Source organism: Spermophilus citellus (genome assembly GCF_964194105.1).
Source record: "Spermophilus citellus genome assembly, chromosome: 4".
NCBI classification, from domain to species: domain Eukaryota; kingdom Metazoa; phylum Chordata; class Mammalia; order Rodentia; family Sciuridae; genus Spermophilus; species Spermophilus citellus.
In genome coordinates this window covers 12,341,010-12,412,827 of record NC_138185.1, presented here as the reverse complement: position 1 = coordinate 12,412,827, position 71,818 = coordinate 12,341,010, and the positions used below count along the sequence as shown (strand labels likewise).

The following is a 71,818-nucleotide window of genomic DNA, read 5'->3' as shown; positions in this document are numbered from 1 at the left end:
TTTACCAAAAAAAAAAAAAAAAAAAAGAGGCAGACTCTGTGCAGTTTCTTCATGCAGCGCAGTCCTGTCCTCCGGGAGCGACACTTCACTCACGAGGCAGGAGATGGTTCTGCAGTTAGAAATGCTTTTCTTCCTCTTGGTGCTCTTCCAGCTTGCTGGGCAAGGTCTCTCATATTCCCATGAGCCAGATGGTCCAACAAACAGCTTTGGATTTAAGAGGCATGAATCATCACTTAAATGTACTTAGAAAGTCTAAAATTAGTCTGGTGTAAGCCATCCTGCTTTTAGTTTTCAGTCTCTCTGACTGGCTGTGCCAGCAGTGTTTGCTAACTACAGAAGAAATCCAAACAATGGCAGATGGTGGTTTTGCCATTTGAAGTGGAGATCAGCAAGGGACCGTGTGTCTTCATAAACACACAGCACTGGGGAGAAGTTAGGCACCAGCACAGGACCGGCTCAGCTATGGTGCATCCAAACTACAAGGAAAATAGCAGAAGGTATTTAGATCAGAATCGAAAATGCTGGGGGAGAAACTTTTCTCTGTATCTTTTTATGTTCTTTATGTGGGGCCTGCGAATTAAACTAATGAAAGATAAACAGGAGAAAAGGCACAAAATTTTTAAATCAATACTTGCATGCACTGGAGTTCATACAAAAGAAGTGACATTCACTTAAGTTGCTAGACGTGGGGCTCATATACTATTTTTAACAAAGGAAATCAGGCTGGGCTTCAAGGGATGATGCATCATTGGAAAGTGACCTGGAAACATGGGGAACTCATGGAAGATAAGAGCTGGTGTAGCAAGTTCTGTTTACACAAACTCATATCTCAGTTTCAATGTGTTAGGACACAAAGGATAAAATTGGTCATCCGTGACAATATGCACAGAAATGGAGGTCATTGTGTTAAGTGAAAAGCCAGGTTCAGGAAGGCCACGTGGCCTCCTCCAGGCATGGCATCCAGCAGAGTTGATCTCATGGTCGCTGAAGGCAGATGGGGGTCTTCAGGGTGGCGAGTGGGGGAGGGCGGGACGGGCAGGGACAGGCAAGGCCGGCCCAGAGACACTGAGGTACAGTTAGGTGAGTAACTGCTGGTGCTATATGGCAGCCGGTGCCACAGATGAAAATGTTCTGTGTATGTCAGAAAAGCTGAAAGAAAGGATTTTGAAAGTTTTGACCACAAATAAATGATGAGCGTTTGGGCAGATAGATGTGCACACCCTGATCGGAACACACAATGTGTACATGTGTCAAAAGATCACGTGGCACTCCAGAAATGCGTACAGTTCCCAGGCATCAGCTGAAAATTTGGATTTATGTTCAGGGGCCACGTGGCCCAACTGTCATTTCGAATAATTATGATAACTTTTGATTATCAAGCATTTTACTCTGATCCTGGTGCTGGCTGAGGTTGGCACTGGAGACCCAGTGGTGGTGGGCGTGGCCCTCAGGGAGCTTCCCTTCCAATGAGGGGACTCAGATGGGGCCCCAGTTCAATGTTAGTGACTGCATAATTAGGACAGCATAAGGAGCCTGGGGAGCTCTTCCTGCAGCGTGGTCCTCACCTCTGATGGGTCTCTGTTCCAAGGATCCTCTTGTGGCCTCCCCTGACCACAAGCTCTGAGACCCCTCCTGGGTTTTCTTCTTAGCACCTATTCCCTCACCTGGCTGCTGCCATATGTTTACATTTTAGCCAGTGTCTGTAGTCTCCAAGAGGACAACTCCCAGGACTTGACTATCTCTGAATTCCTAGTGTCCCCAACTGCTGGGCCCATGGGACAGCGGGTATTTTTGGAAGGAGTGGGCCTCTCAGACAGGGGGCTGAAGCCTGGGGACTACTTGGTGTCTGCCATCCAGGTCACCTCCTCTCTCCTGCTAGTGTCCTGAGTGTCACTCTGTAATAAGAGCAGCCAATGAACTCTCATTTCTGAAAGATGATTTTTTAAAGTTAAAAACTGACTTGTACACAAACATAAAAATGAGTCAAGGGTTTTATTCAGTTTCTTAATTATTGGGTGGGATCAGTTAAATAGTAAAGCTGCTTCAAAAACTTTGGAGGAGCTGGGCACAGTGGCACATACCTGTTATCCCAGCAAAGTAGGGGAAATAAGTGGGGGGAGGTCCCATGGAAACAGGGAGATCAGTGGAGTAGAGGAGCAGAACTGAGGAGCGGGGAGGAGGGCAGGAAATGGGAGGAGCAGAGGAATGAAATTAACCAGATTATTCCACGTACATATGTGAATATCCCACAGTGGGTTTCACCTTTATGTGTTTCTCTAAAGCACAAACTTATACATAAAGAAAGACCAATAGAGTAGGGGGAAGGGAATGGGGGTGAAGTGGGGGGCACTGGGGGCTGAAATGGAGCAAATTATATTCCATGCTTTCATAATTATGTCAAAATGAACCTCAATATTATATATAACTATAATACACTAATAGAAGAAAAAAATAATAACAAAAATATAAAAGAAAAGAAAGTTCATCTCCCAGAGATGCCCAGGAGGGCTCAAAGGACCAAGCACAAGGGCCAGTGGGATGGGGGCTGGCCAGGACACCACTGCAGGGGACACAGGAAAGGACTCTATCCACTCATTTAGCCAAATATTACTGAGTCCAGGTCTGTCAAGCCCATTGCTGGAAAAACAAAAGCAAAGGAGACAGTCTCTGCCCTCAGGAGCTTGGGCTCCGAGGGAGGCAGGTCAGCTCTGTGTGTCCTGTATGTCCTGTGTGTCGCTGATGCAGCTATGACAGGGAGACACCCGAGAGGTGTCAATGCTGGTGGTCTCCCTCCCCAAGCCTCTTCTCTCTAGCATGTTTGCTAACAAAGGGAAGCTTCCCTGTGCTTTGGGCCAACCAGTAACCCTAGCAGACTGGACCCCCAGCTTGCGGGAGGAGAGAGAATGACCTGGTTAGTCCAAGTCCCTGGGCAGAAACAGGGGTGGTGAGTTGTCAGGGAAAGGTCACTGGACTTTTGTTCTGTTTTTCATTTGAAATCCTTATCGTAAAGTCACGTGAAGGTTGGGCCATGAAGAAGCACACACACAATGGCAGTCCAGTAAGACCTATCCCTAGGTGACCTTACATCTTAGCTGATGTAAGCACACCCCTGTGTTCAGAGACAGGGACTCTTCTAATGGTGCCTTCCTAAGAATGAAACAACTGCTTTAAGAGAAGCAGGGCTGGGTTGACTCATTTATTTGTGTGTATATATTTATATATATATATTTTTCAAGACAGAAATCTACAGGTTGGCATGTGACTTCAGAATGCAAGAGGTAACACAATTTGTGCTTCAAAAGACAAGTCTCCCTCCACCTCCAATACCACGCTCCCTCCCAAAGTCCACCAGGGTTTTCAATTTCTTCTACCCTCTTTGAGTTTTCTAGTGATATCACATGCAGATGTATTTAGTTTAATATCTGATATCTTTCTTCTCCGCCAACCCTGAACTAAAGCCTCCTTTGCACATACAAGTGTAGCATACTAACCCACACTTGGCTTCTTTAATTAATCATGTATCTTTGAATGTAGCCCCTATAAAAAAGCAAATAACTCTTTAATCTTTTTCTTTCCTCTTCATTTTCTCCTCTCTCCCTCTTTTTTCTTAAACAGCTCCAGCAAATTCTGTGGTATGGCTGTCTGGTTTACAATTTATTTAGCCACTCCCAATTTATGGACAGGCAGGTTGCTCATATCTTGTGCCATTACAAACAATACTTCAATAAGCACAGGATATTGCAAAGACATTTGAAAACCTGGAAGAAAATTAAAATTACTCAAATTGATTTTAAAAAGGATAGAAAACCTATCCAGAAAAATTACCTTAGAAGAAATAGTCATTAAAGAACTCCCTCGTCCATGCTTCCAGCCCAAGTGGTTCCAGATGGGAAGTCACAGTTCAGTCAACCTGTGACCAAGTGGGGACATCACTGGCTCACTTACCATGTTTGGGCAGAGATAGGATCAATCTGGGGTTCACACACTGAATTCACCAGTCGCAGAGACATCCTACCACAAGTTTCTTGTTATATGATATAAATTTGAGGTAAATTATCTGATACTTGCTGCCCAAAGTCCTGGCTGGGCAGAGGGGTGCATGTCAGGAGCTGATGGATGTTGGCAGAAACTTCCTAAGGCAGAGGCAACATTTCAAATAAGACCTGAGGATGCATGTGTTAACCCTTGGGCAGAGGGTGAAAAGTCACTGCCGAGAGTTGCTGTGACCTCCCTCTGCCCACTTATTCTTCTAATTCACTACTTTTCCTGCACAAATGAGACACAAACTTCAAGAGGTTAGTAGTCAGAGATTTATTTTTAACATTGAATCTAAGTTTCTAAATATAGTAGGGACATAAAATTGTCTTTTTAAGGAAATTTTGCTTGCTTTTTTTTATTGATAAGTTGATATAAGGAAAAATATTGGGTAAATAATTATACAAATGGTACTTAATGGTGGCCTTTCTTTTACCAAAACCCCCTTGGGAGATGGTTGCTTGGCCATCACTGTGTATTGGACCAAGCTGTAGGGAGCAGGGCTGGAGCCCCCTTGCAGGCTCAGGTCTCTGGAATGTGCAGTTAGGCTGGGGGTCACACAGAGCTTGGGCCTGGACTGGGTGGGGGGAGGCGTCTTGCACAGGGTAGGGCTTGTCAGGATGGAGGGAACTTGTGACAGGTGTCTGTGGAGTACAGGGAGGGTCCCAGGCAAGTCTTGGGACAGTCCACAAGTCTTGGCTCACTGATTGCTTAATTGGAAGTGAATTTCCCAGAGTTCTCCTTAGAGATGGTGGCATTCTTGAAGCCCATCCTTCCAGGACTGAGCGTGGACCAGCCTCTCCTGGCCTCCCCACTGCGCGGTGCCCCTGACCTCTCCCAAGGCCACATAACACTTATTTTCTCTTTTTTCTTCTCTTTCCTCTTCTTGTACAGTGCTGGGCATGGAATCCTGGGCCTCCCTGTTCTGCTTGGCCTCCCGTGCCCAGCCCCACTGGGTGTAAGTGCAGTTGGGGCAAGAACCACATTTGATTTTTTAAAAATCATGGTAAAAACCTATAATAGAAAACTTACCGTCTCAGCCATTTTTAATCACGTACTTGGGCAGCGCTAACCGACCTCCATTTCTCACCCTGCAAGGCTTAACTGGCACCTGGTGCACAGCACCCCCTTGCCAGCCCAGCCTCTGAGAGCTCTGTGTCTCTGCTCTTCCTCCTCCAGGGACATTGCCTCGTGCCAGTCACGCAGCGTCTGTCTGGGTGACTGGCCTCCTGCACTGAGCACAGTGTCCCCAGGGTTCATCCATGTTGTGGCATGAGGGCAGGATTTCCTCCTTTCTAAGGCTGAATAAGACCCCTCTGTGCCTGTCCCATGCATATTGCTCAATAATGCAGCCATTATGAACATTCGGCCGCTTCCACCTCTCGGCTACTGTGCATGACCTGCAGTGAACAGGGAGTGAAAATTGCTCTTTGGGACCCTGATGCTTCCAGAAGCAGGATTTCTGGATCAAGTGGTAATTCTATTTTAACTTTGTGAGGACCCTGTACCCTCTTCCAGAGTGGTGATACCATCTTATGTCCCCACCCCCAGGGCACGAGGCTCAGTCCCTGCCTACCCAGCTCTGGAGCCCTCCTCTCAGCGTGGGGCCGTCCCGGGGTGTCCATGCTACTCTTGCCCCTCACTGCTGTGCTCACACCCAGGGAGGCTCACTTGATAGTTCTTTTTCTTTTTGAGATGGAGTCTATTTGCCCATGTTGAAACTTCTGCACCAGTATCCCGAGTAACTGGGACTACTGGCAAGTGCCACTGGGCCTGATTTTAAATATTTCTTGAACAATGAATGGAGAACCAAGGGAATGAAGAATGAAGGAATCCATGGGAGAGGGGGTTTCTGGAATAATGAAGTGAGAGAGTTGGCTGTGGATCACACTGGTCTGAGAGAGAGATGCAAGACCTGGGAGCATCTGGTGTCTAAGCGCACGCACATCTGGAAGGCCCTGGGCAGCCTTGCGACCTGCTGGAGCTCAGTGACCCCAGGAGTCTTTCCTCCACAGACCTGCTGGCCTCCACCTGCAAGGCATCCCTGTTGCCAACGAAGCCGGGCAGGCTGTTTCCTGGGTGTGAGCTTGGGCCAAGAGCAGAGGGTCCAGGTGGAGGGCAGAGGAAGGGGCTCAAGGAAGGAGTGGGGCAGCTGTGGGGAAGAACCTGGAGTTGCTCCAGAGCAGAGTGCCTCTTGGATGCCCTCCTGGAGCCTGACTTCCACGTGCCCAGCACCCTACAGACAGTCAGCACTCAGCTCCCATTGACCTCCCTGTCCTGCTCCTCTGCTTCTCGGGTCTCCTTCGTCACTTCCCTTGGGCAAGTCCCCCTGAGTTCCACCCGGGACCTGTGACAATCATAACCTCCGCTGGGGCCAAGCCCCCTGCCCCTCCTCTTCATGTGATTGCCTTCACCAGATTTTCAAAATGGAAGTGAGTCCTCTCAGGAGGAGGTACTGGGCTCCTTGTTTCCACACCTGTGGTCATCTGGGAGAGGCTCAAGGCGCTGGGGAAGGAGCATTTCTGAAGGAAGATAGCATCACAATCCCTTAGGAAGATAATAAGGACAGCGCCACAGGCCTCTTTGACTCATGACTCAAGGGGGGACCTATAAGACATGGCAACTGGGGCAAAGGAGGGCTGAGGAGCGCCAGCAGGGCCATCATACTGACAGGCGTGCAGACAGACACAGGCCACCTAGCCCACCTGCCTGCCCAGTCCCCTTGGTTTTTACACACTGTGCGTGTTCTACAATTTGCAGTTAAGTAGCTCAGGGGTGACGAAGGTAGGGGCCACCCAGGCTTCCTGAGTGATGCCTGCTTTTCCACTGCTGGTGCCTGTGGACTCTGGTCTGTTTCAGAGATGTAGGCTTAGCCCAGCCAACACAGAGCACACACCTCCTGCTGCCCACCGGACACGCCCTCCAGTGAGAGCCCCTGGAACAGAGAGACCAAGGTCTCAAGATGGGGGTCCTGTTGGGCCCATGGTAGGTACCTGGTGAATGGGTGAAGTGCAGGTGTGGGAGTGACCTTGGCCATTGACACCGCACTCCTCCAACATGCTGGGCTGCTCCTGCCTCAGGGCCTTGGCCCTTCCTGTCCTTCTGCTCCATGCTCTTCTGCAGGTGGCGGGCCTGGTATCCTCCTCCCCAGTCAGCCCCTCTCTGGTCCCACTGATTATAAACCAAGTATCACATGCCCCACCCCCACCAGAACTCATCACACCACACACACTGTACGCACTACACCCACCACACTGCCCCCATGTGCACACACACTCCCTATTACCTTCCTTCAGCACGTGTCCATGTTGAACTTAAATGCATGTATGTGCGCTCTCTCGCAGCCCTCATTATGATGCAAACGTCATGCAGGTGGATGTTTGTGTGTTTTGTTTACAGCGCTGGGATTGGAACCGGCCTTTGACAGCTCCAGCTCTGAGCTGTGCCCAGCCCTGCCTGTTCCCTTCATCCCCTCATTCCTGGTACCTGAACTAATAAACGTGTTCAGGAGTGAAAGACCTAACGATGGGCATTGTTAATGAAACAAGGTTTCACTTAGTGCCATCGCAGTACCAGCTGCATGTTGTTAGTAGTAAAAGCGTTGTGACTACCATCACTTCAGTTTCCACAGTGTGGTTCACAAGGCCCTGAAGCAAAATCAGAAAACCTTGTCTGCCACCCAGTGGCGGCCTCTGGGACCTGCAAGCTATGCAAATACCCGCCCAGGGATGGACTTGGCCACCAGAGGTGTCCAACGCTACCCAGCCAGCTGTTCAAACCGATGTACCAACATCCCTGGTGGGAATGTGAACGGACACACTCCTTCTAAAGGGAAATCCGGCAATGCCAACAAAATCACACCCACGGGACCTTTGCACCCAGTAACCCAACTTCAATCACAGGTAAGATACACACATGAGGTCATGCACCCCACCACAGCTTGTCACTGTGGACTGCTGGAGACCACCTGCGTCCATGGGGGCAGGGCGCAGGATGGAGTGGGGGAGCACGTCCCCACCCCGCCCACCCCTCCCACCGAGAGGCGGCATGAAGTAGTTTGTGGGATGTCCTGTGGAGAAGGGAACCAGCATCCACAGGAGCACTGCCGGCATCCACCCTTCACAGAGAAGAGTGGCGAGAAAACATGCAGGTGGCTGAGAAAGGAATCCAGGAAGAGAGAGCAGAAAGCAGAGGCTGGTCACCCACAGGCGCTGTGCAGAAAGGAGTGGAGAGAACAGCGCAAGGACAAGGGGACAGGAGTGGGAGTGAGGAAGCGGGAGGCTCCAGGGGTGCAGCTTCCTCTAAATCTAAGACTCCTGGCGTGGAGGAGTTCATTCACAACTCAGGAGGCTGGAGCGGGAAGGGTGTAGGACTGAGCTGGGGTGGGGGCAGGGCAGAGCAGCAGCACCTCTGGGGGTTACGGAGGCTTCGGGATGTGAGCCTAAGTGACTGCATTGCTGGCCAGTGAGGACCGCCCGCCTTCACGCCTCCGGTGTGGCCAATTCCCCTGGAGAGCAGCCTCTGGGACCCGAGGCATCCAGGAGCCATCCCTTGCCACTTTGGAGGTTCCACGGGTATTAGGAGCTCTGTGTTCATGAGGAGGGATGGAGCCCTCATGAACACAGAGCTCCTAATACCACATCATAGTCCCTGCCTGAGGGGAAGGGGAGAGACAAGCAGCAGGGTAACAGGGCTGTGGTGTAGCTCTGCGGTAGAGATCTTGCCTCGCATGCACAAGGCCCTGGTTCCATCCCCAGCATCGCAAGACAAACCAGCAAATCATACACAAGCAGGCTAATGAAATTACACAGTGATAGATGCTATATAGGAAGGAAATAAAGTAGGTTGATGTGATGAGAGATGGGGCTCCTTTATAGGTATGTTCAGGAGAGGCCTCCCTGGGGTAGGGAGATGACCACTGAGCACAGATCAGCATAGCAAGCAAGGGGCCAGCAATGTGACACCTGGAGGGAAAATGGATCCTGGGCAGGGGAAGCCAGGGTAAAGTCCCTGAAGCCAAAATGAGCTTGGCCTGGTGCAGCTGGTGGAGACTGGTCTCGGCTGGGAGGAGTTGAACCTGCCTGGCCCTTGGGCTGGAAGGCAGCTTTGGACACTGCTTTGAGTACCTTGGGAAACCAAAGAGGGCTTGAGCCAGAGGTGAGGTGCCTTACGCTACAGTTATTTGCATATTATAGGTACTTGGCAGTTTGCTGTCCCTCTTCCTCCTGGGAAGATGCTACAACATATATGACATCTCATGGTCAAGCACTGACCACTAATTCAAGGGTTTTAAAACACTACTGTGGACTGGAACAATACCAGCCACATGACCTAGCAAGGGCACTTCTGGGTGTTTGTCCCAGAGAAACCAAAATGCGTGTCCACACAAAACCCACCCAAATTCTCCATAGTAACTCTGTGCATAAGAGCCAGGATCTGGAAGTAACCCAAGTGCCCTGAGGTGGGTCACACTTAGCAGTGAACAGCAAGAGCCAGGGGTCAGCTCCAAGGGGTGGATCAGTATGTCTGTGCTCTGACCCAACCCCGCATGGGGGTTCTGACCCACAGTGGAAGTCTATTTGGCTCAGGGTCCTAGAACCAGAGGTCCAAGAGTACAGTGCTGGCAATTGGCGAGGGGCTGCGCTAGCCCAGGGTGGGGGGCATGTAAGAGAGAGCACAGGGGAGGGAAAGGGGCTGCTCCCCCTTTACCCACCCCACAGCAGCCTGGACCCTGCACCAGGAGGAGCCCGCAGGCTTCACCAACTTGTAATACCATCGCCATGGAATTAACTGTCACATGAGTGTTGGAGGGCACAGTCACACCTTAGCAGGTCTAAGGCACTGTGCTGTGTGGAAGAAGTCTCAGAAATTTATAGGCTTTCTGATTCCACGTGCACAGCCTCAAAATGACAAAAGGGGACTGGTGGAGAACACACAGTGGCTGTGGGTGTGGCTCAGGGCAGCTGGGTGGGCTCCGGAAGTGCAGGCAGGACGGAGAGCTCTGTGCACTCAACACTCCGCTCTGTGTCTGCAACGTGGTGTGGTGACACGATAGACGGGGACAAGAGGGCATGAAGCTCTCACATGTCCCTCCTATGCCCACTTCCTGGCTTGGACACTTTGGATGTGGAGAGCAGAGGGCACAGGGAGCCCTTTGCCTTCACAACTTCCTACCCATCTAATTCTACCAAAGAAAGAGAATGAACTGCCCCCACCAGCAAGCCCAGTAGGGTGAGGAACGCTTTAGCCTCTGAGCCAATGGTCTGCAACCTCTGGTTTCAGGGAACCAGGTGTTCTTCTTGACCTTTGCTGAGGTTTCCTCAGTTTCCCTGGGTCAAGGGCCAGTAACCAGGTGGGGGAGGTGAATGTGCCAAGTGAGGAGGTATCAGAAACATCTTGCTGGGAAGCATGCTGTATTCGCTTTCTGCTGCTATGCAAACAAATTACCATTAACTACAGTTTCATCCTGATTTCCTGGGTCAGGGGCGTGTCAGGGCCTGACAAGGCTTCCTGCTCTGGCTCTCACTGGGCTGGAACCAGGTACTGGCCATGGCTGCACTCTCTCCTGAGGCTCGTTCTCTTCCAAGGCACTGGCTGCTGATGGAACGTGCCTCCTCTCAGTGTATGATGAGAACCCTGCTTTTCTCCCTCTGTCCTTCCCTTCCTCCCTATTTTGAGACAGGGTCTTGGTAAGTTGCTGCTGCTGGATTACAGGTGTGTACCACTGAGCCTAGCATCTTCCTAGGTATTGACTGGGGACCTCTCAGGTCCTAGAGGTTACCCTCTCGGTTTTGCCAAGGATGCATGATCTCACACTACAGCAGCCCCTTCCTCAGCCCGCTGGGGACTCCTCCATGATTCAACCCCACCATAAAATTACTATCCCACCACATGCACAGCTCCAGCCACACTCAAGGGAGGCTTTCTCTAGGTGTGTGCAACTGGGGTCACCTCAGCACAAGTCATGGACTGACAAACTTAGCCTGTAAAGGAGCAGTTGGTAAACTTTCTCAGCTGGGTGACCATATTGGATCTTACGGAAGTCATTCAATGCTGCCATGAATTGGCTGTGTTCCAGTAAAAATTTATGGACATCGAAATAAGAATTCCATGTAATTTTCATGTCATGAAACACTATTCATCCTTCAATGTTTCTCAAACATTTACATTATATAAAAACCATTATTATTGGCTGTGGGCTGGATTTGACCTGAGAGGCTCCTAAGTGTCCATGGATTGAATGCAGACAATCTAAAACCTACCCCATATTGAGACCACAGATTACCCACCCCTTTTAACCTATCTGGATTTCTTCAGTGAGAATAATTCACATTCCCCAGTTTGCTGGGAAACAGAATACAGAAGGCAAAAGGGCGTACCTTGGCTCCTTCCATTTCTCCCATCCTGAAAGCTAAAAAGTAAGACCAAGACCAAAGCATTTAAGGATCCTTTTCAGACAGTATAACCTTGTTGAGAGGAAGAGACAGGCAGCTTCCCCAAGGTCTACCTCCCGAAGAGTGAGAAAGTCGTCCTGCAGGATGGATTCTGCCAGCAAACCAACTTCTGTGGTTGGGAAGGAGGGTGATGGAGACACACGGCTTCCCTGTCAGGCACACTGTGTGGACTGAGGCAAGACTGGGGTTCTGGTGGACACCAGAGCTGACCCTCTGCAGGCTGCACATGCCTGTCGACTAAGCCATCTACAGTTGGCAGCCAGACGAGGACGAGCAGGAAGTCTGTAGGCGAGATTAACAGACTAGACAAGCAAGAGAGTGGGCCACAAGAACATGCTAAGACATCCATATTTTAAGTATTATCAAGACCATATCAACTAATTTGGGAATCCTTGGTTGACTCATCTGTATCCCAAGACATTAAAAATACAATTTTTTTTTTTGGTTGTTGTTACTAGGGATTAAACCTAGGAATGCTTTGCCACTGAGCTATGCCCCCAGTCCTTTTTGGTTTTTTGAGCCAGGGAATTGCTAAGTTGCTGAGGCTAGCCTCAAACTTGTGATCCTCCTTCCTTGGTTCCCCAACTAGCTGGGATGACAGACATGTGCAACCATGCCTGGCTTCTTCTACATTTTAAAAATCCAACTATAGACATATGTAATTGTTAGTTTGATAGGAAAAAAAGACAATAACTGTAATCTATGGGATGGAATAAACGAGGACTTCTGGTGGTAAGAGATGCAAATGATTTTAAAAGGCCTCCCTCTTGACTGAATTGTTTTTCACAGAGTTGTCCTTTGCAATGTTATAAATCATTAAGGATAAGTTCTCTATGTTGCTCTAACAGTACAGAGACAAGAATTTTTACGACAATGACGTTAGCATCTTCCTCCAGATTCCTGAGGCTTTGTCATCCCACTGTGAGCGCTTCCTAGAAAGCTCTCAGCCCTCCTACCACCCGCAGTCCAGAGGAAGTGGAAAAGCCAAAACAACTGCTGCCATGGCTACATGGGCCTCACCTCATTTTTTCTTTTAGTTAAAAAAAGAAAGAAAAAGAGCTGGGCACAGTGGCACACGCCTGTAATCCCAGCTGCTCAGGAGGCTGAGGCAGGAGGATGGCGAGTTCAAAGCCAGCCTCAGTAAAAAGTGAGGCACTACGCAAATCAGTGAGACCCTAAATAAAATACAAAATAGGGCTGGAGATATGGCTCAGTGGCCGAGTGCCCCCAAATTCAATTCTCATACCAAAAAAAAAAAAAAAAAAAAAAGAGGAAAATAAAGATCTCACATGCAGGAATTCTTTCTCCAGAATAGTTTAATCGGTTTGGATACTGTCTGTCAACACTTGATTATTTTCCCTCTATTTTGACACACAAATCCATTCATTCAGACTCTTCTTCTCCCCATATCTCATATATTGTGATATTATTGTGTGGATCTGCAGGCATCTCTGAGCTTTGCAGCTTGATGTTACCACCAGTTGCCATGGTGACTTTGAGATTCCGCACCTTGGACACAAATTTCACAAGGTCCATCTCAAGTTGGGTTAAGGTATGGAATGCATAGTCTTTGCTGGGGGAAGTATTTTGATGTTTCTTTAGTGGAGAGCGAAACTGGCAGCCTCGGAGGCCAGCAGAAGTCTGCTCCTGTCAAGAAAGATATCTGGGGTGAATAATTCCATTGATTTTCTCGGCTTTGACAGTTGGGCTCATCTAAGAGAACAGGTCCCTTGTACTACTCTAGTCTAGGTTATGGCAAATTGCCACCTCTGGCCCACAACCTGTTTCTATAAAGTTTTATTGAAACACAGCTGTGCTCATTCTTTTGCATATTATTCATGACTAAATTGAGTAGTTACACAGAGACTATAAGACCCCCCAAACTGAAATGCTTTACCTCCTGGCCCATCTCTCCTGGCTCCAGCTTTAGACAGTCTGGATAGAGTATCATGAAGTGCTGGGAGTGTCCAGGAAAGAACACGCCATATTTCTCTGCCACTCTCCTTCAACTGGAGAGCTGTTGGGGACCAGAGCTTACTTGACATCTTTATAACTTTAGAACAGGCTTCTATTTAATTTACTTGGGATAATAACATTTCCACCAAGTTCCAAAATTTGTAATAAATTGAACATGGCAAAATTATAAAAATCAGGAGAAAGTTAAGTCTGGCTTTGTGAATTTTTTTACCTGAAAAATACTGTAATTTCCTGAATCTATCCTTAATTTGAAAAAATTCACAGGAAAAATCATGAGCCATTAAACAGGTTATCAACTGTTCTGTCCCAATCTCTGTGGCTCTGGGGACCACTGTCTTCACTAAGAATGTCAGGAAGCAAATTTGCCAAATTTCCCAGGATCCAAGGCAGTTCCTCCCCATTCAAGTTCTAGATAGCTCAGCCGTCCTGACCCTACGGACTACAAGGCCTGATTCTGTCGCCGTTTCTGAGACGGAATCCGTGGAGCTGTTCTTACCTTATTCTTCTCACTATCTCCTCGAAACTTCAGTATTACATACAGCAAAACAACAAAAATAAGCCAGAGCCATTTGCTCCCAAGCCAGCCTTGGGTGTGCTCTGGTAGATTCTGTCTAATTCGGAAGTGCCCTCCGCAAGGCACCTTCCCCTGGGGTTCTTTGGCTTTGTCTCTCAGAGAAGAGAACATAAAGGCGAAGCCGCAGGAGAGGCACAGAGGCAAGAACAGGAACCATCTCAGCGTCCGCATGGTGAGCAGAGGTGGTGGAGGAAGCTGCTCATGGTGGGTCTGTCTACCCTGGCAACTGGGAGACTGGGGACCTAGTGCTGGCCGCTGGTGATGTCACAGAGGGCCTGAGCCAGGGCAGCCTTGGCCATTGTGATGCCTTGAGGCTGGGGATAAGGAGGCTCACAGTGGTAGCTGGAGAAGGACCTCAAGAAACTGGGGGGAGGGGAGGATTTCCAGTGAGAGGGCATGATGGGAAGTCACCTCCTTGCCAGAACATTCTTTCTGACTCTGGTGTTCAATGGGAGGGGCCATCATCATCCTGCTTTCATTTATTTGATTCTGACACTGTGGTGAACAGAAACACTGTGTTCCCATGGAGCTTGGAGTCCAGCGGGAAAGATGTTTGTCCACAGGCCACACAAGGGGCCACCGATGCATTTCATCCGTGGTCATTGTTCCAGAAATAAAGATTGGCCAGCATTTAAGTGGTAGAAGCAGCTTCACTTAAAAACCCCAAGTTTCAGGCTTCCTTTGAATATGGATGCTCTGGCCTCACGGGGCCTTGTTCTCATGGGCCCATTCTCTGTTCTGGCAGGGCAGGAACTGACCCTGCTGGTGTTCTCTCCTCAGTCCTCACCAGTCCCTGTTGCTTCATACGACTGATTGACCTGCCCAGGGGGAATTCAGAGTATGACTTGGTAAAATTTTGACAAGAACAGAGAACTGTTAAGAGAACAGAAGGGGGAACTTAATGCAATTATTCAGGAAGACTTTCTCGAAGATGTGGGTAGAGCTCAAGAGACGCTGCTGAGGAGCTGGCTGGGTACATGGGGAGGGGCTGACATTTGGTCTGTGTGAAGGCCCCAGCGTAAGGACACAGCCTGGAATAAACCAAACCTCCCTGACCAGTGTTTGAAACCACAAGTTTTAAAAAATGAATGAACAAGAAGGCTGGTCAGGGGGGCACAAGGCTTGTACTTGTTCCCCTGGTCACCTATGTCACAATCATGCTAAGGAAGGACCTAGTTCACAGGCTGACTCCCAAACAGTGACTTCCTACTGAATACCAAGTCATTGGGGGTCCACTGGGCACCCTCCTGTGCTGCTGACTGCGTTGCACACTGGGGAGAACACAGAGGTCCCAAAGCCTCACCTGTAAAACCCAAGGGGAAAACAGCAGTGTCACATGCTGCACCGATTCTCCACGTGCACCGCTGTCAGCTGGAGTGGTGGGGTCTCCTGCAGAGACTGTGTGTGCAAGAGGTGGAGAGGTGCAGGTCCCAGGGCTGCAGGAAAACAGGCCTCATGCTGCAGGCAATGTCCAATCTGACTGCTGCGGCTTGTGAATGTCCATCTGAGAAGAAGCTGGCCCCAATGCTCCTAGCCTTGGGCCATGGAGTGTGCTGTAACCTGTCTGAAGGCTCAGCCTTGGCATGACACCATCCTACCCCACTGACCCCCGTCAGTGTGCTAAGGCTCCTGTTGGGAGCAGCTGCAGCTGCTGAGGACAGCTGCTGAGTACTCCAGGGGTGCTGTGTCTGCACAGGGCCTGAACTGTGCCAAGTTTGCCAACAACACTGAGGCCTTGGTAGTGGTCAAATGAGGCTGCCTTTGGGGCCAGTAGATTTCATTTACACCAACGCCCCCTCACAACAGAGCTGCTCTGTTCCTGATTTTCATTACTTGCAAATCTTCATGGGAATTTGATGATAGGAATCCCCCAAACCCTTTTTTTCTACAATGTGTTTACAAGCTTGGTGCTTTTCCATAGCACAGGACCAAGAAAAAGCACGAAGCTCTGGGAAGGTCCCTCCAGGTCAAGAGGTGATGACAGGTTTGTGAGGCTGAGATTCGACTTTACATCTGGGAAGTAAAGGATGCCCTGAAGAACCCCTCACCCCCAGCCCCTCGCCACTGTACTGGCAAGGTGGCTTGGGCCCCAGCGGGTGGAGGAGCAGCCTCTGGTCCAGAAGCCAAAACCTGACGAGTCCTTGTCTGGGAAAGCTTCCAGCCTCTGCTGATTGTTCCTGTGGCAAGGACTCATCAGAGGCAGCGTGGTGAGTGACCTGGTCAGGAGGAACCATGTGCACTGAGCACTGCTGTCCAGGTGTGGTACCCACAGAGTGGGTGATGGTCACTGTGTCCCCTTCCAGGAGCTGAGACATCCACCCAGTGCTCCGCTGTTCAGGTGAGCCCGAGATCAACACCAGCTACTGGACTTCACCTTAGTTACTGCCTTGCTCACCTGCCTTGGTACAAGCTGGTGTCACACTGGACACTATGGAAGTGGCACAGAATGCAGACAGCCTGCCCCCCCTCACTCCCCTCACAAGAGATGCAAAGGGAGCTGCTCTTGCTCTACAGAGGCACACACTCTCAGGCCTCGGGGTAGTGACGCCTTTGCTAAACACCCAAGGCCGGAAAGGAATCCCCAAAGTCCCTCCACACACACACACCTACGGACACCTCCTGGGCAAGTGGGGAAGGCAGGCCACGTAGCCCCCACACTGGCTAGAAGGCCACAGGCTGGAAGCTTTGAGATGCTCAAGGTTTGAGTAGAGGACACTGGGACTAGGTCACTGGGACTGGGAAAAACTGGACATAGTCAAAAGCTGGACACAATGCCAAATACAACGGATAGGTTAAGGCAAACTTAGGAAAATTAAAAAGGCCATCAAAATAAAAAATACCTCATGATGGCAAAAGCTGTTAATGAGTAGAATTTGACTAAAAGGACGATCAAGTTTTCTTTATAAGTTAAAATAGAGAAGAATAAATTGTGATAAAAAATAATTTAACCAAATATAATTTTTTTTCTTTTGGTATCAGGGATTGAATTCAGGGGCACTTGACCACTAAGCCGCATCCCCAGCCCTATTTTATATTTTATTTAGAGACAGGATCTCATTGAGGTGCTTAGCACTTCACTGTTACTGAGACTGGCTATGAACTTGCGATCCTGTCTCAGCCTCCAGAGCCGCTGGGATTGCAGGTGTGCACCAACACACTTGGCTAAAAGTAACTAATTTTTATGAGAATAATTAAAACAAAACCCTGAAAGATAGTTTAACTGGGGTGTATATAATACTGATCGAGGAAATAAAATGGCCAATTCATGTTTATTCCAGAAAAGTTCACAATAAAAATTCCCTTTCCCTTTAGTTGCTGGAAAATGATGTAATCCTGATTAAAATGCTTCTCTGGTAACAGTGTAAATATGCTCCTTGGGGCCAAGTCCTCCCATCACTGTGGGGCAGATAAGGGCACAGCTCGGGGCGGAGGCTCTGGGCCCCATTCCCAGCACTGCAGATACAGTAGAACAAAGAGAACCTTGGGGCCTTACTGGTGTCGAGGACCCACAGACGGCACTGAGCTCAGGAACTCGGACACTGCACTGACAGCCTCGTGGGAGTGGAGATATGCTGATGTGTGATATCGACACAGCACAGAAGGGTGGGATACACCTTCTCACCTTCTGCTGAGGGCAAGGACAGTGGAATTCCTGGGACCCCAATGCCTCACAAAAACACTAGGGGAAGGGAGAGCAGCAAGAAAGCACAGACCAGGGAGAGCAAAGGCAGGCGTGCTTTATTCTGCACCAAAGCTTTCGGAACTCAACTAATCTCTGCTAGGTCCAAAATGATGAGAGAAGACTCTCCTAATGCCAGATAGCAGGGCCCCGGCTTCTTCCAGGGCTGGAGTGAGGAATGGTTTCCTTCAAAGGCTCCTGCTGCCAGACTGTGTTTGAATTCACCTAAGGCTGTTTCACTTGCTTACTTAATTGACTGTCAGCAGCAAAACAATAAAATTTTAGTCAAAATAAGTAGCCACGCACAAGAGCCTTCCATTATTGCAAGCTTACAAAGCCTGGCAGTGGAAAGAGCCACATCCGTTGCAGGCAGAGGCAGGTGTGAATGCAGGCTGGGGAGAGGCTGCCAGACACTCTGCAAGCCCCCGTCCCTCCCTAGGACCCTCACAGCAAGAGCGACCACAGTCTTGAAGGTTGGTGAGGACAACTTTATGACACCATCTAAACCGAGTACACTAGAGACAACACAGTCCCCAGGACCACATAGAGGAGCCTAGGCTGGGGAAGAAGCCTGAGCTGGGCTTCAGAAGCAGTAGGATGTGTGGGTGACCCAGTGTGCCGACTCCTCCTTGGAGCGTTTGGCAGAGCTGTGAGTTGTGAAAAGGGACTTGTAGGTTTCGGATTCTTCACTGTCGGCGATGGATCTCTTCACGGCCCCACAGGGAGGCTTCCCGGCTTTCCCATTAGTTGCTGGAAAAACGAAAAGCCAAAACCTTTCATACTGGGACTACAGGTCACTCCAACATGGCATTCCCACAAGGGCACAAGTCAGCTGCTTCTCCCTGGACACTTTCCTGCTGCTTTCTGGGAGGAATGCTGAAATATATACCCTTTATGTTTTGTGGTGATGGGGATCAAACCCAGGGCCTCAAGTGTTGGGGCAAGCACTCTACATGGAAACACATCCCCGCTGCCACCTCCTAAAAACCACAGCTCCCAGCACATAAGATCCTGGTAACAGCACCCTGTTGTGCCTCAAGCTATGCTCCCGCCCATGAATGGCAAGGACAGACTGGTCTTCAGAAGGTGAATGCTGCATGGCGGGGAGGACACAAAAGTACTGGATGGAAACTGGAGTGGTCTGTCCCAGGCCAGGCTACTACCCCACATCAAAGCCAGGATGGGAAATGCTGACCTCTGTGCACTTACACAACACAGTTAAATTAGGCCTTCTTCTATCTGATCAGTCTGTGCTTTCCTTCTAGTAAAATAAATGCTATTCTCTGGAGTTAAAGACAGGAGCTCCAAGAGAAGCTGACTCTGGCCAACAAGCAGGTGGAGAGAAAAGACTCTTGAGTGCTGTGTGGATCCCATAAAGATTCCCACTACAGAGAGCAGACACCTCCCGTCAGTGCCCATGCTTTTCCACATGACAGTCTCCACGGTAGGTCTGAGTCCAGTTCTGGGCAGCACCATGTGCTCACTGAGCAGGAAAGCACAATTTCCTTTTCCGGGCCCTTTAATCTCGACAGGGCTCCCGGTCAGAGGTATGCTGACAATTCACAGTTCCCCTCAGAAGCTCAATGAACTACTGACAGACACAACTTGGGAAATGCTTCAGTTTTCTCCTGTGCCCAGTCCAATAAAGTGAACATGCCCTTGGAGTCCCTAGCTCTCCATGAGCTCAGGCTCATCTCAGCAGGACTCACCTGTACTTCTGAGTGCTGAGACGGCTTTCTTCTCTCTACTATCAGGACCCAGTTCCTCAGGCTTGCCTGTCTTCACCCTTGATGGTCCTGGGCATTCTGTAAAATTTAAAAAACAGAGGAAGTAAGACCAAAGCAAACCAAAGCACAAACTTATTTGGGACATGGCCCTGCAGTTTTATTTTGCTAAAATATCCCCTCTTCTAGCATCTTACCTTCATTGACTTCTGGTTTGGAAACAGACTCTGCTGCCTTGGGCTTCTTTGTTTTCTGTAAGAAGAAAGAAGTTGCTGGAGGACCTTCCCAGGTTCAGTGCACTGCCGCAGTGGTCTGGGGCTCACCGTCACGGGCTGGTGCACAGTATAAGGCAGGTCCTCACTCCCAAGACCAACCACATAAACTATAACCCTCAGGTCTCCACAGGCATCTGCAGTGGTGCACTGGAGCTTCACAGACACGTCTACCTGCACAGCCCTTGTTCAATTTCATATTTACATTCCAAAAATTACATTCTCAAAAATTTTAAATGAAGATGACGGATTTCAGTTATAAGAGGCAATGTTAACAGTGACTACGGTATACAAAAGAGCAGTTAAGCTAGTAACACAAACTACAGGTAGCTCTGTGAGGTCTAGTCAGCAAAGTGGGTGCTAAATTCCTCACATTCCCTCATTTCCAAAGTTGTCAAGCTGCTATGGTATTTTTTCAACTGGCTTTAAGACCTAGAGGCTTATGCTAAACATTTTAGCAAATTATCCTAAACTCTGGATTACTGTTGTTAGTTTTAGGCACTAGAAGTTTGTTATTCACTATAGTTACTTTGGTCATTAACAACAAAAAGAAATGAACAAATCACTCTAAAATTACACAGCTGTGTTCACAGTGATGCAACTGCAGAAATGATAAACACGACTATGTCCAATTTACTTTAAAATGTTATTTTCCCAAGTATCCAAAAGGTGGCGCTAAAGACACACCCAGCCTATTTATTTCAGAAGGCCTCTATCTAGCAAACACCGAAGAAAGACTTCTTAGTGGCCCTGAACCTGTAACATGCATGTAATATGACTTAGAAGATTGAACAGAACACAAACCCCTGCTCACTTCACACATGCAATGCATGTATGCCTATCTGTGAAGGCTGACAGTCCTTCAAAACACCAGAGACAACTGTAAACTGAGTTATTTGAAAAGCAATAAGGAGGTATAGAATAAATATTGTGTCCTGTTTCCAGGTGCAAGTTTATTTGGGAAATATTTTGTATCCTGGTAGCAGTATCTAAGGATTCACAGGAGCTCCAGTGAGTATTTTGCAGAGAGGGGCATGTCAATTCCACCGGGCTTTGAGCAACTTGGCAGGAAGCCTGTGACAGAAACTCAAGTAAAACAATCAAAGACTATATGAAAATCTCTAGTAGCTTCCTTTAAAATAAAAATTTCCCTTAAAAAAAAAACTGATCAAAGGCAGCAATGAAGAACAGGCAGATCCCTTTTGATAAGTGTTCTTTGTTGAACATGCCTCAGACTTTTCTTTCTTTTTGCTCTTATGATAATAAATCAGAGTAATTTAGACCACTAACTTAGAATTTTCTCTCTCTCTCTCTCTTTCTCTCTCTCTCTCTCTCTCACACACACACACACACACTTGATTTTTAACCTTAACGCAGCACTTAAATGACAAAGCACTCTCTCAGTATTTCTCTGGAGTGCTATATTAATATTATAAAACAGCTCCAGACTGTTCGATTCACATTTGATTATAAAGTTTGAGCACAATTCTTTGTCCTATAGAATCACTTAGCTGGTCCCTAAGAGTGATAAAATGATCAAAGAAGGAAGTGCCAGTGAATCTGGATCTTTATAAATTCCAGGTCCATGTTAAGAATAATAATGTGCCCAACTTTACCAGCTTTTTTGAGCTTAACAACCCTGAATTATGTCATTCCAGGATGAGAGGCTCCTGTTTTGTCTTCTGAGACCAAACAAATACAAAAAAGCAAAAAATGAGTCTCTGAAAATTCTTTCCTAATCCTATTACTCTCACCTACTGATCGATGCAGGTGCACTTAAAGTTAGTTCTTGTCCCCATATGTCTTCACTGATTTTCTAATACTTCCAGCATCTTCTGCCTTAGTTCTCATCACATAAAGTTTGCTCCTATGTTTACCCTGAGCCTAACTTTTCCATAAAGAACAAAAAACTTACCACTCACAAAAGCCCTGCAATACACAACTGACATCTGTAAATAACAAATCATAAAGTATACAGCTGGACTCAGTCGAGGGCACACACGCTGGATGATCTCTTGACTGACAAACTGCTGAGCTTGCTCATTATGGTCTATCATTAAGAAATACTCCTACTGCTTCTGGAATGTGGTTCCGAACCTGAGACTACGAAGCAAGGCCCCACCACTGCACATCCATCAGGACTGTCATCACCAGTGCATGGGCTCTCTATGGAGAGTGGAAGCCCCACTCACCACAATTCCCCCAGGGAGGGCTCAGGAAGGTGTGGGAGATGGCTTAAGCTTCAGGAAGACTACTTAGCTCCTTGCTACTCCTTGGTCCTGGAGGACTACATCCAGTGGCCTGGGTGGGGGAGACATAACAGGCTCCCAGGGTCCCCCAAGCCTGTTGAAACTTGGCCTGCAGGGAACTCCTATTCCCATTCAAATCTGGGAGGCAGGGGACCTTCAGATTTTCTGGGTTGACGATGACGTTTCATTCTTCCTTTGTTTTTCTTTTTTTTTTTTTAAAAAGAATACTTTGGTTTATTGCATGATTTTACTTACTGGTTTTGCTTTCCTAAGGCATGAGCAGCTCTTGGTTCTTTGGTAATAATAAATTGCAGAGTTCAGTAACCCTCTACCCCATTTGACAAAACTGCTTTAGCTCATCAGGGAAGTCCGCTTGGTTTCATCAGGTGGGCCATTCCTGACTGAATTTTTTTTTTTTTTTTTGGTTATGAACTCCCATTTTTACCCCGTATACAGATTGCAGAATCACACTGGTTACACATCCATCGATTTACATATTGCCATACTAGTGTCTGTTGTATTCTGCTGCCTTTCCTATCCTCTACTATCCCCCCTCCCCTCCCCTCCCCTCTTCTCTCTCTACCCCCTCTACTGTAATTCATTTCTCCCCCTTGTATTTTTTTCCCCTTTCCCCTCACTTCCTCTTGTATGTAATTTTGTATACCCCTGAGGGTCTCCTTCTATTTCCATGCAATTTCCCTTCTCTCTCCCTTTCCCTCCCACCTCTCATCCCTGTTTAATGTTAATCTTCTTCTCATGCTCTTCGTCCCTACTCTGTTCTTAGTTACTCTCCTTATATCAAAGAAGACATTTGGCATTTGTTTTTTAGGGATTGGCTAGCTTCACTTAGCATAATCTGCTCTAATGCCATCCATTTCCCTGCAAATTCTATGATTTTGTCATTTTTTAATGCAGAGTAATACTCCATTGTGTATAAATGCCACATTTTTTTTATCCATTCGTCTATGGAAGGGCATCTAGGTTGCTTCCACAGTCTTGCTATTGTGAATTGTGCTGCTATGAACATCGATGTAGCAGTGTCCCTGTAGCATGCTCTTTTTAGGTCTTTAGGGAATAGACCGAGAAGGGGAATAGCTGGGTCAAATGGTGGTTCCATTCCCAGCTTTCCAAGAAACCTCCATACTGCTTTCCAAATTGGTCGCACCAATTTGCAGTCCCACCAGCAATGTACAAGTGTACCCTTTTCCCCACATCCTCGCCAGCACTTGTTGTTGTTTGACTTCCTAATGTCTGCCAATCTTACTGGAGTGAGATGGTATCTTAGGGTGGTTTTGATTTGCATTTCTCTGACTGCTAGAGACGGTGATCATTTTTTCATGTACTTGTTGACTGATTGTATGTCCTCCTCTGAGAAGTGTCTGTTCAGGTCCTTGGCCCATTTGTTGATTGGGTTATTTGTTATCTTACTGTCTAATTTTTTGAGTTCTTTGTATACTCTGGACAATGCTAAGCAGAAAGTGTGAATCAGGCGGTATAGCGATACCAGACTTCAAACTATACTACACAGCAATAGTAACAAAAACAGCATGGTACTGGTACCAAAACAGGTGGGTGGACCAATGGTACAGAATAGAGGACACAGAAACCAATCCACAAAACTACAACTATCTTATATTTGATAAAGGGGCTAAAAGCATGCACTGGAGGAAGGATAGCATCTTCAACAAATGGTGCTGGGAAAACTGGAAATCCATATGCAACAAAATGAAACTGAATCCTTTTCTCTCGCCATGCACAAAAGTTAACTCAAAATGGATCAAGGAGCTTGATATCAAATCAGAGATACGGCGTCTGATAGAAGAAAAAGTTGGCTACGATCTACATACTGTGGGGTCGGGCTCCAAATTCCTCAATAGGACACCCATAGCACAAGAGTTAACAACTAGAATCAACAAATGGGACTTACTCAAACTAAAAAGTTTTTTCTCAGCAAAAGAAACAAGAGAGGTAAACAGGGAGCCTACATCCTGGGAACAAATCTTTACTCCTTTGTTTTTCAAGTTATAAGATTTTAAATCAATTGACTGTGATAGCAACTGCAGTCACTGCCCTTCTCCAAGGGCTCATGAGGGCTACGCTCTCTTGTAAGCATTTATAGACATGATCGCTGACCCTTCTAATCCTCCTGACAACCCCATGTCAGGTGCAGTTTTTGTCACCACCCCTACTTCACTGATGATTGAAGCTGAGCATGGACAAACAGAAGCACTGTGGTTGGGCCGCGACTGGACAGCTTCTAGAGCCCAAGCCCTCCAGGGCTGTAAGAACCCCCTCTCTAACCACATACCCCTAGCAGCTGTGGAAAGGCAGCCAGAAGTTTGCAATGGACTCTGGCATGGAGAAGAAGGCAGGGCAGACCCTTGAAGGACTGACTTCTACCCCGAGACTCTCAGAAAGGGAGGAAGGAAGCCAAGCCTGTTTCACTACCTTCTCCATCTTCGCTCGCTGTCTTCTCTCCTCCATCCTTTTCTTCAGCATTTCCACATCCTCCTTGGTGCCATTGAGCACAATGACATCATCCTCCTGGAAGGCGGCCCCGCACTGCGGAGGGAGAGAGAGAAGACAGAGTTGGTCACAGAAGGGAAGTCACTCTCAGCCCCAAGTGTCAGCTTCCAGCCTTTGCAAGGCTCCTATCATGACTCTGCCTGCATCTCAGCTTCACCAGATTTCGGGTCAAAGCCCTGGTCTAGGAGATCTGGTGCCCAAAAGAGTTCTGCCTTAGCAGCCTGAGAGGGCTGCCCCAAAAAGGCCTACCCACAAGGCCTCTGGGATCTGGATTCTGGGAGGGCTACTGCCAATTCTTAACTGGTAAGGTGGCACATGGTGCCAGCCTTTCTAGAAAATGTGGTTTATACTGAACATCTGCTTTCCTTCTGGGAGTCTAGAAGTTTGGTACATGCTAGGCAGAGGGTACGTAATCAGGCCACCCACAGCAAAACCCCTGGGTTACTGGGCTCTCTAACAGGCTTCCTAGGGAGATATGTCACCCGAACGCTGCTGCATGGCACTGCTGGGGCAGTTGGCTCTGTGAGACCCTTCCAGGCAGGGAGAGAGCACAAGGAAGCTTCACATGAACTCTTCCAGACTCCACCAGCTGTCTCGTCCCTTAACATCCCACCATGTATCTTTACTGCATTACTGTACTAGGTCTTAGCTGAGTGACCACTATATGCTAACTCCTGTCAGTCATTCTAGAAAATTCCAAGTATAGGGATGCTCTTGGGGACCTCAGATATACACTGGCAGAACAGAACCGTGAGCAGAATCTAGACCACCTGACAGTGCCCTGTTGTGTCCACTCTCAGTTCTGTTGGTGAGTGAGCCACCTCCCAGGTCATGTGTGAGCATTCTGTGAGCACTGCTGCCTCCCCTGCCTCTGCACCTGCAAGGTCCCGGTACTCTGCCTCCGTCTGTTCCATGCACTAATCAGATCTGAAGCCTTGGTCTGTCCATACTGTCTACACTGCTGTTCTCACTGCAGTGGCCCAGCACTGAACCCGCAGCCCGACACAGTTGGGACCTTGTACACTGGGGCTGGGGCAGGAAAAAAGAAGAAATCATGAGAACAAAAGGGGAGGCTCTGCCACCCATATTTGGAATTGAGGTTTCTGACTGATCTGCCCAGATAAGGTTACTCTTCCACCTCCCTCGGCCTCAGTTTCTCAGCTGTAAAGAGGAATGGTTTGGCCCAAAGGCAGTGCTCCCCAACTGGAGGAAATTCTGCTCCTCAGGGATGCTCAGTACTGTCTGGAGATATTTCTGGAGGTCACATCTGGGGTGCAGGTGCTACTGGCATCTTTTGGGTAAAGGGCTGGGACACTGGTAAACATCCTACTATACAAAGGACAGTCCTCACCACTGAGGCACCTAGTCCAAAATGCCACTCATGCTGAAGCTGAGAAACTCTGGGCTAGGGTCTAAATACCTAAATGCAACAGACATTTTTAAAAGAATAGGAATTTATAGGAAAACTTGTTCATCACTAGGGTAAGAAATGTCACCTAGAGCAAGAAAAAGGCAGAAGCTATAAAGGTTAACAACTTTTATTATATAAAAATGTCAATCTGGGTGTGGGGTTGTAGCTCAGTGGTAGAGCGCTTGCCTAGCATTTGTTGAGGCCCTGGATTTGCTCCTCAACACAACATAAGAAAAGTAAATAAGATAAAGGTACTATATCGATCTACAACTACAAGAAATATTTTTTTATAAAATTACAACTTAAATGACAAAGTCACAATACACGAAATAAAATATAAGTCAAAAGCTAAGAGAAAATACTTGCAGCAGATAAGACATTCAAAGGATAAATTTACAGAACACAATCATGTTTACGTAAGAACCCTTTATAAAATCCTCCTGGACAGCATCCTCTAAAAAAAGGCAATACACAGAAACTGAAGCAATACACCCTAGGCTGAGTCTCGCTATCCCCTGATGCTTGAGAAATGACTGGTACAGTGAGGGTTACATTACAAAACTATTTGCTTTTACTGCAATGGGAAGTGTACCGTAAAAAAAGTTTATAGTTTTATTTTACTTATTTCGCCCTGTAAGAGAGCTGGACACCATGCTAAATAAGACATGGTCTCAACCCTCAATGGAAGCGGGGTGGGATCTCCTAAAAATACCGAGTGAAAGAGAAGTGAGCTCACTCTTCCCACCCACCCTATCTAGAAACACGAACTGTTCTTCCCTATCTTACTCTGTAGCTTTCCAACTTGTAGAACATTCTGGGTCTTTAATGTTTTTCCATCTCCGTGATTTTTTTTTTTACAGGGTAGGGGGGCAAAAATCATGTTTCACTTCTTAATTCCAGGTATTGTGACTAGGACACAGAATGCTGAGTAAGCTCTGGAGAAGGTGGCTTGGCCAGCATTTACATTTCCTATCAAACATGCCTTTCTAAAAAAGATAAAAATATAATTTAACAAAGTTCACATAAAGTGCACAGGTCAATAGCATCTGGAGTTATTTACAGTTGTGCAACCATCACATAATTTTAGAATACTTTAACATATCCATCAGCACTCATGGTCTCCGCCCTACTTCAGTCATAGGCAGCCACTAATCCACTCTGTCTCTACAGATTTGTTTCTCCTGGACATTTCATATGAATGGATCACACAGTATATGAGTCTTTGTTCTGTGTGTGAACAGCTGCATTCATCAAGTACGATGTTTTCCAGGGTCTTCTATGTCGTAGCAAGTATCAGAACTACATTTCTTTATATTCCGCCCACTAAATTTAACAGCTAGCAGACATTCGAGTTGCTCCCACTTTGGCTCTTATGAATAATACTACTGAGAACATTCACGTGCAAGTCTACATGTAAACATACATTTTCACTTCTGTTGGGAAACCCCTGGGAGTAGAATCACTGGGTCATATCTGGACTTCTTGCTCAATCCTGGAGGAAGTGCCTCTCCTCCAAAGACAAACTGCCAAAGCTGCTGATCATTTTACATGCTCCTGAGCAATGCACAGGGATTCCCTTTCCCAACATCCTTACCAACACTGCTTACTGTCAATTATAACATCCTAAATGGTGTGAATGCGTTTTTTTGTTTGGTTTGGTTTTGGGGTACTGGGGATTAACCACTGAGCCACATCCCCAGCCTTTTTTATTTTGGGACAAGGTCTCATCAAATTGGATAGGGCCTCACTAAATCACTGAGGCTGGCTTTGAACTTGTGGTCCTCCTGCCTCAGCCTTCTGAGCTGCGGGGATTAAAGGTGTGCACCACCATATCTGGACTCGCTCATTGTTTTTTAATCTGCATTTCACCTAAAACCAGTGATGCTGAGCATCTTTTCATAAGCTTACTGGCCAGTTATATCTTCTTCAGAGAAATGTCTTATTTAAATCCTTTGCCAATTTCTTAATTGTGTCATTTGTTTCTTTAATGTTGAGTTGTTCTCTATATATTCTGGATGAGTTCTGTCTTAGTCCATTTGGACTACTATAACAAAATCATTTACACTGGGTAATTCATAAACACAGAAATTTCTTGCTTACAGTTCTAGAGGCTGGAAAGTCCAAGATCAGGCAAAAGCAGATTCGGCATCTATAGGTGAGGGCCCATTCCTCATGAATGGAGCCTCACATGGCTACAGGGGAAGCAGCTCTGTCAGGCCTCTTTTATAAGGGTCTTAACCCATGTGGGAGGGCTTCATCACCTCCAAAAATCTGACCTCTTAGTACTCTTGCACTGGAGATTAGACTTCAGCATATGAACTGGGTGTGGGGGTGGGGTACAAGTGTTCAGGCCACAGCAGGTCCCTAATCAGATACAACATTTACAAATGCTCTTTCCCTTCCTGTGGGCTGTCCTTTCACTTTCTGGTTGATGTTCTTTGAAGCACAAAAGTTTTAGATGTGGAATAACTGAGGTTACCAATTTTCTCTTTTACCACTATGCTTTTGGTCTTGTACCTAATAAATCATTGCCCAACCCAAGATCACGAAAATCTGCTCCTGTGTTTTCCCTAAGAGGTCAATCATTTAGCTCAGATGTTTAGACCTGTGATCCTCTTTGATTCCATCTTAATGCCTGACATAAGGGGGAGTCACATGTGGGCATCCAGTTACTCATGCACCATTTACTGAAAAGATTACTCTTCCTTCCCTTGAGTTGTCTTGGCCCCTTAGTAGAAAATCAATTAACCATAAATGTGAAAGTTAATTTCTGGGCCAATTTTATTCCACTGATTTATCCATTGAGTGGATAAGCCAACAAAATTTTTCCTGATATCTCTAAAGAGCCATTTGATAATATTATAATCATAGATATTAAAAACATTTTACCAAGTAAAGTCTATTACAAACCAAAATGTCCAGTTACTCTATCAGCCAGTATCTTTGAAAAAAATCCAGGTGGGTACCTTATCATCAAGAGGAAAGGTATTTCTGTGCTATCTGTAGGCAAGTGAACAGTGCCTCCAGCAGGCCTCCTTGTGCCCATCATAGGAGACAATGCTAAGTCCATGACCTCCTTTCTAGAAAGCAATCTCTACACAGAGAGATGTGGAGGCACTCTTAAAGTTGTCAAAGATTTGGTTAGCAACTCTCAACACATAGAAGACAGCAATCAATGTTTGCTGGCCCTCTTCTGCTTTAACTTAGCTGAATTATTCATTGTGGTTCTTATGTTTAAAAGTGATTATTTTATGCCAACATCAGCTCCTTTTCTAGAGTTTGTCTAAAAAGTTTTTCATGACTGAAGATACTTTCCCTAGACCCAGAAATCCCTAAGGCTGGTGCCACAGAGAAACTATTTGAGTAATTTAAGGAGATCCCAACTAGATGTTTCATTGGGACGCTTCTGAAGATAAGTGGCTTGTGTTCAGGTGCTCCAGGAGGCCAGGCCCAGGGAGGAGGACCCCTGGGAAGTCCCGGGCTAGGGGAGATTCAGATAAGAGAGTTCCTTGGGGGAGGAACATGTCTTTTCCTTGGAGAAGGAATGAAAATGAATCACAGAGATGGAATCAGGTGGAAGAGAAGGCCCAGTGGGGCCTGGAGTTGCAGCTCTGACGTCGGCAACCCTCCTGAGGGCAGAGTCAAAAGGGGAGAGGAGGCAGGTGACCATCCAGCTAGTGTCTCCCTGCCTCCCCTCCAGGATACCTGCTGTAGTTTCTTTGTGGAGTCTTGCTGCTCCTCTTTCCTATGGTGTTGAGGGTCAACAGACTCTCTCCTCTGGAAATGACTGATTATATGCTGTGGACCCTATTCTGCATATAACTTGACCCTGAGTTACTGTATTTTCAAAGCCGAATAAGCCATTCACAATAAAAAGTCAGAAATCATTCACATAAAAACTAAGCTATCTTGCTTGTTCTCTCAAAAATTCAAAAGATCCATTAACACTCAGAGACCTTGGTTGCTTGGACTTGAGTAGGAACATTCCCTTGGGACTGTGTACATAACTCTCTCCATTGCTCCAGGACTTATCACTTGTCCTGATTTCATGCCTGAACTTGGGAATTCAAGTGCAGTGGCTTATCCCTAAAAGGCAAGTGAGACAAGGGCAGGGAGCAGGTTTTCACCCACCATGCCAAGGGTGGGGCTCTTCTCTAGAGTGACCCTTTGCCTTCAGTATAGAAAGAGGGTAGGGGCTGCTGCAATGGTGCAGTTGGTCCAAAAGAACTGACCTTTTCCCTATGACCTATATTATCCTACTAAAACGGTTTCAACTATTGCTGAAATTATAAGTTCATTTAAAACCTTTGGTTCCTTTTATTACTGTGACTTAGATGCGCCTGAATTGAGGGAAATGATTAAACATGTGAGGCAAGCACTCTACCCCTGAGCTATCTCTTGGCTCTTAACACATGCTAAGAGAGGAAGGGTATATAGTTAGTATGACAATGTACAAAATGCTTATCACACATCAAAGAAAAATCAGACTAGTAACTTTACATTTATATGCTCCAGATATTAATTTTTTAAAGTTCTTTTAAAAATCCAGTTTGAAAGTGCCAAGAGGAACGAGTTGTAGACTTAGGAGTATCAGGCTAATATACCTATGTATCTACATCATTTAAGCAAATGGAACAGTGGTTACCCAATCTTCATCCTTACGAACATTATTTGTAACAAGGAGCTGATTGCATGTGTCTGACCTAAGGATTTCACTCCTGTGACAGTTATTCTCTGATTCAGAACCTTGTTTGTTCCCACACAGGACTTCATGGCATGCAGTAAGTGGATGATGCCTGCAAGCCTCTGCATTCTGGAAAACAGTGTCTTTTCTCCATTATGCGGCAAGCTCCATTTGGGAGCCATTTTATCTTTTTGCTAAACGAAAGAATGAGAATAGTCTAAAGAAATATTTCAGTCCAGGAATGAAAAGTAATAAAATTTTAAAGCCAAACAGTTCCCCATGAGTTTACAAAAAATTCACACTCCCTACTCTGAGCACATCCATCACACCACATGGTTTGAGAAAAACAAAAACCAAATTTTATGTTAATCTGAATGCCAAAGAGACAGCTCATTTTGGGCTTTAAAAAATAAAAAATCCCCACTGCATTCATATTGCTTTTTGTTAATTACACACAAGCCATCTGTCCATTTTATCTCTCAAGGCTTTCATTTTTCAAATTTCATTTTAATCAATCTGTATAAAAATTTATGTATGAACCCATTTATTCCTCGTCCATCTCCTTGGGTTCTTCTTGGGTCAGTGCTTTCCTGAGAACCACACAGGCAACTCTCTCCATCGTGTCCTCAGTTGTTCCTGCCATTTCTCTTTGGCTTAGAATGACTTCCTCCTTTCTGATAGAGCAGTGAGAATCAGGTAGAATCCAGCCCAGTCCCCTCCCTCCAGGAATGGCCAGTATGTACATAACAACTGGTCCAGTTCAGCAGCATCCACAGAAGAAACTTCAAGCACACGTTTAGGGTACTGGGGACAGTCATAGCAAGACTTCACAAGCTGGCAGGGTAGCCTTTCCATACATAATATGAGCTTTACTTGGTGAATCTTGTTTTATATTTTTTAATTTTTTGTACTGGGGATAGAATTCAGGGGTGTTCTACCACTGAGCTACATCCTAGCCCTTTTTATTTTTTACTTGAGACAGGGTCTTACTAAGAAGTTGCCAAGGCTGGTCTTGAACTTGAGATCCTCCTGCCTGAGCCTCCCAAGCTGCTGGGATTACAGGTGTGCACTACTACACTTGGTTTCACTTTGTGAATCTTGTTAGGTAAAAAAATGAGAACCTCAACTCATGGAAATGAAAGTTTCCACAGGAGCATGAAGCACACTGGCTCACTATGGAAAGGCTGCATGAATGCCGCAACACCTTTAGTTACGGAGATCTGGTCCTATCTGCTCAGTTAAGGTCTTTCCATGGCACCCTCAGATCCACTCTACAGAAAAGCAGCATATGCAACAGTCACTTCATTCCACCAGCAGGTGGGGACAATGTGGGCTCGTGACTCAACTGCCCAGGCCGGTGTCCAGACACATATGAGGAGATGACAAATCTTCACAGTATGTGACTTTTTTCCTTCTTTTTTCTTTGTCCTCAGTACTAGGACGGAACTCAAGGCCAGGTGCATGCCAGGTGAGTGCTCTGGCACAAAGCTACCCCGGTTCCCTGATGATGTGACTGACATCCCTTGGTGTCACTATTCTTAGTAGATCTGTCTACAGTGAACTTAAAGAGTTCATGAAAAACCCTTTAGAACCTGAGGAGGAAAGGACATTAAGAGGACAGGAGCCCAAAGGTGGAGGGGAGAGCAGAGCCAACCAAGGGGAGCAGGCGGGACCCACCCACATTGCTGGGGGAGCTAGAGAGGACAGGGTGCTCAAGGATCACCTTGCTCCCAGAGATGGTGCCTGTGAGCAACACTGGAGCCCATGCTTCAGCTGGATAGTATTCAGGAAGATGTGAGATTTTAAGTGACTTTTTTTATCACTCTAATGAAAAGGGGTCAGATAACTAAATTTTTGGCTCCTATTTTTAAAAGCATTTAACACATCTGACCCATGAATGCCAGGATCTCCCCTAACAGTTTCCAGAATGCAAGCTTCCCCTGCTGCCCTTCATCAGAGCAGGGTCTTCTCTTGCCTGGTTTTGTTTTTTCAGCAGGTGACCCAGTCTTGAAGAAATGGAGAAGCAAGAACAACAACTATTTTTCCATCTACATGACAGAATCAATGAGAATGCAACTCTCTGGGGATGCAAAGGCAGCACGGCCTGCCAGGCAACTCCAGAGCGGGAGCCACTGCCCAGGAAGCCACAGGGAGGAGAAGAGGTGGCGGCAGCCCTGCCAGGATCCCCACTTCGCAGAAGGCAGCAGCATCTTCTGGTGAGTGTCTTTAACTTCGCAGGTCCAGGAGTGCACAGGTTAAGTGTAATTTACCTCTAAAGTAAAAGTGTGTTTTTCTTCATTCCCTTTATGGCTTTAAATAAAAGACTAGACTCTGACTAACATTTCAAATGCAGATTTGTGGGCATCTTTTGAAAAACAGTCTCACTTTTTGTTTAAGCCAAAGAAAATAAAAGTGGAATATTTTCACAGTATGAGATCAACTAGATTTTTAAATTTAAAATGCTATCACCTGTTAATTCCTTACAGGGAGGTAATAACTAAATCAACCTCCAGGCCATGTCCAAATCTTCAGTTCTCATTTTGTGCCAGTAATGAAAACAGACTGTTTTATTGGTTGTGGTCATTCTGAGTGGATATCCTAAAATGAAGTTTTCTTCTTTACATCAAAATGGCTTACAAAAGTTTACACATGTCAAAGGAGCAAGCTTGCTGTGATTAAGACTTCCATTTTCCTGGATAGCTGAACAGTTTTTGATTTCAAAACAAGCCCAACTAACACAGTAAACCCAAATGGTTCAAGGAAAAGTGTTCCTGTCCAGGGTGCTCTGTACATTATTCTGAGCCTACAAATGACAAAAGTAACAGACACAAGATTTTCACTGCTGTGGCCCTGGCCACTTCAGACAGGCACAGTGAATGGAGAGAGACCCAGGCTCTGGTGGTCAGGGACACAGACCTCCAGGGAATGAGAGCTGATGAGATGCCTGGACTGGTGAGCGCTGAACAACTCCTGGGGCCAGCCAGGCTCAGCATGGCACCACTCCTGCACTCCTGCGCCCACCCAGCATGCTTAGGAGGCTGCCGTCAAAGCCCATATTCCCAGTCTCCAAGCCAAATATCAGGTTCTCAATAAGGTAAATGTGATAATGAGCATTGCTGGTTTTTTTTCCTTTAAATAAATATCTGAAAAACTTTTGAGTATTAAATAAATTGTTTCTGCTGATTAAACTTATATTAATGTCTTAAAGCAATAATATTTTAGAATATATGACAAGATACTTTAAGTTCATCTTGAAAGATGCCCATCTATTATACATATTTACTTGCTGGAATTACCTTTAAAAGAAAAGACTAAAGAAAAACAAAGTATAAAAAATTCTGCATAAAAGTGAGTGCTTATGAAGAGCCAGTACCAACCCCCACAACAGGCCCAGTACCAACCCCCACAACAGGCCTTCCCAACAAATTAAATCTCATTTCAACAAATTTAGAATGCCTGCTCTAAAAAAACGGCCCTGGGGTGACTCATGGCACCAAACCCACTACTGAGGCTTGCTGGGAGTGGGGAGGGAGAGCACAGAATGAACATGGACGGTAGGTAAAATGTTCTGAAACGATTCCTGGGAAGTATATTGGGCTTAGACAAAAACACAAGATGCAGGACAATTCCACTGAGAACTATAATGAAATTATTCCTGTAACTGATCAGAATTCAGCACTGGACAAAGGGGGAAAGTCACACTCTACCTTTGCTCCACCTTTAAGCCACTGTAGCCATGGCTTTGATCCCTGTCTCATGGCTACATTCCGCAGTGTTTCCTGACTGTGGCATGGCTTCAGTCCACTGTGTAAGCTTCATGTTATTTGCTATCTGGAAGCTATTTAATTCTACATATGTTACAATACTGTAACAATGCTCCTGTTCAAAGGCTGCAGCTATGGGGTAGCAAAGATTACTAAAGCACACATGGACTAAGAAAGACAACCTAAGGAAAGGCAGTATGTGGCAAAAGCCTCAAAGTGATCTCACATGCCCAAGAATTTAGAAGCCATGTGGGATTTAATAAAGCCCAGGAACAGGACATAGAGTGGTAAAAATGCCCAGGCTGGACAAAGAACCTGAATGTCAATTCCATATACATATGGATAATGTGTGTCCATTCTTTCTAAAGCCTTTAAGGAAATAGATATTTAAAATTTTGTGGAGGAAAAAAATGGCTCAAAAAATCAGTAAGATTATACTTCTTTAGGATTTCATATTCCTTACGCTTAGAAGACACTACCTACTTTTCTTGGAAATTAACTTAGTGATAGAAAGTCATAGGTGTAATGAACACATTTCATTATGGATAAAAAAGTTGACTTTACAATAGAGAAAAACGACACCTGAGAACAGCTAGAAAATGCTTGCAAAGCAGAACAGAGTCACCATTACCGTAAAAGGGAAAATTGCCAGCCCCAAAGAGTAACCCTGGAATTTTCACATTATCCCCTGGATGTCATGTTCAAGAGAGAGCAAGAACTATTTATTTTCATCAGCAATGCACTCTTCAAAGACCTCATAACAACACCTGACCTGTCAGCCTCACAAAGCCTTCGCTGAAGTAATAACAGAAAGATAAACTGCAGGTGGCATTCCAGTAGGTAACTATTCTGAATTTCAAAGTGAATCAGAACCAGAGTTAAGCAGGCAGCTGTAAAAAGCTGCACTCCCAGAATAAGAAGGAGAGGTAACCAGTCCCCACGCCACCAGCTCCCCCTTCCTGCCTGTGTCTATGAAGGGAGGAAAACCACTCAGTCAGGTTCCACCCTGAAGGACAACGGGCTACCCCTGGGGCTGGTCTTCATTTAATTACATAAACTACTGAAAATACCCAATCCTCTGGGCTCTGCCACCTCTGGACGGTCAGGGTTACATGAGAGAGGGCTATGTGGGGACAATGTGTCTGCACAGAGGGGCTTACTTCTACCACAGGAGCAAAACCAAGGCAAGAGACAAAACTTCACCTCCCTGCCCCGCAAACTACAGCTACAACACAGGAAGAGATGTGACAAAAAACTACACTATATGGCTTACCTGTAATCAAAGTTTCTAAACACTGTAAAAAGCTTTGCTTTCATTTTAAGAAGGTGTTTTCTTTCTATTCCATTTCTAATTTTATTACACAGCTTTGTTTATTTTAGAGACCATACATGAAAATGCTGAGTTTTACGTTTACAAAGTACTATGTAACTTATAAAACATCTTTAAGGTCTGACATTTGGGGCAATCAACATTTACTGCACCACCATCGAATATCATGACCTGGCTGGTACATTTGGGCAGGGGCAGCTTTTTACTTTTCAAGCATACTGGGTAGAAAGAAGCCGTACAATGAAAATAAATATAAAACATTTTAAAAATCCACAATCAACATATATTTGTGGATTTCAATGCCTCACAGTCAAGAACACAAGGATAATTCAAAATGCCGTCTGGTCAATCTGAACAGCACGTGTAATGATGAGAGGACAGGCAAGGCATTATGTCAGCTCCAGGACAGAACTCCCGTCCAAAGAACAGAGGCTTCTGAAGAACAGGACACAGAAAAAGACGTGGCTTTTTATGGGAACAGAGAGACATGACTCAAATGACATTTTAGCTCACAAATTTCCTACCCTAAATTTCTAAGAATGGTAGCACTAATATTTAACTAATTAAAAGACTTTTGATTACTTTTTGCTATGGCTACACCTATTCATATACCTATATATAGATCAAGATAGGCAACTACATTATCATCAAATAACTTCATTAGATACAGACATTGTATTTAATCAGTAAAGTATTCCTTTAAAACAATTCATAAACTAATTCAAAAGATTTAGGTTTATAATCACAAAATTTGTCTTACTTTGTCATTCGATTTACTGAAAAGACATAATTTCAACATAATACAGAATAATGGCATAAATAAATGGGGAAAACACTTGAAAATATCTCAACATCTTCAGTCAGCAGGGAGATGCAGAGTCAAACCCCAAGGACCCACCACTCCATGCTTATTAGAACAGCTACAGTTAAAACACCTGATCTCACCCAGCGCTGACAGGATGCAAAGCAAGTGGACTCGCATATACTGCTGCTTCAGCCACTCTGGAAAACAGCCTGGGGGTGTCACGGGGTGGGGGGGGGAATGTAGTGATGAGTGGACCAGCTATAGCACCATCTGATGTTTAGCCAAGAAAACGAAAATACCTGCCCACACAGGCTGGTACGCAATGCTTATAGCATCCCTGAAACACAAACTGGCAATGACTTAAATGCCCATCAGCAGAGGAATGCACCAACTGCGCCCAGTCATACGATTGAATACAGCAGTAAGAAAGAACAGGGATAAACACAATGACAAGGACGATTCTAAGCAGCATTATCATAAGTGAAAAACACCAGGCAGAGAAAGTACATGCTATAAAATTCTAGAATATGCAAATGAATCCAGAATGACAGAAAGCCTGCCAGTGACTGCTCAGAGGTGGGGATGCAAGAGGGAAGGGTTAAAACTCAGGGGTGGGGAGAACGCTTGTTATCTTCACTGTGGTGGTGGTTTCTCAAACATTCAAATACATAAAAACTGGCTCTATTCTAGTCAGCTGGTGGTGTGCAGCTCAGCCCAGCTGAGCAAGGGGGTTACCTGAGACCAGGCCTTTGAGCCCAGTCTGGGCAACATGGTGAGACCTTGTCACAAACAAAACACTGGTAAAATTATGAACTTTAAATACATGTAGTTTTAGTATGCTTTGATAAAGTTGGAAAAAAAGTTACAACACTCTAAATTCTACCTGTTGTTCTTTTAGGAAATTTAAAGAAAAACTTTCCGACTGCAGTAATCAGAATGCGCTTAGAACTCAAAACATGAGCCAACTTCGAGCCACAAAGCCTGGGCTCCTCGTGTGTGTAGCAATTTGCATCTTCGTTTTCCTTTACTTAAGAAGCCCAGATCTTGAGGAAGCAGAGGAGGCGCCCACCTCTCCAGAAGCAGTGGAATGTGGCTTCTATCCAGATGAACTATGTTCAGCTTTATTTCAAGGGAAAGAGGCAGCTCCCCAAATTGCAAAATTCTGTAAAAACCCTCAAACAACTGGAATATTTGCTTATTTACGTACACCAGGAAATTGCTCCAGGATTTCCCAAGGACTGCACTTCATAACCAGGCCCCTGTCTGCAGAAGAGGGTAATTTCTCTTTGGCATATATTATAACCATTCACAAGGAGCTGGCCATGTTTGTGCAGCTTCTCAGAGCTATTTATGTACCTCAAAATGTTTATTGTATTCATGTTGATGAAAAGGCCTCAAAGAAGTATAAGACTGTGGTGCAAAGCCTGGTTGACTGTTTTGAAAACATCTTTATTTCAAAGAGACAGAAGGTGGTTCATGCTGGCCTTACAAGACTACAGGCAGACATTAATTGTATGAAAGATCTAGTCCACTCCAAATTTCAATGGAACTATGTCATTAATCTTTGTGGACAAGATTTTCCAATCAAAACCAACAAAGAAATCATACACCACATCAGAAGCAAATGGAATGATAAAAATATTACTCCTGGAGTAATACATCCACTAAACATTAAATCCGAGGCCAGTCAAAATCATCCTGAGCCCAGTCCTGAAGGAAATGTCTACATATCTCCAAATAAAAAATTCAAACACAAGCCACCTCATAACCTAACAATTTACTTTGGAAGTGCTTACTACATACTCACAAGAAAGTTTGTGGAGTTCATACTGACTGACATCCGTGCAAAAGACATGCTTCAGTGGTCCAAACACATCCTCAACCCAGAGCAGCACTACTGGGTGACCTTAAATCAACTAAAAGGTAAGCGCCATCCGACCATACAAATGTCTGCTCAGGTCAGAAGCAACCGTAGGAGTCTCATTCTTAATTGAAGATGCTTTCTATTTAGCTGTCTTCCTGTGGCTTTGTAAATGCCTGCTTGAGGAATCCAGGTCTTTGGTTTTAGGAGTCTGACATTAGCAAAGGCCACCAGGTTCCCAAGCAAACATGGCTGTATTTGTTCCCTCTGTAGAAAGGAGTCTGGCATTTTGCCTTCACCTCAGCCAGAGCCTTTTGAAAATGCTGAGCGTAACTTTTTGGAAAGTTCTTCATTCTTCCCTCACTTGATAAACACTACTGGAGATGCATTAGGGTCAAATGGTGTGCAAACGGCCATTAAGAATGGAAAATATTAGGGGCTGGGGACAAAGCTCAGTTGGTAGAGTGCTTGCCTTGCATGCACAAGGCCCTGGGCTCAATCCCCAGCACCATAAAAAGGAAAATATTAAAGCTGGTTGGTTTTTTTGTTGCAAATCTAATACTTTGGATAGGTTCTCCAAGGCAGAGGGAAATCTAACACCCTCCTCTAAGTGGACTTAAGTATTTCCTCTTTGTAAATGGCCAACTGGCTCCTCAGGAGCATGGCTTTAGGCTTAAAAAGCCACGCTCATCAGTCCAGAACACTGTGCAAAGGACCTGGCAGAGACTGCCGAGACTCCTTTTAAAATCCCATACCTGTTTTAAGTCCCAATTTCAAATCACTGGAGAGGCTGTTCCAGAACAATCAAAATCCAAGAACCCCCATGACCACGAAGAGCACCCACCTTACATGAATGAGTTACAGGGGAGGCAAAGGGATGAAAGAACACCAGGCACACAGATGCAGAGCCTGGCCCTTGGTCGACCCTGACATCACCACCAGAGTGGTACACCACCTGCCCATGAGTGCTAGCCCCTGGTAGGACATAACCAATGAGGTGCCTCAGCCAACAATGGACTGCCCCCTGTCCTTCTCACTGACTGCCTGATCTAGAGGGAACGGCAATGACCTTGCAGAAGAACTTGTACTAAAAGTTCAGGAAGCTGGGTCCACAATGTGTGTGTTGGTTGTGTCTCCTTAGATGCTCCAGGTGCTACGCCAGATGCTGGCTGGGAAGGGAACATTCGAGCCATGAAGAGGAGAGCAGAGGAAGGAAGTGTCCATGACGGATGTAGAGGTAAAAGCCAGCAAAGCAAGGCTACGCAACCTGATACAGAAATCACACAACTGCTGCCTCAACAGTGGTGGGGGCCGCTGCAACCAGGCTTGACCTGGAGTCAGTGGCCACCCAACAGCATGGGTGTCAATGTGTACAAAGTTTTTAATTTAACATAAGCTCCACACAGAAAAGATACAATTCTTAAACATACCTGGGGTTAAACTTTCATGAAGTGAATAAGCAGGGTCATAACTGAATAAGTTTTCAGATAAAAGTCACAAGCTATCTGAATTTTTTTTAAATCTGCTTTTAGAATTCAAACCGAACATTGACTAAAAACGAGCCCTGTGTTCGCTGTGCATTAGAATATAAGACTGAATAACGCAGGTGCCTGATGACAGTGGGGCGAGCCAACTGCTGCCATTCGCAACTGCCTGCTACTTCTTTATATAAACAAAGTTTTACTGGAACAAAGCCACACCCATGTGCTTGTTTTACTGTGTGTTTGTTTTTGTTTGGTACTGGGATTGAACCCAGGGTTGCTCTACCACTGAGCTACATCCCAGACATTTTTTTTTTTTTTTTGAGACAATGTCTCACTAAATTGTATAGTCTGGACTCCAATTTACAATCCTCCTGCCTCAACCTCCCAAATCACTGGGATTATAGGTGTGCACCACCATGCCCAGCAGTACCTTATTTATGATAGTGAAGGGCAGGACTGAGTAGGGACCCACAAAGCCCAAAACATGTCCTCTCTGGCCTTTTACAGATAGTCTGCTATGCCCTCTCTAGAGCATCGGGCCTCACACTTGTGTTACCTGCATGCTTTCTAAAAGAAATAAGGAAAAGAGATTATTACATTTTTAAGTAATTCAAAGTTTATCCCCCCCCCCCCCCCGCAATCTATTCCTCGTCTTTTTAGTGTCCCAGAGATTTTAATCATGGGAGGGGATAGATGGATACCCTAAAGCCGGGTTTTGGATGGGGAGCATGTGCCTTTATTCCATGAAAAGTCTAGAGGAAACTGATTGGGTGAAGAGGGGCTCTTGGCACACCATGCTGGGGGATGCCTAGAGAGAGACACTGGAATGTGGTTCCTGTGGACCTCTTCTGGCCCACTGTCCCCATTCCCCCACCCCCAAGATGGCTTCTTGGGAGGTGCAGTAGTGTAGGGGAGAACAAGATGCAGGACAGGCAGCTCACAGTTCAATGTCAAGGAGTTCAGCAGAGATGCCAATGCTGTGAGAGCTCATGAAAGGAAAATGGCAGGGGGTGCCCAGCCTTCAGGTGGAGCTGCAAACAGTAGTGAATAGAGAATGCAGAAGACCCAAGCAAAGCTATATGAAGGTGGCTGTGGCAGAGCATCCCCTCTGCAAAGACACTTGGGCCCTGCAGTTTGTCCATAAGTAGTTTCCTAGCCACAGGCGGGGAACTACTGCAGAGATGGGACGACCTGTTCTAATAGTGCATTTGGGTATGGCCTCTGGGTTTGACTAGACAAGCAAAATAAACCAAGTTCAGTTAGTTTTCTAGCTATTAAAAAGACTGACCCCGGGGCTGGGGATGTGGCTCCAGCGGTAGTGCGCTCACCTAGCATGTGTGGGGCGCTGGGTTTGATTCTCAGCACCACATAAAAAATTTAAAAAAATAAAGATGTTGTGTCCATCGAAAACTAAAAAATAAACATTAAAAAAAAGACTGACCCCAAACACATGGGCTATAGGTAAATGAAAATATAAACTTTGATGTCAGAATAGTTCAAAGACAAGTAATTCTTGTGGCCTTGTGCACCTCCACCTCCTGAGAGGTAGCAGCAGAAGAGCTGGAATTTTTTCCCTTTTGCCTTGTTGGTGGGGGTGGGGATGAATTTGTGCACACTGGGCAAGTGCACCACCAGTGAGCTACGCCCCACTCCTGGGGTAAACATTCCATGAAGTATCTTTCAATGGGTAGACATGATTCAACTCGGGAGCTCTTCACAGGGCAAGAAGGCAACAGCGCAACAATAGCAGGTTGACAAACAGCCTGCCTTTCATTAGGAAGCAGGCACTCCTGCCATTACCACAGGGGTGGCTAGGACCAGTACCTAAGTGCTCAGAAAAGCAGGGGGCTTAGATGCTCCCTGAAAATGGTGTGCAAGTGGTGGAAGAAGGGTTATGGCTACCAATAATACAGTAATGGCTCAGGAATACAGTAATGGCTAAAGATTTACACGGTGGCAACCTGAATGTTTCAACAACAGCACTGCCCCTAACTGCAAACAGTTCAGAAAGTTCTTACCATCACTGGCTTCAGGGTACAAACTGTTTGGGTATGGCCCCTGGGTTTGACTAGACAAGCAAAATAAACCAAGTTCAGTTAGTTGGCTGAACAGCAGTCACACAGCCACATGTGGGCAGCATTCAGATCAGCACAGACTCAGGCCCAGCACTAGGGGTAGAAACGGTGATACACCTTCCAGAGCCTGCACTCATCCTCACAAGCACTCTCAGGTAGACGCTAGTATCTGACCCCAGGCTCACCTAGTCCTAAAGCCATACCCAAATGCACAGGAAGGGCAGAGTTGGGTCTCAAAGAAGGTGCAGCTGCCCATGGCAACAACACTGGCCAGCTCACATTCAACCCTGCCACAGAATGCCAATATCCCACAATAACCAGCAGCCAAGAGCTCCTTTATTTTTAATTACCCACACAGCATTAACAGGACCTTGAAAATGTTCCATTTTTTCTGTTTCCTTCTAGTTCAAACCCATATGCATCTAATCAACAGTTATGAAGTTATGATCAAGGGGTAGCTGATTCATTGCTCACTTATGTCCTGTTTTTCACATTGCTTATCTTTGAACTTAGACTTTTCAACTACTTAGATATTATTGAGATTCCATCACTTCGTACCAAGAGTGTTTATCAGTTATCCAGGCATGGTGGCACACACCTGAAATCCTTGCAACTCAGGAGGATTGCAAGTTCAACACCAGTCCAGGAAACTTATGAAATCCTGTCTTGAATATATATATATATATATGTTTTTTTATGGCTGGGGATGTAGCTCAGGAATAAAGCACCCCTGGGTCCTGTTTCCAGTACCCCCCCACACACAAAAAAAAGTCCATCACTTAAAAAATGTTTCATCATGATAATAGCTGCCACCAGTGCCATGCCTACCAAGTGCCAGTTCTTGGACCTTTACATAGACTCTGCTCAGCAAGAGCAGAGTTCCTTCTGATTTTATTTCAGTCTTATAAACAACATTAGACTTTTCAGTTTGCAGTACCCTCTCCCTTTTAAAACACTATTTCCTGGGCCGATATAGGGAGGGCAAAAGAAGGAGCTCAGCAGTGAGAGGGCAAGGTCACCAAATGGACAGGCCTCTGCTCCAGAGCTGAGACCTCACTTCTCACCTGCAAACTGAGGGCACAAATGGAAACCACATCAGTGTGGTATCGAGAGGATCAAGAGAGCAGAAGGTACCACACACAGTGTGAGGCACTAGAAATGCCACAGGGTTTGTCTCAAAGGGATCCCATCAGCACTGCTTCCAAATGCAATTTCCCTTTTAATTAAACATGACATGCTCACTCTGCAAAACCAATGAAAGACAGAGCGATGTTCATTAAAACTAACACCTTCTTGATAAACTACTCACGACCTAGGAAAAGACTGAGAAGGTTGTGGAATCAGAACCTAACAGAGTAGGGCAAGGTGGTGCACACCTGTAATCCCAGCAACTTGCAAGGCTGAGACAAGAGAATCCCAAGTTTGAGGCCAGCCCGGGCAACTGTTATTTTGATACTTTGACTCAACATAAAATAAAAGGGGCAGGGTGTACAGTATAGCTCAATGCTGTGGGTCCAATCCTCAGGTATACACACACACACACACACACACACACACACACACACACACAAAACACATTAAAAAAAAAAAAAACACCTATCAGAATTTAGATTTTACCAGGCAAATGAGTGCTACTTCAACTCCCTGTGCCACAACTAGCTAGGATTCCACAGTATTCACCTAAGGCAGCCACACAAGTATCAAACATTTTAGAAATCATAAACAAAAAGAATGAAAATGCTCCTTTTTCACCTTAAATTCAGAACTCAAAACACAAAAGCCTCAGCTAAAGCAATCACGGAAATGCTATTGGTCTGAACTCTTATGAAGGTGCAGAGGCTGTCAGATGCCATCAGAAGCAGCACAGCCTCTTTTCTGTGTGAATGTGAACTGCGGGGAAACAACGGCAGCTCAGTTTTCGTCTTTCTTCTTGTAGGCCACTACATCCAAGACACCTGTGTGTACGGACTAGGAGACCTGCCATGGATCATTAAGTCACCTTCTCTGTTTGCCAACAAATTTGAACCCTCCTCAGACCCACTTGTGGTTACATGCTTGGAGAGGAGGCACCGACTTCAGACCCTAAGGCAGGCAGAAGTCCCCGTGGAACCACACTGGAGTTTCCAACAGGAAACTCGTTTCAACATGAAACTGACCCACTAAGCAGCGTGGACACTCTTTTTGGGATCACTCTGTTTCCTGACTTGAAACAAGAGGACGAACCAAAAGAGAAAGAATGGGACAAGACCAGTCCTAAAATGAATTCAGAAGCATGCTATTGACAAGATTTTACTATTGATTACAGGCCACTTTTATAGCTTTGAGAAAGAAACCACAAGAGAAAAAATAACTCAAGCTACCAGTGGTGACATATGGAGAAACATCTGGAGGCAGACAGCTTCAGGAGATGGTTGCTGAAAACCTGGGTTCTCCAAATGCTGAGATCCAGGTTCAAGCTGAAGCTAAGAGCAACACATCTTGTTCTGAGGGCCTGGAACTCTTGTATAGAGACAATAACGGACAAGCTCCCACTGAAAATGAAAACATGTTTATCTAAAGTTGTCCTTATTGGCTGAGAACAATATAACCTTATTCTGGAGAACCCTAGAAAAATTCCCAACCGTTAATTTCTCTGGGTCAAATAAGTCCATGCGGAGTGGAAACACCTGAGTGCCCGACACCACCACAGCTGTAGGGGACGCTGGACGATGAAAATGTGGTGAGAAAGACAGAGGCAGTGAATCTTGATTTCTAACTTTTATATTTTTAATTAATTTAACTTCAGATACTATATACACGTGTGGTGCAGGGTTACTGTGACAGAGCCAGGCCTAAGGCACTGATGGTCTGAACTACCTCCAGCCACAGATCCAGCTCTCCTCCCTCGCAGGGTCCCTGTTTTATTGTTGCTGCTCATTGAGAATTTTATACACACTAGTTGAAAATTTTCTCTAAAAGTGTTCATGGCATCACACAGGATTGAAGTATACAGCCACTAAAGAACACAGCACAAAACAACTGAAAAAGGAAAAGCAGGAGGAAACTAAAGAAGTGAACATATTTCAAAGGCAAACTGCAAGCACCTCAGTAAACTCAATCTTCCCACACATACAAATAAAATCACAGCCCTGGAGAGGCAGGAAGCTAAGGAGAGGAAGAGAGGTTCTGAAGGCAAGCACCACAGGCCAAATTTAAGTGAACCACAGAACAGGAAGATCTTGATTTAAATGAACATTTCTTCCCCTGAAAACGCACAGAAAATATCAGCAGTACCAGAAAGACAACAGGAGTCTCCTGCAGCACACCACCATTTTGCTTCAGTCTTCCAGGCAAATAGCATTCTCAAAGGTACCAACTGAGACATTCTGACTGCCTGGCTTCACCATAATCATGTGCTCTGCATTTTATAAAAACTCACTAGTGACTGGATGCAAGCCACATTAAAAAAAAAAAAAAAAAGAAAAAAAGAAACTTAAGTCTTTTCAGTGTACTTGAAACATGGGGGTACGGTGCAGGGCTACTATGACAGAGCCAGGCCTAAGGCACTGCCTTCACCCCATTTCAGTGTCAATCCTTAGAACAGTCATACACTATGAAGAGTGACCTGATACATCAGAATAACTACCATCAGGGCTACTGTGAGGATCGAATGTGTTATCATAGAAGAAGCACTCAGAATAACATCTAATGCTTTCGCAGAGCAGGAAACTGGGGCACAGGCAGGCAATGAAACCTTCCCAGGATCACTGGGCTCGGAAGCTGGCACTGGAGCAGGCAAGCAGTCTGGCTGCAGAGTCCAGGCCATCACTCAACTCCATGAGGTCTGTGCCCTCATTGGAAGGGGCACAGACCTGCCCCTGCCCTGCAGGCTCCAATACTATCACAAACATAGCTTCCTAAACAATAAAAGTAAGAAAGTAACATAAGAGACAGTGCAACAAAGCAGCTTGGGACCTGAGCTCTGGTGGAGTTTTGGGGGAGGCAATGGATGAACAGGGTGAGAGACAGATGGCCACTCTGACTATGGAAGGCTAAGAGGTCAGGCAAGTGGCAGCCTGTTAGTATCAAACCAAGAAGAAGCCAATGCTTGGTCTATTCTGAACCAGACTCTATGGGTACTCATTTGTAAAGTAAAAGGAAAAATTAAATCATAGGTAAAAAAAAAAATGTCTGAAATACATTGGCAAGGCCATATATTATGCGATTCCCCGAAGCTAAACATTAATCAAGACCATAGAAATTGCAGAAATCTTAACCTGGAAGAGGCCAGGGTCTGGAAATTAGAATTAGGATACCAATTTTGAAAATATTTCCTTTCCTAAGTAATCTTTCCCTTTCTACTCTGCTTACTTCATAAAATGAATGCAAAAAGACAACATCAGCACACATAGTTTTACTTCTTATTTTAAAACAACCACAAATCCCATTCACCTACCTAGAAAGCCCAAATATACAAAGCCAGAAAGTTAGCAAGCCAAAAACTACTTATCATACCCCTAACATCTGCTCAGTAGCACTTTTCACATTTTACTACTATGCATACAAATCATCTGGCAATCTTCTCAAAGTGCAAATTCTATTTCAACAGGTCTGAATTAGGGCTGAAATTCTGCATTTCTTAAAAAAAAAAAATCAAACAAACTCTCAGGTGATGCTAATATCACACATCTATGGATCATGCTCTAAGTAACAAGCACATCATTTGTTGGCATCCCATAATTACTCCAATTGCTGCTGCTTCTTACAAGAAGTGAAGAACTCAGTAGGGAATACAATTAATTTTTTGGCTACTGATTTGTTTACAGTAAAAATAAAACAAAACAAAAACCCTAGCAACTGTATCTGTCTGGATCCTGTTACCTGAAATCAAGTGCACACACCATGTGTTTTCCAACATGGGACCAAGGCTATTTCAAACCCTTTAATCTCTTCTAGTGAGCTGAAAAGTCCAATGTCAGTGAAACCACGGACGTGCACACCTGTGATCCCAGCAGTGAGGGGCTGAGGCAGGAGGATTGCAAGTTCAAGGCTAACCTCAGCACTTAGCCAGAGCAATGTAGTAAGACCCTGTCTTAAAAATAAAAAGGGTCAAGCACCCTTGCGTTAAGCCCCTAGTAGTCCACCTGCCAAAAAGTAGAGAAAACATATGCCCTAAATACCCTTGAGGCTCCTGACATTGTTCTAATGTCAGTGACTTCTCTACATTTCAGACACTATCTAAAAAAATGAAAACACTTGTCTTGGTTCCTGACACTGTGGCTTTATTTCCCTTCAGTGACATCTGCATGATTTGCTGCAGCTCCAGAAGATGTGTCATTGCTCTTCCCCTCTGCAGAGTTTGGCAGAAATGGCTCTGAGCTTAAGCCTACTCTTTCTGAGGCAGTAAGCAAATATTAAGAAAGGTAATAAAAAATACTGTGACCAAGGAGACTTCCTTCCTTCACCCAAGCAGGTCTGCAGAAGTGCTGCCAAATTATCAGCATCTCACTCAGTGATGTCCTGCAGAGATGTTTGACACCCTGTCTGTGGATCACCTCAAAGCAACACCTTTATGTCTAGCAATCATGATCTCCTTGGAGAGTTGGTCCCATGACATGCACACTCTTCCTTCCAGGCCCAGAACAAATGCTTACCCATTCATGTAGCCACTTCCCACCAGAGCACCGCCATAAGAAAGTGCTCTGGCCCCTGAACATCAAAAACACCTTCACCATGTTGGAATTTGGCCTCAAAGAATAAAGTGGAACAAGATAGTTCATGTAAATTATGATTCCTGTAGGAATGCAGCCTCCCTGAGCACAGGGCCTGTCATCTAAATCTTATTTTCCCTTGCAACACTAGTAATATTGTCTTCCAAAAGGAGACACTATAAATACTGCCAATTAAACTACATAATCAATTCTTTTTTTTTTAAAAAAAAAAAAGCTTAATAAGAGTTTCCAAATTCTATGAAGACTTCATTTATAGTCACCCCAAATGCCCTCCACTGACTTCTGCACCACCAATTACCTTTTACCTGCCTGAGCTCTATAAATGAATCACCAAAGATGTCCTCTTCCATGTCCAGCTTCTTTAGTAGAGGGAATAACTTTAAATCTAAAGTATATCTGGGTTAAAGCTGCCCTCTAGCTTTTCAATGACCTTAGAATAAAATCCATAAACACAATGTGGTCACCCTGGTCCTGTATAAGTGACCCCTCTTAACCTTCCAATCTCACATACTTCTCCTCTTCTGCCCTCCACCCTGGCCACACTTTCTGTTCCCTGAACTAACAAAGTCCCCTGTCACTCTGAGCTAACATGCTATTCCTGCTGCCCAAGAGGTTGCTTTCAAGTGTGCATGGCTGACTCCTCTTTCCCTCTAGTTTTAGTCAAACCCCCAGAGATGCCTTCTTGACCTCCACTAGTGCAGTCTCTCCCCATCACTGCCTTGAGTGCTTCCTTCCAAGCATCCATCACAGCCCATACAGTCTTGCTCCTTTATTGAGTGTCTATCTCTCCAGCTGGCGTGGGATGCCCAAGGGCAGGACCCTCAAGGATTTTTTCTTCCAGGAATATGCCACCAATAGGTACCTAGGGCATGGCTGCCCCCATGACAAGTGCTTCATGAAAGCTACTGGCCGAGAATCATCCACAACATGGGAAAATAATACGGGTCTAATGACATCCAGTTAATACAGGTGTACAGTCAGAAGCTGCTGGCATCCATGACACCAAGCTAAATGCCAGGCTTTCCAAGGCCAGAAGAACATCAAAGACATGAGGGTTTGGGGCTTTGGTAACACAACTCTACAGAAGCAACATCATTAGTATTTCCTTTGTGTGATCTGAGAAGGCTAGCTGTCACACCAAGGCATTTGCTCATTCATGTGAGTGTTTGTGGCCCTAGAGGGAACAAACCCTGGAGATCAGAAAATGAACCCATTTTGTTCCCACCTTCAAAAATTCATGGTCCAAAACCACACACATAAATACACATTGCATCATGATTCTGAAGTCAGTGGAGTAACACAGTACCAAGGAAAGTGGAAAGAGGACTAGCAACAAAGATTCACCACAGAAGTAAGAACTGAATCCAAGGCTCAGGGGGAGCAGGGCCTCTCCAGGCTGGCAGGTCAGAGTAGAGGGAATGCAGGCCCAGGAGAGAGTGGCACATCCAGGAATAGCCCAGAGCTGACCTGCACAGGCTGGTTACATCAGGTCACAAGAAGCTGGTGAGTCTGTACTTTCACCAAAAAAAAAAAAAAAAAAAAAAAGAGAGACACAGCAGAGTTTTAAGCAGAGAAGCAACTTATCAGATCTGTTTCAGAAAGAATTTAAGGATCCATAAATGACAAGCAGAGGGAGGGACTTCAACCATCTGATTTCCTCAGCTACCGAAGGGAGTAAGTAGAATATGGCAAGAACTCACTGTGTGGCAAACTTCTGCTTTTATCTCTTTCAAGGCACGTTCGGAAAACACACAACCACAGCATCGAAGGAAGCAAAACCTAGAGAAAGAGTCCAACGTGGAGAATAGCTTAGACAAGAGCTAAAAATTAGTGATTACATTATCAATTAGCATTTTTCATTTACACAACGACAAGAATCACAAAGATAAATTTATCCTATTAAAAAAAGTATGTCCAAATTTTTTTAAAAAATTGAAACTAAAACCATAAACACATTAAAAGACAGAATAGGCACTAAGGGAGAAGTTGTTTTAAATATATATGAGGTTCAGAGCTTATTTTATTACTATTTGAAGGGATCTTAACAAGCAATAAAAGTACAAAAGAAAAATGAGAAAAGGGTATTAACACAAAAAAGAAATATTAAATTCACAAAAGAAATATTAAGAAAAGAACATGAAAAAATGGATAACCTCAAATGTTAAGGAAACACATTTCAAATTCACAATATGTAATATTATCAGGCGATGGTTAACGAATTAAAGGATATCCAGTGGAAACCATCTGAGGACACAGGTACATTTGTTGGTAGGTGGGCACAACTTTTCAGGAAGACAATTTGGTCATAGCAACTAAAGAATCACTTTAAAAATTTCTCCCAGGGCTGGGATGTGGCTCCATGGTAGAGCACTCACTTAGAACATGCAAAGGCACTGGGTTCAACTCCCAGCACCGTGAAAAAAGGGAAGAATAAAGAAATGTGATTGTATAGAAACATGCCCCAAGTTCACAAATGTTGAAACATATTTGGGTCACACAGTGAAGTACGATACTGTCTGTAACAAAGAAGAGAAGGAAACCACTCCAGTGCTCATCAGTGGGGAATGAAGAGTTAAATTAAGGATGAATACCCACAGAACTATTAAGAGTAAGGCAAACTGGTATTCCAGGCCATGAAACATGTTCAGATCAGACAGGGAAGTGGAAAAAGAAGAGATTACAAAATATGCATAACAGGACCCCATGATCATGTGGAAGAATCCGTGTTTACTCACAGGGATGTTTGAAGAGGAGTAGAGAATTGGGATGTGGGTGTGATGTGAAGGAGGGGACAGTAAATGCCAGACAACTTACAACACAACCTCTAAAGGTAGGACTGGAGGAGCAGAAAGCACTTCCACACTTTACTTTACACAGCCCCTTACAAATGCACAACAGAAAATTTCACCAATATCCCAGGGATTGTAGCAGAAGCAGACCACCCTGACAAAAATCTAATAAACAAAATGGCAGAAATCAATTAAATGTCATTTAGGATGAAAAAAAAATCTTATGGATGATTATCAATTATTACATATTAGGAAATTACTTTTCTTTAAACAAAGATCCAGTGTTTTACTATACTAGAAATTTATTTCTATTTCTCTGCATATTTAAGTCTTTATATAATCTTTATTACGTATATCAATTCATCAAAAAATTTTCTAGTGCAGAGGCTCTATTAATCAGGACAAAAGCCAAAGCAGGCACAACTCAAGTAACTTAGAAGAGAAAAAGGAGAAGAGATTAACCAGCAGAAGAAAAGGGAAGGAACCAGGGGAGCCACAGTCACAGGCTGCAGGTAGCTCCCACTCAAAGCCCTGCCACTGAGCTTTGTCTTCGGGCAAGTTCCTCTTCAGGGCTGAACTACGGTTTTCTTAAAAAGAAGTGGGAAATCTGACATAAAAGGTCATAATATTTTATGACTCTATGTGTATGAAATAACCAGAACAGACAGGTAAATATAGTGAGACAGAAAGCAGAGTGGTAGCTGCTGGGGGCAGAGAGTGGCTGCTCAGCAGGTATGGATTTTTTTCCGAGGGTGACAGAAAATATTTTGAAATTAGATAGAGGTAGTGACTGCATGACAGTGTGAATGTATTAAATGACACCACGTGTGTACTTTATTTTCTTTTATTTTTATGTTTTTTTAATGTGGTGCTGGGGATCCAACCCAATGCCTCATGCATGCTAGGCAAGTGATCTACCACTAAGCCACAATCCTAGCACATGTATACTTTAAAGTGGTCAATTTTATGGTACGTGGCTTTCACTTCAGTGTATGTACATATGTACATGCATATATAAAAAATACATGAAAGTGGGAAAAGATTAAGAAAATGAGTCAGGATCCCCAGAATATTTCTGCTTGTTCCAATCAGTGAGGTTCAAGACAGACACTAAATGGTTTAAATTCAGATTATTGGAAGAAGATAATCTTCAAAAGCAACGGTTCCTTGGGCCTTATGTGTTACTTCTCTCCAGGTCCACAAAGCTCTGGGCCATCCAGAGCATGGAGGTCAGTCTCTCTGGCACATTCAGCACACTGCCTGGCACATGGGAAGTGGCCCTGATGTGTTTGTTATGTGAATGAACACACCGTGCCAGGACGCCTGAGAGTAAAGGCAGCTGCTCATGGGAACAAAGTTTTTACTTAACTAAGATGCTTTTCCCTTTCCTAAATGAAAACAGGCAAAAATGCTACCTTTCAAATATGTCATGTAGAGATAGAAGATTCCAGAGGGCAGTCTGGACTACCTGTTATCAAAGATACTTCTACATGGTGGGAAAAGGGCTTAATGATTCTGCTTGTGAGACATCTTATACAAAGACACCTATTAGCCCATTCAACGTTTCTATTTTTAAATGAGGAAAATGTATAGTTCACTTATATTTGTTATATAAATCTCAATCCCAAGATTTCTGAGGCTCAAGTCAGAGGATGTGTTAGCTATAAGTTAGTGTTACCAGCTGGGCCTTCAGTCTCGTAACAATGTTTGCCACTGCATACATTTAGTAACATTGAGGAATAGGGGTTGTTTCAAGGGAAACTTGCCCCTTCTGTCCCTTAGGAAAAGATAACCAAATAGCCAAACTCTAGTCTTATGTTCCAAGAGAATTACTCCAGTTCCACTTTACTTTAGGTTTTCCTCTATCAAGAGCAGAGAGCCACAGACAGCACAGCTAAGCAGACGTGGTCAGAGAAGATGGCTGGAAGGGAGAGGAAAAAGGTCCACCATTGGGCCAGCCCCCACTCACCTGTGTCGGCCGTTCATCTCCAGGCCCACCACGGGGCAGATGAAACGTGCTCGCTGGAGGTCATCGTGCCTGTCGCCTTTCGTGTTTCCTCTGTCTCCTCCCCAGGCAGGATTATCAGAAAGCTTTAGTTCTGTCACGTTCTGAGAAAAGTCATTAACATTCTAAGAATTCATTTGGTAAATGGATCATTCTTTGCCTTAAAAACCCCCTAAATTAACAGAGAAACTGTTATTCTCGTCCCTCCCAAGCCAAACCTCTTTTCCATAGATGCTTCCTTTGACCACCAAGAAACACAGATACAATATTAAATCATAAACTGTATAGAAAACAGGATTTTAAAAATTCACAGACTACCAAGTATAGATGCTCCATTTATTATGGGGTCATGTCCTGGTGAACTCAGGGTAAGGGGAAAACGCACTGAACACACCTGCCCTAAACAGCGCCATAGCTTAGCAACACAGTGCACTAGAGCACTGGCTGTTCACCATCATGGGCACAGGGCAGATGGGGAGCTGCTTGATGCCGCTGGCCAGTACCACTAGGGATAGCGCATACCTACTGCTAGACTGGGAAAAGACCAGAAGTCAAAATGCCAAGCAGAATTTCCACTGAATGTCTATTATCTGTACCAATATAAAGTCAAAAAATCATAAGTCAAATCATCATAACTAAAAAACCATCTGTAAATTTGTTGAGTAATTTCTATTTTGTGAGTATTTAAGGAAAAGGATCTTCTCACACCAAAAATTACTGCACAGAAGACTGAGGGTGTATCTTAGTGGTACAGCACTTGCCTCACATGCATAAGGCCCTAAATTTAATCCTCAGCACTCAAAGGAACGGAGAGAGGGAGGGAGGAAGAAATTACTGCACTTTAATAAGGAATACTTCTCTTCCGGCTGAGTCTGCTCCATATTACTGACCATCCGTATTTATATAATGATTGAAGAGACAATAAAATCTGTGGGCCAGCACCTAGTGAGTCTAAGACAGAATACTGCCATACTGTATTTCAACACACCAATATCGGGCTTTTCAGAATGCAGCTTGATAGGTGGTTTGATGCCACGGCTTCACTACAGCATTCAAGGCATTTCTTCCTCTTTTGATTTTAACACTCTGAGGAGCAGCTGAGTGCCTCAGAAGGAAAGCCACTGCTCATCTTCCTGGGCAAGAGCTGCTCAGAGTATTTGTGGGCTGCAGTGATAATCTTGTGTATCTGCATTATTTCACTTGAATTCTTTTTCTTTTCTGCTCTGATTTCTCTAAGAAATCAGAGTGTATGTAAGAATGTGTGTTTTTACATTAAAGGTTCAGCTATATATAAAACTAAACATTGTGTTTTTAAGTATAGAATTATATGAATTAATTCCAATAATAACTGAATTTTTGAGGCAACATAATTTGTGATACCATGGGGTTTTCAGGAATTAATTCTCTTCCCAAAGTAGAAGAGTAACTAAAATCAGCACAGCCATTTCTATAGCACTACCATTAGCTACATTTCAGAATTATTAATCTGCCTAAAGTGAGCATAACCTGTAATCACTCTGAGAATTCAAATGAAAAGCTTAGTATCATAATAAAAAGTAAAAAGAAAAATCCTAAAGTCAGACTGGGATTCAGGGGAAGGAGTTCTAGTTTAAGCATCTTATAGACTAGCCATGTGAACTAAAGGAAGTCTTTTTGAGATGAGGGGTATAATAAATTCTTAATTATCTGATTTCCTCTATGGACCAGATTTGAATGATTCTGTCCTTTCAACAAATTCCTTTACTAAAAAACTTATTTTTCCACTATAATGGAAGAATTTTAACTTGCCAGTCAGAACTTCTAATATATGGCTGAACCTTTAATATAAAAACACACATACTTTGAAAATTTTGTCATTGTATGAAAGTAGATTCCAAATTTAAAATTCAAGTTGTTGGGGCTAGGGCTGGGGCTGGGGCTGGGGCTGTAGCTCAGTGGTAGAGTGCCTGCCGTGCACATGTGAGGCACTGGGTTTGATCCTCAGAACCATATAAAAATAAATAAGGATATTGTGTCCAACTACAACTAAAAAAAAATTTAAAAATTTATAATAATAATAATAATAATAAAAAAATTCAAGTCACTGAGTCCTTTTTTTTTCAGTGCTGAGAATCAAACCCAAGGCTTCATGCATGTTATCAAGGGCTCTGCTTCTGAACTATATCCCTAGCCCTCAAATACCTGAATCTCAATTACAAAAATAATGTTTCCCAACAAGTTTACAAGACATTAAGAATTTTCAAAGGACTTTCATGCACATGAAAGCACAATAGATTTCTAAGACAGAAAGTACATGGCGGGGGGACTCCAGACTTGACTTGAGATTTACAAGACCTCCCAAGAACAGCCATATTGTATGGTGGGTTGTGACTATAATCTCAAATTTCTAAATTTACTTTCATGTACATGAATTCCATAAAATAAACCTCGTTACACAGACCCCAGGAGCACTCCAGAGTCACTCTTCTTACCTTAATGCTTTTAATGTGAGATGCTGCCTTCCCAAGAGCCTTTTCAGCAGATTTGTCCAAAAGAAACTCAATGACAGCATCTTTGTTATAAAGTCTGCAAGAATAAGAACTAGTCAAACTATGAGGGCGATAATCAACTTTCAAGAAAACAACAAAAGAAGAACAAATTTAGTGCAACCCCAAAAGCATTACATTTGATAAAGGAAATGCTCTGCATTACCAAAAAGTATATTGTATACTTCACCATGTTTCAACTACTATCAGAGTTTAAAAAGAAACACAAGTCAAGGACGGCAAACTGGCATTCTTAAGGGTTGAATATAACCCAAACAAGAATTATAGAAATTGTGAGATTTAGTATAAAAGTACATATTTTCAACTTCAAAAATAAAAATCAGAAGCTTACAATGACTAAACCCATGTTCTCGAACTATAAAAATTGGCTGGAACTGAGTTGCAGCTCCTCCTTTATAGGATATGATCTCTCCAGTTTTCCCCATTCTCCACCTCACAAGGCTCCTTTGGGCTTTCTATTTATGATTTAGCATAATTATAACTTGGTCCTTGAGTTTTCAAATCATGGGTTGAATATATCATATTGATTAGGAGATTGAAGAATTATGTTCAGCAACAGGGAATGATAACCTATGCCTCATAAGTTTGCTTGGGTTAATTCCTATTTCATTATTCGAGAATATTTATATAATGAAGTGTTCCTCAAAATCATTGAATAAACTCATCTTGATGAAGCAAAGAAACCATACCTGCCAAGTTCACAGGCAACTACTGGTCGTTTCAGTATCTCCTGACTTAGAGTACAATAGTTCCACTGGGCCACTAATTCAGCATCTTTGTCAACCTGGCAAAAGAAAACAGAAACCCTCCGAGTTAACATCACCTCTAAAAGTCACAGGAGAGATGGTTCCACATATGAAAGTTCATTTAATAATGCCACACTATGTTCTCATTTTTAAATCAAAGATAATGATTTTTTTAAAATTAAAGAACATGAAATGGGACTTTAAAAGTCCTAACACTTGGGGCTGGGGATGTGGCTCAAGCGGTAGCGCGCTCGACTGGCATGTGTGCGGCCCGGGTTCGATCCTCAGCACCACATACCAACAAAGATGTTGTGTCCGCCGAGAACTAAAAAATAAATATTAAAAATTCTCTCTCTCTCTCTCTCTCTCTCTCTCTCTCTCTCTCTCTCCCCCCTCTCTCACTCTCTCTTTAAAAAAAAAAAAAGTCCTAACACTATGTCAAATAAAGGTCCATCTAAACACGATACAAGAAAGTTTATATCACATCATTATACTGTTTATGCAAGTAAAAAAAATTAATATTTGCATCTCAATAGTACACTGAAAAGACCATGTGGAAAAAACCAACCAGGTCAGATAAATTTCTACAATTGGAAAGACTCCAAAGCAGTAGCAGAATTTAGAGACTATAAACTGAGAACACAGGCATTTTTTTAAAAAAAGGTTCAGTACAAAGAGTATGTAATTTTTTACATAATCACCAGTTGAACAAAACAAGTATTTTTTGCTTATTCGTCTATTTATCCACTGCTATGGTTTGAATGTCTCCATCAGAATTCATGTTGAATCCCCAGCAATCAGGAAAACGAAAATTAAAAACTCCACTGAGATTTCATCTCACTCCATTTAGAATGGCATTTATCAAAAATACAAACAATAAATACTGGTACGGATGTGTGGGAAAAGGAACACTTATACATTGTTGGTAGGACTGCAAATTGTAGAGCCACTATGGAAACCAGTATGGAGATGCCTCAAAAGACTAGGAATGGGTCCATCATATGACCCTGCTATACAATTCCTCAGTATTTATCCAAAAGAACTACAGTCAGTATACTATAGTGATAGTCACCTACCTATGTTTAAAGGAGCACAATTCACAATAGCCAATTATGGAATCAGCCTCTGCGTCCAACAGCAGATAAAAGGATAAAGAAAATGTGGCATATATACATGAAGTTTTATGCAGCCATAAGAATGAAATTATGTCATATTCAGGAAAATGGATTTAGCCAGAGAATATCTAGTTAAGTGAAATAAGCCAGACTCAGAAAGTCAAGGGTTGTAAGTTTTCTCTCATACATAGAAGGTGGAGGGGGGGGGGGGGGATTTCATGAAAACAGAAGGGAAGGTGGCTAGGGTATGGCTCAATGGTAAAGTGCTTGCCTCCCACATGTGAGGCACTGGGTTCGATCCTCTGCACTACATAAAAGTAAATAAACAAAATAAAGACACTGCGTCCAAGTATAACTAAAAATATTTTTTAAAAACCCAGAATGGAAAACAGTGGAACAGAGAATGGGGGTTGGAGAAGGGAAGAAGAGAAGGAAAAGAGAGGTACTGAGCAAGGAAAGTGACTAAATTATGATATGTGCATGTATGTATATATTCCAATAAATCCCACTATTCTGAATAAATTATAAAGCACTAATAAAATCACACACACACACACACACACACACACACAAACTCATGTTTAAATTATAATCCCCATTGAAAGGTATTAAGAGGTGGAACCAGGTGGGATCTTTTCAGAAGTGATTAGGTCATGAAGACTCTGCCCTAGTGAATATATTTTAATCCATTCATGGATGAATGATGGGTTAGTAAGTTATTTTGAGAGTGGATCTATTATAAAGGCCGGTTTTGGCTCTGTCTCTTGTATCATCCCTCTTGGCACATAGTGCCCTGGGCTATGGGGAGCCACACTGAATGACCATGCCTTTAGTCCTGATGTACCACGCGGATCCGAAAGATCATCGTAGTCTGGCACAGTAGTGCCATGACTCATGACTTGGTCTCCCCCACCCCTCAGATAGCAAGGAGGTTCTTTTTGAGAGGCGTGCCCCTAGGGTTGAGTTACACTCACCTGTTTCCTTTGTAATCCTACCCTTTTGTCCTGTTCAGGATAGAATGTTCCATGGAAACTCTCTTTGTGTGTCCCCTTCTCCTGCTCTGCTGTTGGACATGGCCTTTCTAGATGTCAGTCAACCGGTTGACAGCAGACATCATGAAGCTAGACTCAACCCCCTGAAACCTGACCCCTTGCCTCATTTGAATGGCTTCTCCCCAATAAAAGGGTTCAGCTCTCTCTGTTCCACCCCCCCCCCACACACACACACAGACTCCTAAGGTCAGAGGAGTCTGCACAGGACCCAAAGAAAAAGGTATTTCTGTGTGTTGTGTGGTTATTTCGTGCAGCCCAGTTCACTTGGAGTGACCTTGAGTGTTTAGTCGTGGAATACAACACTGGGCCACCTCAGGACCATGAGCAAGAAGGAGACTTACCAGATGCAGCCACTTGACAACTGGACTTCCCACCTCCGAGAAATACAAAAAGTAATTCTTTTATAAATTACTCAATCTTGAGAGTATTCTGTTATAACAACAGAAAATGGAGTAAAACATCCATGATCGGAAAACTGAGACATAAAGCCCTCCATAGCCCTCAAACTACATTTTTACCTCTATGACACTCCAAGGCCCACTTGTCCTTACTCGTAGAACAGCAAACTGAAATACTGTAACAGAATGACATGATTTAGAGACAATAGAGAAAGAAAAAAATCCCCTGGAATTAATTTTTAAAATTTGCAGCAGCTACTGCCTAAGTGCCCTGTGTTCCAGGCACTGTGCTAAGCAGTTGCCATGACAAGCCCTTTAATCCTCACAAAAGCCCTACAAGTTAGTATTTTCCCCACTGGAGATAAGGAAACCAAGGCACCAAGTTAGGTGACATGTTCAAGGTCATGCAGCAAATGAAGAAACCAGGATAATAACCTAGACCTACTGGCTCTAGACACCACTTTTTTTTTTCCCTCTTTGTACCAGAGATTGAACTCAAGGCCACTCAACCACTGAGCCACCTCCCCAGCCCTATTTTGTATTTTATTTAGAGACAGGGTCACGTTGAGTTGCTTAGTGCCTCGATTTTGCTGAGGCTGGCTTTAAATTCATGATTCTTTGGTCTCAGCCTCCCGATCAGATCTGCTGGGATCACAGGGCTGTGCCATTGTGCCAGCCCTTTTTTTTTTTTTTTTTTTTTGAGATGGGGTCTCACCAATTTGCCCAGGCTGGCCTTGAATGCCTGGGATCAGGAGATCCTCTTTCTTCCACCTCCCAAGTAGTTGGGACTACAGCCATGTATCACCGCACCCATGAACACCATGTTCTTAATTACCACTCTATTATTTAAAACAAAAACTATTGTAACTGCTATTCTATTCATTCCTCAGATTCAAGAGCCACAGATCTGGCAGCTTAAATAGTTTTTTATCAATATTCATACTGGAAAATCCCAAAGAGAGAGATCTGCATAATGAAGTAGATCTACATTTTTCAGATTCAAAAAGCCATGTTCAGCAAGCCCAGGATCCACCATCTGGATCCCCTACCCGCTTCAGCCACAGTCCCTTACTGATTTAAAAAACATTTTGGAAAGTTGGGAACAGGGAGAAAAGTGATAAATTACTCCTTCTCCAGGGACTTAAGAAATTGGTCCCTCCCTCCAAATTGCTGAAAAATGTTTTTCCAAAGCCTCTCTTCTTTTTAGGGCAAGGTCCCAAATTAGAGCAATGTTTTGGACCAGATCAAACGCACCACAAGTAATAAATCATCACACATCGGTGTAAAATGACCAACTGTTTTCTTTTATATTTTCACTCACAATACTCAATACTTCCAGAGGTTCTAGTATCAAATGTGTGAGGTTTCCTTCACTCCAACTGATTCCTCTACCCTGCTTGGGTGGCCTACCATTCAACAAGTCTGACAGTGTCTACCTGAATCTAGCCTCAGATTCCACAGGTTAATAGCTCAGTCCCACAAGACCGCCCTTCTCACTTTAGATGCTAATCACAAGTCCCCGTTGTTACCTATGCTTCTGACCAACTGTTGTAAATCTGAGGTTACTCTACCCCACTCAGTTCTGATAACCTGTGGAGGCTCAGAGAACCTAGGAAGACAGTTTTATTAGAAAGATGCATCAGAGGATACAAATGACCAGCCAGATAAAGAGGTATAGAGGGTGAGGTGTGAAAAGGACTCAAGCCAGGAGCTGTTCCTATGGATATGTTCAGCAACCTAGAAGCTCTCCAAACTCATTTCAGAGTTTTTCTTTTTTTCTTTTCTTTTTTTTTATGGAGACTTCATCACATAGGCAAAGCCTGTTACTAACTTAATCTCCAGCTTCTCTCTTTCCTGGAGTATGTGGGGCAGAGCTTTGTGAAAGTTACAAGTTTCAAATCATGACTTGGTCTTTCTGGTGACCAATCCCAAACCAGAAGCTCATCAAGTTACCATACAAGTGACACTCCTATTACCCAGGAAAATTTAGAGCTCTGTGTCAGGAATCAGGGAAGTATTCATGTATGTATTTCTTATTACTTCACAGTATGGATTTGAAATGTAAGAAATGTAAGCTCCATAAGGGGTGGACTGACTTGTTCTCTGCTGTATCCATCCCAAGAGCTTAGAACAGAATATATGGCAAATATTTATTGCATGAGTGGGGATAATAGAAATTATTCTGCCTGAGCATTCCTGTTGTTTCAGATCACCCTTTCTTCTTTCTTATCCACCGAAATGTGTTTCTTGTAAAGCCTCTGATTAACCTCCTCCTCTTTGCTTCTGGGCACATGAAAACAAAAGTGAACTGAATTTTTTTTTTTTTTTGAGGAAGCACCAAATCTCCCATGAGTGTTATACGCAGCATCAGCCCACATACATGTAGGTATGATCAGAGGGCACACTTCATCCTCCTAGGTATTCACTCATTCTCACAGTCAACACTTATTTATTGTCTGTTATGTGACAAACATGATACAGAGATAAAACATGCAAGGACCTGTCCAAATGGGAGAGAGACAATAAACAAGGAACTACAGTGACAAGTCCTAATAAAGAAAAGTAAAGCACTAGAGGAGGATAGACAGTGGCTGGAAACTAAGAGTACTTCAACTAGAAGACTGAGGTGACTGCTTAGCAAAGAACTGGATGAAGAAACAAATGATGTCATTACCTAGAGAAGAAGCTTTCAGGGTAATAAAATAACCTGGGCTGAGGAAAAAAACCCTGTGAAGCTGAAACAAAATGAAAAGGAACGGAGAGGGCCAATGAGGTAAAAAATAGGCAGGGCTCTGTTCACACAGTTTTATAGGATTTTATTCTGAACATGATGGGAACCACCAGTGTGTTTCAAATACCATATTGACATATGGGATTTATCTTTTAAAAAACTTCTCTGAATTCTGAATAAGAATATAACGAGTCTACACATGTGCTAGGCACTGTAGTACACAATTTACATACCTTATGATATCAAAGAAAAGTCATTACTAATGCTAACTTTTGAAATCTTGAATAACTGAATGATAATCTTCGCTTCACTTCCTACTAGTATGTGACTGAATCACTTTCATTAACTTCCCAGGACTCAAACTCCCCATAATTAGCATGACAATTATTACACATAATTTGCTCCAATACTTGTGCAAATTAGATTATTTTTCACTCATTCAAGTATTCAAAATAGTATTACCAGAAATTCTTGTTAGTTCTAGAGGACAAATGGGTGCAGTCGCGGTCACGAGGGGTTCACAGTGTGGTGGGGGAGGACGTAAATCAATCATAGACACAAAATTCAGTGTGATAAAATAGTTTAAAAAGAGAAGGACTTGATTTTATGGGGTAAGGGTACAGTTAGGGTAGACTTCCGAGGAAACGAAGTAAATGCATACAAAGCTCAATAAATAGTGGCTATCTGAATCATCGCTACTAACCGCAGATGGGATTGGAACCCTGACTCTGCCACTTAGCTCTGCACCTTTTTCCATTTGAGCCTCAACTGCCACGTCTAAAAACGGGGATGACAGCACGTACTCGTTGGGCTGCTGTGAGAATCACGACACCGCATGTTGGCGTACTGCCCAGTGAATGGAAACAGCAAGCACTCAATAAGTGCTGCTTTCAATGCTGTTGTCAGTTCTGAATCCCCCAAACAGGGCACAGGAGCGCAGCTGGCGGTCTGGAACCCGCGGCTCCCCGTCAACCTCCTTTCGCTCCCAGGCCCTTCCGAGAGTCTCACCGCTCGCGGGCGCCTCCGGGCCCACATCGCTTACCTTCTCAACTTTCTTCGGCCCCTTGACCAGTTCATGCCGCTTGGGGATTGTACCCCCGTCGCAACCCATCGCAAGGCCGGAGTCAGCACCAGCAGCCAAACACTGACGACGCCACTTCCGGGGTCTCTGACGAAATCGTCAATCACTTCCGGCGCGCCATGATGACGCACACGCCCGTCCTGACGCAGCGGCGCGGGGCGGGGCGATGTGGATGGGGTGTGACCGCCGCGCGGCTCTTGGAGAGCGGTTGCCAAGCGCCGGTTGCCGTGGAGAGCACCGCCGGCGGGGGAGGGGGGGGAAGCTGGGCGTGGTCCCGCGGCGTGCGGGGCCAAAGCGCGGAGGGGCCGCGGCGGGTCCTTTCCTCTTTACCCAATGGGGTTCCCTGTATTTCTGCTGCACAGTCGGCTGCGGGAGGGCGGTGAGGACGGTGACTCGGGCGTGCCACCCCAGCGTGTGTGACTGCCGCGTGCCACCCTAGCATTTGTGACCGCAAGCGCCTGGAGGACCGGGCTACCAAGGGCGCAAGGAGCCGGACCTTTCGTTTCAGTTAACATTGGTGTTTTTAAAAGGAAGTGTCTTTGTTGAGAGACAGCTGTGACCTGGTTGCCTCGAGAAACTGTGATGTTACAGCAGATTATGGGGAAGTACAACCCTTGAAGGCCTGGAACTTTCTGGCATTGCCATGTGTACCATATGTGGTATATGATGCAACTGAGCATACAGTGGATACATACATGCATTTCATTCGCAGTCTCCTGAAACCCACGCTATTTTATTTATTTAACAAAAGCAGATATAATTGACAAACAATACCTCTATTCTTATAAACACGCAGGCGCGCACACACACCCTCCCCAAGAGACAGGCTCTATTATATTTGTATTGAGAACACAAATCCCTTACCAAACTTCTGCCAGAATCCATGATTGCTGTCACGCTCTTGATCATTTGTTTATTCCTTAAATTATACATTACTGGAACGTGTGTCCACTGTCATAAGGCAGATCTCCATATTGGAATTTACCATGTTGACCTTAACGAAATGCAAAAATGTTGTAAATAGTCCCCACTTTGCAACAGGTCTCCAGAAAATATGTGGATGTAAAAACTTCAAGGTCTGTAGGCTTGGGGTATCTGTTACGGTAGTGAATGAGAATTAAAAGAAAAACGCTTTCATCAGTTGGTGTCTCGTTGATTTATGACATATTTAGTGGCAATCTGCATGAGAACAAGGACTTTGTGTTATTCCCATCTGTACCCCAGTGACTAGAAGGGTAATTGGCATACTCAAGATATATTTCCTCTATAAACAAACAAAAAATTGTACAGACTCATTCCAGAAGGGTTTGGGTAGACTCTAAAACTGAGAAATATAAAACTCTTGGCTCATGAGTTCTATCCAAATCCTTGCACTGAAAGACTTGAGCATCATCTAGCATGGCTCCCAGCAGCATCAAGCTATGTCCCCAGGATGACCCCAGCTTCCATTGCAGGGCTGGCTGGAGAAAGCGCCACAATACCATGTCAGCCACACATCAGTAAAGCTCAGGCAGCTGGAGCTCTTTCTTCCTCCTTGGTTTCCTCTTTTAGAATACGGGTCTCTAGGCAACCTTGTTTTTTACACACATCTAAAATTTGTGTGGTTTAATGTCATCAGTAGCAACAATTTTCCGCTGAGAGTTGGCTGCCATGTCAGGCACGTGACTTGAGCCTCCCAGTCACACCAGGAAGCAGGTGTGATTATTGTCAGCCTCCTCTTCCTCTGCCTTTGTTGAAAGAACCAACCGAGGGAATTTCCTTACAAGGATCCCTGGATCCTGTCAAGCTGTGGATTTCAAGCAAAGGAAAGAATGAAACCATGTTGGAGAAAAATCATCATCCTCTAGTAACACTGGTGTCCCAACCAACCCCCCCTTCCAAAAGTATACACTGAGTTTTATTTAGGAAAGTAGAGACACATTCAGTGTGTGTGTGTGTGGGGGGGGACAATATCAAAAGAGAGATGAGATGCCCTAGGGGTAAAGCAAGGAATACATGCTAAAGGGAGAATACAGGCCATCTCTACAGGGACAGACAGCAAGCAACCCAGTGGGGTGGTATTAGTATTTATAACCATGCAGTGTTAGGGGCTGGACTAGAGGAGAAGGCAGGACAGCGCTGCACAATTTTGCACCAATTTTCTCTTTTCTTGCGCATTCCCCTTGTTTCACCAGAAGGTGGACAAGGGTATGTTGCTCAAGATTTACAGCTGTACTTTCTGTATCTCAATAGCTTGTGGAAATTTCCTTTAAAAGTCAGTGTATCTATTTCTTTATCCTAAACCCCTGTGTCAACCCCCACTGCAGAGACTTTTCCTTAACCTTAAGGGTGGCCGAGGGGCAACATCCATCCCCTATGGCTGCTTCAGCTGGCAAAGGGGCCCTGGCACTGTCTAGTCAGGGATCAGAAGTCTCATCCTAACTGCTCTAAAGGAGGTGGGCACTGGTCTGTTGTGGTCATGAGTTGGAATTCTTGTGCTATATTCTCTTAACATGGAGTTACAAACTTTATTAGGTGTTATAGTTTGCATACTAGGTGTCTCCCAAAAGCGTGTGTGTGAACAATGCAAGAAAGTTCAGAGCTCTAATCCCAGTGGCTCAGGAGGCTGAGGCAATTTAGCAAGGCTCTAAGCAATTTCTCCAGTCCCTGACTCTAAATAAAATATAAAAAGGGCTGGCGATTTAACTCAGTGGTTAAGCACCCTGGGTTTAATAACCAGTATAGAAGGAAGGAAGGGAGGGAGGGAGGAAGGAAAGAAGGAAGGGAGGGAGGGAGGGAGGGAGTGAGGGAGGGAAAGAGAGAGAGAGAAAGAAAGTTCAGAGGTGAAATGATTAGGTTATGAGAGTCTTACCCTAATCCATGCTTTAATCTCCTGATAGGGATTAATTGGGTGGTCACTGCAGGCAGGTAGGCTGTGGCTGGAAGAGGCAGGTCCCTGGGGGCATGCCTTTGCAGTATATATTTTGTTCTTGTTGAGTAGAGCTCACTTTCTGCTTTCTGGTGTCATGTCCCTAGCGGCTTCACTGTCACTCTCTTCCACCATGCTGTTCTGCCTCACCTCTGGCCCTGAGGAATGGAGCCCGCTGTCTATGGACTGAGATCTCTGAAACAGTGAGCCCCAAGTAAACTTTTCCACTTCTAGTTGTTCTTGTCAGGTCTTATGGTCATAGCAGTGAAAAAGCTAATACATTAGGAGATTAAATAGACAAGGTTGAGCAGTAGGAGTACATGTACCATTACCAGAAATCCCAATGGTAATCATTGTAGGTAAAAACAGTGTTTCTTAACTTTTTGGAGCCATTGGGTCTATTTGATAACTTGATAAGAACTTTAGACTTACTCCCCAGAAAAATATCTGTTAGCACAAATAAGAAGTTTCACATGGTATACATGTTTGTATTCCATTCACCGGCTCCAGCTATGAAGTACTTTAAATGCTGAGACACTTGTTCCCACATATTTTAGACATCTAAACTATTAGGAGTTTGATTTCCTGAGATTTCTATTTAGTTTCTTTCCCATAGCTGCAGTTTAATATTCTGTCTGGAAAGATAAGACATGTAGAGTAAGTAATTCATTTCAAGAGTGAGAATTTTTTTTAAAAAAAACTATATATTAGGATTTTTAAGAAGTTTTACAACTATCCTTTCAGGTCCCACTTAGGAGAGGTTAGAAAAGAAAGTTAAAATAAAGTGGAAAATTAGATCATTAATGAGATAATTCAAAACAAAAATTACTTTTAATTCCCAGTCTTAGGGAAATAGAATATTCCAGGAATACATAAGGCCTTCCATAAACTGGCCCTGGCTACCATTCCTAAGTCATGTTGGCCACTCTTCTTTCCCTAAGTCCCAGCCACATGGACCTCCCTCTTCTCTTCCTGAGCACAAGAATTTCTGATCCTTCTTGGGGATGATCTCTTAATCCTAAATGCTTGCCCAGCTAACTCTCTGGAGTGACTTAGTACTCTATTTGTGGGTCCCATTCTCAAAGAGATTGTCCCTAACCTTTCCATCTAAAAGAACACTCCTCTGTCACACAGGCCCCTCTTTTCCTTTATCATCTTCATTGCAAATTACTCCTCCATATTGTGTTATATATTTCAGTTTTGATTTCTTATTTACCATGATTTTTTGGCATTGATTTTGGTTTCTTAAAAAAAAAAACAACTCCATCAGGGGCTAGGGATGTAATTCAATGGTGGACTGACTGCCTGGCATGCACAAGACCTGGGGTTTTATCCTCAGTACCAATAAAAAGGGGGGAAAAAGGAAAAATGTGTGTGAGGGGAGCATCAGAATACTATTTATTTTTATTACCAAGTATTTGGGGGCCCTTGTTGCATTATGGGAGGGTGATTTGGGTACTGTCCTGGCCCTGGTGCCCCCTGCCATGGAATGATAGCTGCATAGTGTAAGCCTTTGCTTTGTTCCCTGCAGCACCTCTAGAGCTCAGTAGAGTCCTTGAAAAATAGGAGGTGCTCAAGATGTGCTTATTAAAGTCATGGGTGAAGGGAAAACAGTATTAACAAATAGCATTGATACATGTTGATACATTACGAGTGCAAACAGGAATAGCAGGAGAGGGGAAGATGGCGGCGAAGGGAGTGCATCACCACAGTGCGCCGAGTCACTGTGCGGGAGAAAGACGAGGTGAAACAGCGGCGAAGGGAGTGCATCACCACAGTGCGCCGAGTCACTGTGCGGGAGAAAGACGAGGTGAAACAGCTGAAGGCTATCTTGTTGGAAATTTCCAGTGAAATTCAGGTGCTCCAGAATCTAGTGGACGGATTTCCATCGCGCGAGGTTCGGCTGCGGGGGCTCGGAGCGGGCGATTTCTCCGCACGGAGGGTCGCACCCCGCAGCTGGAGTCTGCGGCGCGCACTGGGAAGCGGCGAGGTGCTGGAGCGGGGCTGCAGCGATGAGGATTCTGGGGGCTTCTGCCAGTGGTGCAATGGCCGTGCTTAGTGCTGAGTTCCGGCTTTGAGACAGAGGAGAGAAGCGGTCCAGTTCGGTTCTCAACACCGGTCAGACCACGGAGGAGGACAGCAGCTGCCATCTTGGAGAGCTGATGTAATCATCCCTGTTTTCTACTGATCTCAGCTCATTCAGCTACGGAACAGGTGATTTCAGGCTGGTATTTGCCTGCGTCTCACAGACAGATCACTCAGGCTCGGGGCTGGAGAACCAGTGGAGAATACTCCTAGGGGCTCGCTCCTGGCAAGGCGTGCGCCGGGCTCTGAGCGGCCGGAATATGGTTCCTGGGGCTGCTTTGGCCCAGGGCTGGGGAACCTGCGGAGACTGCGTGTTGAGGCCAGCTCCAAGTGGAGCATGCGCTGAGCTCGGGGCGGCTGGGTTCTGACTCCCAGAACAGTTTTGGCCCGGGGCTGGGGAGCCCGTGGGGACTGCGTCTTTGAGCCTTCTCCCAGTGGAGCATGCACTGAGCTCGGAGAGCTTGGAGCGGCCGGGCTCTGGCTCCCGGAGTTGCTTTGGCCTGGGGCAGGGGAACCCGCGGGGGTCACTTCTTGGAGCCTGCTCCTAGCGGAGCGTGAGCCGGGATCGGAGAGGCCGGGTTCTGGCTCCCGAAGCTGCTTTGGCCCAGGGTTGGGGAACCTGTGGTGACTGCTTCTCGGTCCGAGTCCTGCTGGGTGCTGTGGGGGCCAGGGGGGCAGAGTGGAGCTGCCGCCTGCGCCCAGAGCAGGCCAAGTGACCCGCCGGCGTGGTATCACGACACCCCAACTGCACCTGGGGCCGAAGAGAGTAGCTGCCCACGCCTAGAACAGGACCAGCGACCCGATGGCGTGGTAGCCAACTCACCCCATTTGGAGTAGGGGCTGTGCAGAGCCGCTGTCTGAGCCTGCAAGGTAGGCAGACCTGCGACCCACTGGCAGGACCGGCGTGGTGGACACGTAGCACCGAGGCAGTCACGTCACACTGGTTGGAGTGGGGGTGGAGCAGAGCCGCCGCCCCTGTCCGGAAAAGGCCCAGCGACCCGTTGGAGAGGCAGTCAGGTACCCCCATTGGGAGTGGGGGCTGAGCAGAACTGCCGCCCGAGCCCGCAAGGTAGGCAGACCTGCGACCCACCGGCGGAACAGGCCTAGAGGCCTGCCAGCATGGTAGACACGTCACACCAATTGGAGTAGGGGCCGAGCAGAGCTGCCGCCCACATCCGGATCAGGACCAACGACCCAAGGGCGTGGTAGTTACGTCGATGCTGAGGGCCATTACCAAGTAGAAATGACGCATCGAAATTGCCTTGCCAGCGTACCCCATGTTAATTTCGCTGTTGACCTTGCATGTGTGTTTGAGAAAGGTGACCCTGCTCAACGACCAGGGTGGATCCAGGATTAGGGTGTATCCTGCAGTTTGAGGAAGTATAGTATCCCGGTCCTTGGGTTTAGGGCGTTCCCAGTTTAAGACCTTGGGTTTTAGGGAAGTTCGATGTTGAGGATTATTGCTGCTGGAAATAGGGCGTTCCTGCTACCTGAGCTCCCGTTGAGTTCTCGTGAGATTCAGAGAGCATTTTTGGGAGAAAAAGCCTCGTGGAGTAGGTGAATTGGGTGGCAGCAGAACTGGGATTGCCCCAGAACGTGTGTGGAGGCCGGCGTGAGTTCGGGAATAAAGAATTGCTGTTTGAATCTACAAAGCTGTGTGGTGGCTCGTGATTCTGTGCCCAGCCGAGACTGCGGCACGTCACCACAATTGGAGTGCGGGCAGAGCAGAGCCGCCACCCGCGCCCGCAGGGTGGGCAGACCTGTGACCGACCAGAGTGGTAGACAGATCACCCTAATTAGAGGAGGAGCACAGCCACTACCCGACCTGCAAGGGAGATTTTCCAACTATACAAGAGCAATATAAATAAATAGGGGGAAAATTTCAAAAACACAACAGTTTCACCAAGCAGAAAGAAACGCAAGAAGTATGAAAAGACAAGGAAAGAAAGGACCACAAGCAATGCAGGTCAACTCAACTTTAGAAAAGGTAATAGCTGCAACAGATGGAATGTCAGAAAAAGAGTTCAGGATATACATGCTTCAGATGATCTGGAGTCTCAAGGAAGACATGAGACAGCAAAATCAGACAATGAAAGATCACTTTGACAAGGAACTACATAAACAAATCCAGGAAGTAAAAGATCAATTACACAGGGAGATAGAGGAATAAAAAACAAACAAATAGAAATCCTAGAAATGCAGGAAGCAATAAACCAACTTAAAAACTCAATTGAGAATACTACCAGTAGAGTAGATCACTTAGAAGATAGAACATCAGACAATGAAGACAAAGTATTTCAACTTGAAAAGAACATAGACAGCTCAGCAAGACTGCTAAGAAACCATGAGCAGAACATCCAAGAAATATGAGATAACATTAAAAGACCAAACTTAAGAGTCATTGGGATACAGGAAGGCACAGAGCTCCAAACCAAAGGAATAAACAATCTATTCAATGAAATAATACGAGAAAACTTCCCAGACCTGAAGAATGAAACAGAATCCCAAATCCTAGAAGCCTACAGGACGCCGAATGTGCAAAATCATGAGAGATCCACACCTAGACACATTATAATGAAGATGCCCAACATACAGAATAAGGAGAGAATTTTAAAAGCTACAAGAGAAAGGAAGCAGATTACATTTAGGGGTAAACCAGTCAGGATAACAGCTGATCTCTCAACACAGACTCTGAAAGCTAGAGAATAACATATTTCAAACACTGAAAGAAAATGGGTTCCAACCAAGAATCGTGTATCCGGCGAAATTAAGCTTCAGGATGGAAGATGAAATTAAAACCTTCCACGATAAACAAAAGTTAAAAGAATTCGCAGCTAGAAAACCATCTCTTCAAAAAATCCTTGGCAAAACATTACAGGAAGAGGAAATCGAAAACAACATTGAAAACCATCAGTGGGAGGTAGGACAGTAAAGGGGGGAAAGTAATCAAAGAGGAAAACAAATCAGGTTTAGTAACATTAATAAACAAATATGGCTGGAAGAACAAACCATATCTCAATAATAACCCTAAATATTAATGGCTTAAACTCACCAATTAAGAGACACAGGCTAGTTGAATGGATCACAAAACAAGACCCAACAATATGCTGCCTACAGGAGACGCATTTGATAGGAAAATATATACATAGACTGAAGGTGAAAGGTTGGGAAAAATCATACCACTCATATGGACTGCGGAAACAAGCAGGAGTGTCCATACTCATATCAAATAAAATAGATTTCAAGCCAAAGTTAATCAAAAGGGATAAAGAGGGACACTGCATACTGCTCAAGGGAACCATACACCAACAAGACATAACAATCATAAGTATATATGCCCCAAACAATGGTGCAGCTATGTTCGTCAAGCAAACTCTTCTCAAGTTCAAGAGTCTAATAGACCACCATACAATAATCATGGGAGACTTCAACACACCTCTCTCACCACTGGACAGATCTTCCAAACAAAAGTTAAATAAGGAAACTATAGAACTCAATAACACAATTAACAACCTAGACTTAATTGACATATATAGAATATACCACCCAACATCAAGTGGTTACACTTTTTTCTCAGCAGCACATGGATCCTTCTCAAAAATAGATCATATATTATGTCACAGGGCAACTCTTAGACAATATAAAGGAGTAGAGATAATACCATGCATCCTATCTGATCATAATGGAATGAAACTGAAAATCAACGATAAAAGAAGGAAGGAAAAATCACACATCACTTGGAGAATGAACAATAGGTTACTGAATGATCAATGGGTTATAGAAGACATCAAGGATGAAATTTAAAACTTCTTAGAGTTAAATGAAAACACAGACACAACATATCAGAATCTATGGGACACATTGAAAGCAGTTCTAAGAGGAAAATTCATTGCTTGGAGCTCATTCCTTAAAAAAAGAAAAAACCAACAAATAAATGATCTCATATTTCATCTCAAAATCCTAGAAAAAGAAGAGCAAAACAATAGCAAAAGAAGTAGAAGGCAAGAAATAATTAAAATCAGAGCGGAAATTAATGAGATCGAAACGAAAGAAACAATTGAAAAAATTGACAAAACCAAAAGTTGGTTCTTTGAAAAAATAAATAAAATCGACAGACCCTTAGCCATGCTAACGAAGAGAAGAAGAGAGAGAACTCAAATTACTAGCATACAGGATGAAAAAGGCAATATCACAACAGACACTTCAGAAATACAGAAGATAATCAGAAATTATTTTGAATCCTTATACTCCAATAAAATAGAAGATAGTGAAGGCATAGATAAATTTTTTAAGTCATATGATCTGCCCAGATTGAGTCAGGAAGATATAGACGACCTAAACAGACCAATAACAATAGAGGAAATAGAAGAAACCATCAAAAGACTACCAACTAAGAAAAGCCCAGGACCGGATGGGTATACAGCAGAGTTTTACAAAACCTTTAAAGAGGAACTAACACCAATACTTTTCAAGCTATTCCAGGAAGTAGAAAAAGAGGGAGAACTTCCAAATACATTCTACGAGGCCAACATCACCCTGATGCCTAAACCAGACAGAGACACTTCAAAGAAAGAAAACTACAGACCAATATCTCTAATGAACCTAGATGCAAAAATCCTCAATAAAATTCTGGCGAATCGGATTCAAAATCATATCAAAAAAATTATACACCATGATCAAGTAGGATTCATCCCTGGGATGCAAGGCTGGTTCAATATACGAAAATCAATAAATGTTATTCACCACA

At 44.5% G+C, this 71,818-nt stretch overlaps 3 protein-coding genes across 3 annotated transcripts; 1 reads left to right on the top strand and 2 right to left on the bottom strand.

The window, feature by feature from the left end:
* Positions 1-12,799: 12,799 nt before the first annotated feature.
* LOC308647561 (protein FAM209-like) lies at positions 12,800-15,337 on the bottom strand. Its single transcript, XM_081291761.1, has 2 exons — positions 13,963-15,337; positions 12,800-13,136 (listed from the first exon to the last, which is right to left on the bottom strand). Exons 1-2 carry the CDS (start codon positions 14,209-14,211, stop codon positions 12,873-12,875), a joined length of 513 nt encoding a protein of 170 aa, XP_081147887.1. The 5' UTR covers positions 14,212-15,337; the 3' UTR covers positions 12,800-12,872.
* A 2,420-nt stretch (positions 15,338-17,757) lies between these two features.
* On the bottom strand, positions 17,758-62,193 carry RTF2 (replication termination factor 2). The gene is made up of 10 exons (XM_081291760.1): positions 62,040-62,193; positions 55,645-55,739; positions 54,881-54,974; positions 52,374-52,513; positions 49,316-49,394; positions 24,413-24,526; positions 19,641-19,695; positions 19,429-19,524; positions 18,230-18,469; positions 17,758-18,006 (listed from the first exon to the last, which is right to left on the bottom strand). The coding sequence occupies exons 1-9, from the start codon at positions 62,106-62,108 to the stop codon at positions 18,303-18,305; spliced, it is 909 nt and encodes a 302-aa protein (XP_081147886.1). The 5' UTR covers positions 62,109-62,193; the 3' UTR covers positions 17,758-18,006; positions 18,230-18,302.
* On the top strand, positions 37,441-45,434 carry LOC308648073 (beta-1,3-galactosyl-O-glycosyl-glycoprotein beta-1,6-N-acetylglucosaminyltransferase 7-like; the record flags this gene model as incomplete). The annotated part of the gene is made up of 3 exons (XM_081292773.1): positions 37,441-38,407; positions 39,487-39,582; positions 43,841-45,434. The coding sequence occupies 3 exons, from the start codon at positions 37,441-37,443 to the stop codon at positions 44,065-44,067; spliced, it is 1,290 nt and encodes a 429-aa protein (XP_081148899.1). The 3' UTR covers positions 44,068-45,434.
* Positions 62,194-71,818: the final 9,625 nt, after the last annotated feature.

Bases quoted from the DNA above. Each gene is read 5' to 3' on its own strand.
- LOC308647561 (XM_081291761.1), bottom strand. From the start codon at position 14,211: ATGCGGACGCTGAGATGGTTCCTGTTCTTGCCTCTGTGCCTCTCCTGC. The intron at 13,137-13,962 runs GTAAGAACAGCT...CTTTCTTGACAG, and splicing joins GAGATAGTGAGAAGAATAAG to GAGCAGACTTCTGCTGGCCT.
- RTF2 (XM_081291760.1), bottom strand. From the start codon at position 62,108: ATGGGTTGCGACGGGGGTACAATCCCCAAGCGGCATGAACTGGTCAAG. The intron at 24,527-49,315 runs GTGAGTTCTTGC...CTCCCTCCGCAG, and splicing joins AAGCAGAAGTTTGCCACACA to TGCGGGGCCGCCTTCCAGGA. The intron at 18,470-19,428 runs GTGAGTCCTGCT...TCGTTTTTCCAG, and splicing joins CTCAGCACTCAGAAGTACAG to CAACTAATGGGAAAGCCGGG.